Source organism: Crocuta crocuta, unplaced genomic scaffold, assembly GCF_008692635.1.
Source record: "Crocuta crocuta isolate KB4526 unplaced genomic scaffold, BGI_CrCroc_1.0 scaffold134, whole genome shotgun sequence".
Classification (NCBI taxonomy): domain Eukaryota; kingdom Metazoa; phylum Chordata; class Mammalia; order Carnivora; family Hyaenidae; genus Crocuta; species Crocuta crocuta.
In genome coordinates, this window is record NW_027530183.1 from 2050509 (window position 1) to 2122597 (window position 72089).

Below are 72089 nucleotides of genomic sequence, written 5' to 3' on the forward strand. Positions count from 1 at the left end.
CCACCCACTTACCCAAAGCCTCATGACCCATCTTTGGTCTAATTTCCTGATGGTCACTACTATCAACCAGTTCACTTCTTTAAAATATAAAGTGAAATACAAAGGAGCTCAACTGGATTCTTTTGGACATTATGAAATAATCCCTCATGCTGAATGCACGTACATTTGTACTACATTTAGCCATGCTTCGGAGATTCAAACAGCAGAAGTATATAATTCAAAGAAAGTAAATTACTGTCTTTATTCGTTGTCAACTGTGGTAAGATATAGAATTGTATGGTTTTCAAATGTAATTCCAAGGACTGCAATAACATCAAACATATGCATATTCTTCAGGGTAGCCTAACTGATCTTGTTTATCACATGACTGTGTATTATAGTCTATTAGAGTAAAAAGGATATAGCAAAGTCATGATGTTCTCAAATGCTGGGCATGCAGTCTGCAAAGAGCTTAAAAAGAAGTTCAAAAAGCCAAGCATAATTCAAAATGTTTTAGACTTCCAAACTTAAAATTTCCCAAGTCAACAGTTCTTGTTGTTGCCAAAAGTGTTCACATTTGTGAGTGTGAAGTCTTTCATTATCTGTTCCAAATGTTTGAGATATTGCAATACATGATACTACATTTATTGCTGAACAGTCAAAACTAACTTCATTGTATTTAAATGTCAGCAACCACTGGGACACCTGGGTGGCTCAGTCAGTTAAGCAGTGGACTTCAGCTCAGGTCATGATCTCCCCATTCGTGAGTTTGAGCCTTGCATTGGGCTCACTGTTGTCAGTGCAGAGCCTGTTTTGGATCCTCTGTTCCCCTCTCTCTGCCCCCCACCCTGCTCTTGCCCACATTCTCTCTCTCAAAAATAAATAAACATTTAAAAAAATTAAATCTCAGCCAGCAAAATGCTCCATCAACATAAAAGTCCATCATCAAAAGACATGCACTAGAAGGCAGATAGTAGCACTATCTGTAATAGCTCCAAACTGGAAACTACCCTAACATCTGTCAAAAGGATGAATTCATCAATTGCGGTATATTCACAGAATGGAATAAAATGAATAATCTACAACTACATGCAAAAATATGGAAGCATCTCATAAATATAAAGTTGAATAAAGAAGCCAAACACAATACAATGGAAACTTCATGATTTTATATGTCGAGTACAAAGATAGGCAAAACTAAGTCTATGCTGCTGACAGTCAGGATAGACAATGACTGGAAGGCAGTATGATAGGGTCCCTGCATGTTAATAATGTTCTCATCTTTTATCTTTGTTGGATAGGATACCACAGCTGTGGTCAGATTGTGAAAACTCATAGAATTGTATACAAAGCTTGGAATGTGTGTACTTTTCGGTTCAAAAGTTAACAAAATAAAGAAAATTCCAGGAAGCCCATGAAAATTGAATTTCAACCCAATAATCCTCAATGTTATTACTAGAATTTGTGGGCCATCAATCAGTCACTCTCTAAACAGAGTATCTAATGAAATGGATTCAGAATAATTGCCCAGAAGCAGGATACCTGATAAGTCAGAACAAGCTAATAGTTTACCTTTGAAATCTGTGATCTCTGCTTTTCTCTACCTTTAGTGACATCACTCTAGTTTCAGCCAGATGACTCTCATCTGAGATGGTCTCCTAACAAGTTTCCTAATAGTCTATTCTACTTGTTCTCTACACATTAAGGTGTAAAGTGATGTAAAGTCTAAACTAGATCCTTTTACTTCTTGCTTAAAATGCCTCAATAAAATCCCAATAAATAGAAAATGTAATGACAACGTGGGTGCATGGTCTGGCCTCGGACTGTATCACCCAACTCATGTCATGTTGCTCTCTCCCTCTCCTGTGCTAGCGCCACACTGGCCTTCTTTCTGTTCTTCCAAAATGTCAAATTGTAGGACCTCACATCTTAGCGCTGCTACCATCCTCTCTGCCCAGAACAAACATCACTTTTCAGATTCCTTGGTTGATTTCCTTCTCACCCTTCAAGTCTCAGTTTAGACGGCTTCGTATAAAGTTCTCCTAAAACAACCCTATCTAATGCCAACTTCCTATTATTCTCTATATCCACACGTTGTCTATTTCCGTCCTTGACGGAATAATTATTGTTTTATTTGCTTGTTTACCTGTTTTTTTTTCTTCTCCTTTTCCTCATTAGACTGTAAGTTCTGTGAAGGCAGAAGTCTTGTCTATTTGTGTCAGGATTGTAGCGCCAATGCGTAGCACAGCGCTTGGCAAGCAAAGGTGCTCCATAAACATGGAAATACTTGTCAAATGAATGAATCGACATTCCCAAGGGATCACAAGACGCCTGTTCAGTCACGAAAAGCATTGCTCTGTGAGTTTTCCCAAGAATAGCAATATAACCAGGTGCCTTTCAAGCATCTCTGCCCTGGCAAACTGTTGGCATTCGTTCTCGGTTTCCTAGTTGTCACAACTACCGCCCCCTTGCCACAAGGGACGCTTACCCCTCCTCGACCAGCTGACGGACTTACCCCATCGCGGGATCCCACCCTATGCCCAGGAGCTCCCTCATTGGCCCGAGTGTCAAGGCCTTCGGGAGGGCGGGATATCACTGCGAGCCGCTACTGGCCCAAGTCGACGTCGCTCTACCGAGCGCTGCTAAAAGTCAGCCAAACCAAATTGTAGTTGCGGAGAGGCTCGTTCCCGTTGGAATCTGCGATTGGTTGAGATCAAGGACCTGTGGCTGGCGCCCCGCCTTTTCGGAGCCCGGATTGGCCAGAGCTTGCCGTCAGTCAGAGGGAACAGACTTCCCCCTCTCCATCTGGCTCACACTACAGGAGAAAAATTCTCGAGATTTTCCAGCAGGAGAGCCAGTGGCTGTTCTAGCTGCTTACTCCAGAAATCAGAAACATCAGGGAAGGCAATCTTATTTTCCTACCAAGAAAGCCCTTTCCCCCCCTCCGTTAACTAATTAGAAAATTTCCAGGGACATAGCCGTCACAAGGTAAGAGCCTAGAGAGTGCACTTCATTTATTTCTAACAGTTTATGATATTATTTATAGGCAGGGTCACATCCCACCGCACCGGGTCCGTGGAATGGAGAGTAAACGGAGGATTCGTCAGGGAGGGGAGGGGAAATGCAGGTTTAAATTCCTCAGTCCGATAGTCAGTGTCTGGGTTCTCTGTGCACCGCGTTCTTCCCTTTGGAGGTCAAGAGTAGCGAGTCCCGGCTGGGCCCACCCGGGCTGCGCTGCTGGCAGCAGGCGTTTCCTGCTGAGAAACCCGCGCTTGCCCTTGAACTTGACTGCAAGCTGCAGGCGCCACCCAAGCGAGTGGAGTGGGACAGAGTTGGAAGGAAGAAGAGTCCGTGGACTGGATGGTGGAAAGGGCGGAGGCTGCGCGTTCGCGTTTCCTCGTAAGGAAGCTCCGGGTCCCCTGCTCGAACCTCGGATTCTAGGATGCTACAAGGGTCAGCGCCGTGTCGTCGCCGCACTTGCGGGAGGGGGGAGGGAGACGTGGCGACACCCAGGATCTGTTCGGGGAGAGGGTGATTGGGAGGCGGAGACGGGGCGGCGGAAGGTGCTGGGGCGAGCCCAGCCATCTGCAGCGCTGCGCGGGCGGGCGGGTGTGCTTCCTGCGGTGTATCACACCGGCTACTGGCGAGCCCAGGGTTCTGAACTGTCCAGGGGTGAGCATGTCAGGGGACCAGAATAGAGCAGGATGCAGAGACTTGGTTGCTGTCGATCTGAGGATGTGCGTTTTGCTTTGCCAGGAGAGGCCTTGTGGCTGGTGATCTTTTTTTAGCAGCCGCTTTATTGTAGGTTATAGATTTCCTAGGAGGCGACAAAGACAAGACTCCGGTGAAAACAGCCAGGGAATTTGGAGTCTCTAAAGCTCCCCCGGCCTTTCTGAGCTTCAGGCTGAAAATGAACAGCAAGGCCTCTTCAGCCCTTTGCACTCATCCTCCTCCAGTGCGGAGGAAGAATGAGATTGTCGGTTTCAGGAGGAGTGACTAAAGGGACAGATTATAATGGCCTTGAAAAAAAGAGTAGTGGTGTCTGGTATTAGAGGAGAAGAACAGACGCACCACTGAATAAAAATATAGTTATAATTTTTGAGTAGTGAGTATTGATTTCTTTTTCTTTTTCTTTTTTTCTTTTTTGCAACCTTAGTCACTTTCTATTGAGGATCAACACAGGCACCTCCCTTGACTGGAATCTTAGAGAAGAGGAAAGAAAAGGGACTGTTGATGTAGTATAGAATATAAAGGAAAATTCTTAAAGTATAAAGGTACAAATTTGGATTGTGGTCTGTGCCTTTTATCTACATTAACTAAGATGTTTTCAAAGATATCTATGGAATTAGAACATTGAAGACTTTTCACTGCTCCCACATTCTTTCCTCTATTCACGCATCAAAACATGTTCACATCAAACCTAAGGGGAATCCTTTGGGGGTTTTGTTGTTGTTGTTTCCCTCATGTAGACTATTTCCCTCAATGTAGACTATTACAGTTTCTTTCGCTTTCTCCTAGCAAAGTACTGATAAAGAAGATATTGGAGTCCAATTTCCTGAAATACTTTCTGGAGGTTTCCATACCATTTGAATGTATTGGGTTGCAGTGTTTCTCTTTAAAAAAGTAGATAAAAGGAATATTGGCTTTGAGAATATTAAAATGACTTTGTGTTTCATTTGTGGAAGTTACTGATGTAAAGATACCTGAGTGCTGCTTTATAATGGACAAATGTGAATCCTTTCTTAAATATTTTTGCTGGAGGGATAGATCTAAGCAGCTTTCTGTAAACTGAACCTTAGGACACCTGAATAATTTTGGCATGTGCTTAAAGTTACAACCATAAATTGCCCTTTTGAACTGCTTTCAACAGTCAACAGTTTAGCTCAGCTTCCAAGTGCACCCTCCTGCCAGAGACAGTGTGTGGGGTTCTGACCCACAACCTGAGGGGCGCTTGACTGGCTCATTCAATTAAGTGTCCGACTTCGGCTCAGGTCATGATCTCACAGTCCGTGGGTTCGAGCCCCATATCGGGCTCTGTGCTGACAGCTCAGAGCCTGGAAACTGCTTCAGATTCTGTGTCTCCCTCTCTCTCTGCCCCTCCCTGCTCGCTCTCTGTCTCTCAAAATAAAAAAGACATTAAAAAAAAAAAAAGTACAAACCCACAACCTGAGCCGAAGTCGAATGCCTAACTGATGGAGCCACCCAGGTGCCCCCATGTCAGGACTTTAAAGTATCAGATTAAGCCCTTAAAGCATTAAAGAGGTAGCTAGAGAAAGCTTGGTCACAAAAATCAATGTGAAAATGATGAAAACAGAAAATGTTTTTGACATTTCTTTATTGACAATATGTAGATTATATTGGGGTTCTGTGTGGATATATATGTGTGCATACTCACACATTTTAAAAACTTTATGTGATTAAAGTAAATTTATGGGTCATGCATTTTTGTTTTGTTGGGAAATAAAAAGGAATTATGGAAAAGTTTGGTCTACAAAGAAGATTATCCATTTTCTTTTTCCTTTTTGTATATGGAATATAGTTCAGGTTGCTGATATGTATAACCTGTTCTGTCACTAGGATTCCAATCAAGTGCTTTATTTTCTTGCTTAGCAGAGTTTTTACATTTTATTTTTGCTAGTAGAATATGGTATGTGGGCAATGTGTTCTTGTGCTCTTTAACTTTTGCTCTGATATTTTTGTCTTTAGATGGCTTTCAAGCAGAATTACTTCTGCCCTTTGACTCTTTTGGATGACTTTTACTTTCAAAGCTTGACTATAAATGTTAAAATGGTTGATAAAAATCTAAGCTAGTCTTGATATCTGACTGAGAGATTGACATAAAGCATTCCTGAATAACTTTTTTAGTTTGCAGAATGATAAATGCATACCAATTTATAATTGCTGAAGTGACAAATAATAAAATTATCTCTTAGATGTATATCAGTTCTCCATTCTTTTTGTTATGAAGAACACTGTCCTAGTTTTGTAAACTAGCTATATATCTGGCTCACATTTCATCTATGCCAATAGTATTCCTCATAAAATAAATGTTTTCCTATGACTAGTCTGCTTACTTTTGAGATGATTGTGCAAATAATAAATGATTAAAGAGGCCAAGTTGATGATTGGTTTTAGTCCATGCGAGGTTAAAGAAACTGCCCAACTTGGATTTTATTTCACTCTTTAAATGTTTCCAGTTGATATTTGTTTCCTGCTAAAATGCAACTCTGTTTTATTTTTTGAGTTTTGGAGGAGAGGGGACAGGGAGAGAGAAAAGAAAGACAAGAGTAACCTAGAAAAGCTGTAAAAAAATGTATTCAATATTTGTTTCTAAATCTAGAACTCTTGTTTAAAGTAGGTGAGCAACTGCAAAATAGCCCGAGGCCAAATATGGCACACGTGATTTCAGATTGAAGCCAAAAGAATCATGCTTTGCTTATACCAAAATAGACTCATTATATTGTGTGTGCACCTGAAACTGATATTCAGTTATACCTCAGTTTATAAGAAAAAAGAATAGTACTTCACTGATTCCTGGTGCATGGTTCACATGTTCCCGGTGCATTCATCAAATGTGAATGGTTTCTAATAAATGTATTTTAAAGGTTCTATTTTTTCTATATGGTATAAAGCTGCTTTGTGAATTTTCTCCATCAATAATCAGTACTTAGTTCTCTAGCATAGATTGTTTTATGGCCTGAAATTTCTTCACAAGTCATTACCTTTATAAACACCATTTTTGTTTGTACTTTAATGTGTTGCTTCTCTTCGGTACTTAATAACCAGAGATACTATGTCTCCTTCGCTCCTAATATTGTCATAAAAAGGTGAGTTTTGGTCTTTTATACATAATATTAACTAAAAGGCTAAGAAGGAATAGCCTTCTAAGTTTTTCATGATACATTCATTCTTTAGGAGGCCATTTTTATTCTGAATTTTGTGAAGGCAGAGCTCATATGTTGTTCATAATGCCCTAGATATCTAAAGGTGCTCTTTGGAACCTCATCCTTTCCTTCTGTTTTATTTACTGAAAGGAGTAATGGCTGTTCCGATACAGAGCTAGACTGATTTCCAAAAATGTATTTGAAAATGATTGTTTGAAATCTCTAATGCATTTACTTACGGATTCACTCAAGTTGGGCTTTTTATATGTGTATATGTTTGTGCCTTTTGCTCAGATATAGTTTTTCAAGTTCACCTTTTATTGTGAAATAATTCAAACATATGATTGAGGATAATATAATACCCTGATTGAGGATAATATAATACCCTGTACCAGCATTATAAAATATTTTCAAGTTGTTTTCTAATACATAAAGGAACAGAACAAGGTACTGTGGAGTTGAATTCTTGCTTAGGAACTTATTTGTGTGGAAAACTGCCAGAAACACAGCTCTTCTTGCAGGGGTGTAGGAATTCCCCCTGACAACACCCAGGGGAGGCCTTTGGATTCAGCTTTGGGACAGAGTCCAGAAATAGGATACACAGTGCAGAGTAATAGTTTCAAAGACACGTAGTCCAGTGTCATTTGCTGTCTCCTGCTGCAGAGGTCGGCAGGTAGTATCTGGAAGGGCTAGGCTGCTGGATTTGTAGAGAGGAGACCCACAGTTGTTAGTGTAAATGCATGGATCAGTTGCTTTCTTTTTTAATTTTTAAAATGTTTATTTATTTTTGAGAGAGAGACCACAAGTGGGAAAAGGGCAGAGAGAGAGAGGTAGACACAGAATTGGAAGGAGGCTCTAGGCTCTGAACTATCAGCACAGAGCCCGATGCAGGGGTCTAACTCAAGAGCTGTGAGATCATGACCTGAGCTCCCCATAGATCAGTTGCTTTTAAGTCACAAAGTGGTGCCCTTTAATTCCAATGATATACATATCAGAAATGGCTTATCCTGGAGCCTATGAGAGTGTTTGCATGAACCATTCTAAGTTAACCATAGTAATGAAGTATGTGAAGTTTAGTAAGTTGACAAATCTTCAAAGAAAATGGAATTTAGAGGTTCGATTGTGTCTTTACTAAAACTTGGGCACTCTTGAGTATAGAACGGTCATAACTCTTCTATTAACCAGTTACTTTTCTTATTAACATTAAAATGTTAACATTTGCTCCTACCTTTTTTTCAGAGCAATGGAGTTAATGAAGGAAGACTATTTATTTACTTATGTTCTATGTTCTTGCTACTCAAAGTATAGGCCTGCTGGGTCAGCAGTTTGCTGTCTTGAAATGCAGAATCTCAGGCTCCACCCTGGACAGACTAAATAAGAATCTGCATTTTATTTTTTTTAAGTTTATTTATTTTGAGAAAGAGAGCGCGCACGTGCTCACGTGTGCATCTGTGTGCATGTGGCGGAGGGGCAGAGAGAGAGAGAGAGAGAAAGAATCACGAGCAGACTTCACGTGGTCAGTGCAGAGCCCGATGTAGGGCTCAAACCCGAAGGTGAGATCATGACCATAGCCAAAGTCAAGAGTCTGACTCCTAACTGACTGAGCCACCCAGACGCCCCCAGAATCTGCATTTGAACAATTTCTCCAGGTGACTGGAAGTTAAAGTTTAAGAAACACTTGTTCTATATGACATATACACATTGTCACATTTTAATAGAATTTAAACACTGTGAAAGGGATAGGCAAATCAATTCATTTTTGGTCTGTTATTGTTAGGAGCAGGGTGTTAGGTGTCATATTCTTTATGGCCTTACGTGTTGCTAGTATCCAATGATATATCAGTTACATATGAAATTACTGATGGAGTCTCTCTGTCTCTTGCATCTCTCTGTCCTCAGTTGCATCATTTTTCTTGAAGACTTTCCATTATTATTCTACTGTCCTTTCCCTCATTCCTGAGGCCTTTGGAGTTGAGTTATGTCAACAGCTGCCTTAATTACTTTGGTCAGAAGTGGCGGGAACCAGGTGAGAAGGAGAGTGCTGCTGAGCTCCCGCCTTCTGCAGGACGACCGGCGGGTGACGTCCACGTGCCACAGCTCTACTTCAGAGTCTAGGTGTTCACGGTTCGACCCAGATGGGAGTGGACGTCCAGCAACCTGGGACAGTTTTGGGATCTGGGATAATCGCATTGATGAGCCGATACTGCTGCCGCCCAGCATTAAGTATGGCAAACCGATTCCCAAAATCAGCTTGGAAAACGTAGGCTGCGCCTCACATATTGGCAGACGAAAAGAGAATGAAGACCGGTTTGACAGCGCTCAGCTGACAGATGAGGTCCTGTACTTTGCGGTGTATGATGGACATGGAGGACCTGCAGCTGCTGATTTCTGTCACACCCACATGGAGAAATGCATCATGTACGTACAATGACTCAATTCTTCACCTTGCAATTTGGTTTGTACTTCATGTTTAAACTTTAACCTTTTGGCTGAGACATTCACTGTTAACCTAGTTATTGGAGTGGCTCCATACTGCTGCTTTAGGAATAAGCAGTAGCTTAAGCATGTCATTTATTACTGATGGTGGATGGTTATTACCATTTTGGCAATGTATGTTTCTTTTTTTTAATTTATTTTTGAGGGGGAGGAAGGGCAGAGAGAGGGGGACAGGGAATCAGAGGCAGCCTCTGCTCTGTCAGCAGAGAGCCCAGTGGGGGGAGGGCTTGAACTCTCATGAACAGTGAGATCATGACCTGAGCCGAAGTCAGATGCTTAACTGACTGAGCTCCCCAGGTTCCCCTTGGCGATGTATGTTTTAACAACTTCTCTGGTGAGGACATTGACCAGAATCAACAGTCCTTGATTTGTGATCATTTCAAGTGAGTTAGCATAAAGTACACATTCATGTACCATGAGAAGCCTTTACTCCTACCAGTGCATGGCGTATAGCACTTCAATAAATGTAATTATTCTTGCAAGTGGTGTGAATAGTTTTGAATACTTGAATACTAAAGCTATAAGAATAGCTTTAGATGATTGGCATAGGTATGGGGAAACTGCATTTAATGAAGCTGTTTTGGAGGTCTTTAAATAGTTTATTTATTTATTTATTAATATATTTTGGGGGATCACACTACTGCTTGAATTAAAAAGGGGAAAATATGTGACTGTTTTTTGTCTTCTTATGGAATAGTTATTCATGCTGCTCATCAGTTGATTTATTCATATTTTGAACTCTGTGGCTTAATTTATTTTTTTATTTTTTATTAAAATTTTTTTATTTAATGTTTATTTACTTTTGAGACAGAGAGGGACAGAGTGAGAGGGGGGAAGGGACAGAGAGAGAGGGAGACACAGACTCTGAAGCAGCTTCAGGCTCTGAGTTTTCAGCACAGAGCCCAAGGTGGGGCTCAAAATCACAAACCGTGAGATCATGACCCAAGCCGAAGTTGGCTCCTTAACTGATTGAGCCACCTAGGTGTCCCCGTGGCTTAATTTAATATGAAGGAACTCTTAACCTCTCAGGGTTGTAGATAGAGAGGATTAGATTAATCTTTTAAGGTTAGAGACTTGGACTTTAATTCTATTGTTCTTAAAGGCTTATCTCTGTACTTAGCTATTTCGTAATTTGATTTGTTAATCTGTGCATTTTAAGCCTCCATCTGAAAGGCAAACCATGAAGGCCCATTGTATGGAATAACAGCCAGCCAGCTAGCTAGAGGAAGAAGAGAAACCTATTATAAAATGATTCTTTGGGACTCTTTTTTTTTTCTCCCCACAAAGGGATTTGCTTCCTAAGGAGAAGAACTTGGAAACTGTGTTGACCTTGGCTTTTCTAGAAATAGATAAAGCCTTTGCAAAGCATGCCCACCTGTCTGCTGATGGTAAGTAAAACAGTCCCATTCCTGGGGGCCTGGGGAAAGTCTAGTACAGAGGAACAATTTCAGCCCTTTAGGGGTGGGAATTTTAATGTAAATTTATTTGTAAGGACGCTTATGTTGAAAGTGATTTTATATAAGTAATAAATTTAAATGCTGTTTGGAATCCAGGGTAATGTTAGCACCTCACTTTTAAATGAAGTATATTGGAGATATTTTCAAATATTGAAGCTCTAAAAATGGTTCTGATATTGAATTTAAATTTTAAAAAGATTTGAAATTTTAAAAATTTGATTGCTCTTTTTATGGACCAAAGGATCATACTATGAGAGGGTTTACTGTTTTAGGTTTTTTAGATGAATCTGATGGGCAAGTACTGAAATACACTGTTGGATAATCTTGTTTAGTCAGACAGAAGACAAGAAGAAAATTGCTGACTGGTCCTAAATAAGAAAAGACAATGGCTAATATGCCCTGCTTTAATTAGAAGGACGATCTGTTTTCTCCCACTTTTTTTAAAATGCCTTTTCATTTTTTGAGAGAGAGAGACAGAGCTTGATTCAGGAGAAGCAGAAAGAGAGGGAGACACAGAATATGAAGCAGGCTCCAGGATTTGAGCTGTCAGCACAGAGCTGGAGGCAGGGCTCAAACTCACAAACTGCGAAACCATGACCTGAACTGAAGTTGGACGCTTAGCTGACGGAGCCACCCAGATGCCCCTCTCCCATTTCTAAAAAAGCTTGCTGTTGGAGCTTTGTGGTAACTAGTGATATTTTTGTTTTTATTTGTTAAACACAGGGCATGTCAGCTCAATTTAAAAATTTCCAAATTCTTTAAATTTGGAAACTAAAAGATTTCTGATTTTGACTAAATTTATCAAAAGCTTTCAGAAAACTGTAGCTAGTGTTTTCTAGTTAGCTGGCCCCAAAATCTTTTGCTCATAAAGGTAATCTTGAAAACTTCTGCAGCAACCATGTAAATCTATGCATACAGACCTCATAACTGATCTGAAAGTGAATCATGCAATATTTTTTAAAGGTTTTTTAAAAATCTTTATTTACTTTTGAGAGAGATAGAGACAAGGCACAAGCAGGTGAGGGACAGAGAGACAGAGGGAGACACAGAATCTGAAGCAGGTTCCAGGCTCTGCACTGTCAGCACACAGCCCAACGCTGGGCTCCAACTTACGGAAGCAAGTTCATGACCTGAGCCAGACCTGAGGCAAAGTATGATGCTTAATCAACTGAGCCACCCAGGGGCCCTGTGCATTGTGCAACATTAATCAATGTTTGGTTCCTCTTTTTATTTAAACGAAGTCAAAGCATCACAGAAATAACAATTCATGGTTTTCAGTGGGAGAGCAGAAGGATGGAAATTCGCCTCATTTTGCAGATAAGGCTAGTTGCTGAATAAGGGCTGGGATTTTCCTGGCACCCACAGTGGTCTCTCTCATGGGCATGTTTAATGATAAAGATTGCAGAGGTGACTAGGATGGCTCTATTCACCATCTTCTGAGACTTTTCCTGCCCTTTTTGGAGAACCTTACTATCATCATACTTGGAGAAGCAGTAGAGTCCACTCTCTTTGTTCAGGGATTTATTTTCTTGTTAATAGATTGATTCGGCCCATTTTCTCTTCTTCATGCCTTTGGACTTTTTCCCTTCCAGCTGGCTCCTTACCTTTGAAAAGAGAGGTTGACAGAAGGTAAATTTTAGGTGTAAGATTTAGCTCTTGTCCCTGATGGATAAAAACATGTAAGAGAACAGTAAAACAGTTATAGTTTTATCTTTGTAACTCTGAATAGTATGGAGTAACTTTGAACACCTGAATATTGGTGTGCCCTTGTTTCACTTTTTCATTACCAGGTTGGCTGTATCTCATACCACAGTGTTTGCTGGCCGTAGTGCAAGTGTGTACCCTGGCTGTTCTGTAAACAGGTAGCCCTTACTGGGCAAGGTTTTCAGAAGAAGACAAGTTTATAATGGGAACGTGGCCAACAATCAAAACATTAACACTTTATATGTGCAGTCAGCCCTTTTGTAAAGGATCTAATTGACAAAGATGCTTAAAACCGATAGGTTCGGTGCAAAATACGAGAGGAGCCCTTTTACTTATTAATATAATTAAAGAGAACTTCGAACTTTGGGAGAGAATTTGTTTAACTTGCCTGCCTTAAAAGAAACTTTCTAAAGGTGCCTTACTCATAGACAGTTGTGCAAAGAAATTAATCATAAAGATATAATTAATTTTGAATAATAAATTTAAATTGTATTTACTTAACTGAGTTCATCCATCCTATGCTTTGAGTTAATGATCTTGGACCTTTCATAAGATATTCTAAAATTTATATTTTGTTTAATGGCCATTTATTTGTTTGCAAGTATAATGGAGCACAACAGAATGGTACCTAGTATGCTGCTAAAAGAAAGGGGTCTGCTGTTATATTGTTGTTCTCACATCTCATTTTGTATGTATTCCTATAGATCACTTGGTCTGTGTGTGTGTTTTTAAAGAAGTATTTTGAAAATAACTTTAAGATTTATTCTTAGTAAGTTGCCAAGGCTTTCAACCTTGCTAAAAATTGCCTTTTGATATTTGGGGCCTGTTTTATCAAATATGTTAAAACCACTGAAGATAGAACACTGTAAATTGTTGAACTTTTCAATTTGTGGATTAAAAGAATATATGCCATTTCAGATTTCAAAGTTATTATTTAAATTAAAAACACTTTTTTTTTTTTTTTTGGTTTTTAGTAAGAACTGAAGCCGTACCAGTATTATAAGAGTGGATAATATTCCTTTTAACATAGCTGTAGGTAGGACCCGGTGCTAGTTTAAAAAAAAAAAAAGGGAAGTGCAGTTAGCCTCCTCCAGTTTCTCTTACCTTTTCTGTCAGCATTAGTCCCATTTCCTGTTCATGAACCCTTCTGGTGAACAGCTTAAAGGTAGGGACCATGGCTTATTCATTTTGAATCTCTAGTGCTCAGCACCCTGTATAGAATATGGAAGGCACTCAGTTATTATTTGGACTCAACTGAGCTGACCTCCATGCCTACTCCTTCTCACCAGAGTTATTTTTTTTAAATGTTTTTTAATTATTCATTTTTTAAATGTTTTTATTATTTATTTTTGAGACAGAGTGCGAACAAGGGCAGAGAGAGAGAGAGGGAGACACAGAATCTGAAACAGGCTCCAGGCTCTGAGTTGTCAGCACAGAACCTGATGCGGGGCTTGATGAACACACGAACTGTGAGATCATGACCTGAGCCGAAGTCGGATGCTTAACCAACTGAGCCACTCAGGCGCCCCTATTTATTCTTTTTGAGAAAGAGAGAGACAGAGCATGAGGGAGAGGGGCAGAGAGAGAGGGAGACATAGGATCTGAAGCAAGTATCATGCACTGAGCTGTCAGCACAGAGCCCAACACAGGTCTTGAACTCACCAACCACGAGATCATGAACTAAGCCAAAGTTGGATGCTTAACCAAATGAGCCACTAAGGCGCCCCACTCACCAAAGTTATTATAATTTATTCTTTGATTATCCTGGAGCTGATTTAACCAAATTATTAACATAACATATGTGTTTTAATGAATTATCACTCCTAAGTGGATTTAAATTTTAAGTAGGGAAAGCCTGAAAAGAAACTGGTTAAAACATAGGAATGAATCACTAATGGTGGAATTTGGGAGTATAAATGGGAGTAGTACCCCTTAATTAACTGTATTAGCGTTCTTGAGGGTAAGTGAAAGAAATAAAATGAACATAAAACATTATCTTCTTTTCAAGACTTTAGTCTAAATCTGTCACATCTGAATAAGTACTTCAAATTATCCCATTAGCATTTAAAATAGTTACTATTTCAGTTTAAAATGAGGTGGTGTGAGGAGAATAGAATCAGAGTGCCACATATCAAGAAACAGCAAGAATCTTGCCCTTACAAAATTGCTGGCTATTTTTATTGATTTGTTGTTGACACATTTTGAAATTGCCCTTATTTATGAAGCTGATTTCATCACTGTCTTTAAATGTTTTTGTATTTAATTTATGGCAGTTATATCTATTATATTACAATTAATAAAACCAGCCAGTAAATTCAAATGATATACCATTACTCTACTGTTTATGAACAAACTATCACTTAAAACAAATGTGATGGTAGAAAACTGAGATTATATCCTTTATATCCTATAAACTCTTCCAAGTGTTTCTAGATTGCATAAGGTTTAAAAGTCGAAAAGCTCTCCAAGAGACAAATGGATCAGAAAGAGGCTTGCTCTAATGTTTAGAGTGTGAGATGTTGGTGACAGCATCATGACTTCCATTGGAAACGTCCATGCTCTTCACATTATCTGATCTCTACAAAATAACTAGTGTTAGAAAGGCAGTGTTTTTGAGTACCTTTCTTACTCTGGGATAAGCCGAAATGAAAAACAATAGGGACAACATAGGAAAAATACTTATTGTGCTGTTACTGCTTCAGCTCATTACTTTGATTTTGGTGTTCATGAGTCATAGGTGTCCAGAACACCTATATTTAATAAATATTGAAACTGTATTGGTTTATACAGATTATTGTTTACACAGTAACTCATAATTGCGGGGGGGGGGGTGGTGTTATTTTTTGAAAAGTATAGCTTTTACTGTTACGTTGCCATTCAAAATCTTGATCATTTTTCTTTTGAGATGTTGACCTGCAACACCAGGGAAAAGAGAGAGCTGCAGAAATACCCATTTTATGAATTACATAAACTTAGAAACATGCCTTAGTGCCCAAGAGCCTTACCAGCCTATATTTAAATAATTAATTTAAATTAATCATATTACTCTAAAAAATGTGTCAAGCGTCATTAACAAACATGTTACTTCTTTTATCTGGTATAGGAGGTGCTTTGATTCCTTCCTGATATATATTTAAATTCCAGTAATTTGGTGGTATTCTGTAGTTCACATTCTCTCTAACTTGTCAGATACAAATTAGTCACTGCTATTCCCATGAATTTTCCTGTTAGTTATTTCTTGATAGTTCTAATATTGGCACCAAGCAAATTGACAAGGTTTTTTTTCTCAACTCAGTAATGGTACTGATTTACTTTTCAGGACTGTGTGTGTGCGTGCGTGTGTGTGCGTGTGTGTGTGTGTGTGTGTATGTGAAAGAGAGAGAGTATATAGATGTGTGACTGTGATACACCACATATGTGTTTTGCATACATGTGTTTGTATAGAGTTTTTCCTGCCTTGGAAAGCTGTAAAACGAAAAGTTTTACTCTGTTGAAAAAAGAGACTCAACTACAAAATACCATCAACTTAGGCAAACTGAGTCTCGGAATCGGTGATTTGGCATCTCCTGGAATATTATGTAATTTGCTAGTGAAATTTTTACCAGAATAAAAATCCTTGCCCTTATTTTGCAGCTCTTTCTCTGCCCTCCCCTGTGTTGCAGGTTTGTAATGTTTGAGCACAATTCCTGGGTGAATTTCCTATTTGCCTCTGTGCGTGTTATTTGTGGCAGAGAACTGTGCCCGGTCAGCAGCTCTAGACCTGGAGCCCGTGGACACTATATGCTGGGCTTCAGTGGAAAGAGAAATCTGCTTAATTTTGTCCCAGGTGAAGGAGTCCAGCGGTTCCTAGCCTGGACTACTGGAAGGTTCCCACATCCTCTTTGTCCCATTAGTTGAGATGTCTTGCAGTAGGAAATGTCCAGTGAGTGTTAAGACCTTATTGAAAGATGTCTTAGTTTTATAGTTTTGTTGTTAGGGCAAAAAGTGAGAATTTTTACTTCCATATTAAATGTTAAGTGAAATAAATGCTTATTTAATACCTACTTCTTAGATGCTTAGCAAGCCAGAATCAACAGTTAGTTTCGAAAACTTTCCCGCAAATCTGGGATTTTGGAACTGTATAATGATGGGTTGGTAAAACCTCAAGCTCTTGTATTTGTGTGATAGAGACAGAGAACGGGGGATGGATGGGAAGAGAGAGGGACAGAGGATCTGAAGGTGGCTCTGAGCTGACAGCAGACAGCCCAATGCAGAGCTCGAACTCATGAAGTGTGAGATCATGACCTGAGCATGTTCAACCAACGGAGCCACCCAGGCGCCCCCAAAATCAAGCTCTTTTAAATTCCTAGCGGGCAGAGCCATGAATTACAATAGAATCCTAAACAGCTAAACTTGGAAGTTTTTGTTTGTGAAATTTTAACTCTTTTGTTGTAACTCTTTTAAAAACCACTTTTTAAAAAAGCTGCTGCTGACCATTTCTCTCAAAGGAGAGGAGTGCTAAGTTACCTGGACAGGTAGCATCTGAGTAAATGCCTGTGTTCTCTTGCCTAGCTCTTCCCATCACTGGAAAAAAACCACAGTAGTGAAACTGTGAAGATTCCATCACATGTTTTGGGAAACTCAAAAGTTTACTTTTGTAATGTAAACATCACTGATACTTATGCTAAGACATTTAAGTTTTACAGTGACAAATATGTGATATATTTTAGCATTGCTGAGATATTACCTTGTACAACAGTTCCAAAATCAAAAGATAAATGGGAAGATAGTGCAACTATAAATGCTATTTCTTGATGAATCAGATTCAGCATGGATATAAAAGATTAAGTAGGGTTTATTAATGTTTTTTCCATTTTACTTTTCCGATTAAAGCAGGCATTTCAATATACTAATTGGAATAAATATACATATATACATATGTATATATATCCTTCCAAATTACTGGAATTACTGATGAAATTTTTTAAATTGTCTTTTTGGAAAAAAAAATTGAAAAGATTGAGCCTCATTCAGTCAAATCAGTAGCACATGATTTTTCCTAAATCTACCTTTGTAGAAGACATCTTTGGATGATCACCTGAATATTTTATTTAGATGCTTTAAAGAATTAACCATGTTATTGAAGATAATACCTGCTTTAAATAAGTTATCTTTTTCCATTTCTTCCAGTTTGCTTTACTTTTTAGCCCTTAATTTCACTTATTCTCACTTTTGGCAAGGCTCAATGCACCTTCAAAATTTCTAACAAGTGATAAGAAACTAGGGCAGACACTCAGAATAAATCAAAGAAACATGAAAAAATGCAGTTTGGATTGGATGAAGGAAACAATGGTGACCTCAAGCCAAGTGACATTTAATTTAAATTTTGATCAGAGAAAATTAAATGTGAACTGCAGGAAGCATGTGGGAAACTAGAATGAACTTCACTCTCCACTCTCCCATACTTTCCTAATATAACGATGGCTGTAACTTTGTTTCATGTGTGGGGAGGACAATGATAAATAGAAAAGAATGCGAACCTTTAATTGTTTTAGGACTTTTTGGTGAACATTTATAAAATTAGAACAGTTGTAGAAGGAAAGAACATAAAATATAGTACTTTAAGAGCAGCTGCTATGCCCTTGGCATTCTTGCTTAGCTTATTAACTGACAATACTTTCATGGGATAGGAGTAAGAAATGGAAGAGGAAATCTTCTGAGTGCATAGATTACAGAAAAGTCAGCATGCCTGAATGGGCTCATAGACCTAAAAGTCATCCTGCTGTATTAGCCAATCTCATTAAAATGTAATTCTTTTAATCCTGACAGCTGATGTAGACACAGGCTGTCATAATTATTATAAGTTCAAGTCAGTTCTACTTTATATAAATAGAGGCCAGTTGGAAACAGTGATGCACTTTTTACCAAATTAGGTTAGCAACATTTTCTATTTGCATGGAGCCTTGTTACTGAATTAAATACCTCTTTCTCTGCATGCTCTCACTTACATAGTTCATTTGCATTTTATTTGCTTAGCTGTAGTTAAGCTAGAATGATACATTTCAGTGTTAGTTTAACATGCCTGTGTTTTATTTTGTAATAAAAATTCCATATCCAGTCATTTGACTGTCACTGACAACCCTTTTTTTCGTAATGTTTGCAGCAACTCTTCTGACCTCTGGGACTACTGCAACGGTAGCCCTGTTGAGAGATGGTATTGAGCTGGTTGTAGCCAGTGTTGGGGACAGCCGGGCTATTTTGTGTAGAAAAGGAAAATCCATGAAGCTGACTATTGACCATACTCCAGAAAGAAAAGATGAAAAAGAAAGGTACCACGTCCACTGATCATTCTATATATCATGTTTATATAGGATCATGTTTATATAGTTCAAGATAGAAATGTAACCTCAAATTTTAAACTGATTTCATCAGTTTCATTTAAACAGATTTTAACCATGGCTTTGTTTCTGGGGTATCATGTCATAATCTTTTTTTTTCTTGGACCAGGATCAAGAAATGTGGTGGCTTTGTGGCTTGGAATAGTTTGGGACAGCCTCATGTGAATGGCAGACTTGCAATGACAAGGAGTCTTGGAGATTTGGATCTTAAAACCAGCGGTGTGATAGCAGAACCAGAAACAAAGAGGATTAAGGTAACAAAGAACCTGCAAACATTTGATACATATGCAAAGAATGAATGGTGGGTTGTTCCCAGCTACAGGCTTTCTTAGAACCTTAATTACAGGCGACATGACTTTTTTTAAATGTTTATTTATTTATTTATTTATTTATTTATTTATTTATTTATTTTGTGAGAGAGAGAGAGAGAGCGAGCGCCTGTGCTCTTGAGTATGTGTGGGGAGGAGGGGCAGAGACAGAGGGAAAGAGAGAATCCCAAGCAGGCTCAGTGCTGTCAGTACAGAGCTCCTACTCGGGCTCCATCTCACGAACCATGAGATGGTGACCTGAGCTGAAATCAACAGTCAGACGCTTAATCGACTAAGCCACCAAGGTGCTCCCTGACCGACATGACTTTTCTTTTATTTTTTATTATTTTATTATCTTTTAAATTGTTTTAATGTTTATTTTTGAGAGAGAGAAAGAGAAAGCACAAGCAGGAGAGGGGCAGAGAGATGGAGACAGAATCTGAAGCAGGCTCCAGGCTCCTAGCTGTTAGCACAGAGCTCAATGTGGGCCTGAAGCAGGTTTGGCATTTCAAAGTTCTGCTACAGTGTAATTTTATTTTTTTAATGTCAAGCAGGCTTCAGGCTCTGAGCTGTCAGCACAGAGCCAGAGGCAGGGCTTGAACTGAGCAGGCTTGAACTGGTCAACTGTGAGATCACAACCTAAGCTGAAGTCGGATGCTTAACCAACTGAGCCACCCAGGCACCCCCCAACATGACTTTTAAAAGGAGGAGTTTATAGAAGGATAGATGAATTTTTCAAATAGAATATGAGACTGGCTTGCTGTACAATGAGTGAGGTTTGGTTTTGCTTCACCCTGTGCTGGAATTCACCTGGTTGAATGGCTCTACTTTTCCCTTCATCCCTACACATGATCATCCAGTCAGCATCACTTGGAATCTGACTCTCACTTCCCTTTTCACCAAACTAAATAATCGCCCCACCTCTGTTTCTCTGACATCTTTTGTATGCTATTAATCAGTGCCTCCATTACACTATACTCCCCCACCCCCCTGCCCCTGCACACACCCAGTGGTGAGCTGACACTTCCCTCTCCGGTCGTGCTAGTACCTAGCACAGTATAATGTAATGTAGGCTTCCAATAATGGCAGCAAATGATTGTTAATTGAATGATTTCTTGTCTTCTAATTAGTTCACTTACATTCATTTTGTTGAACAGATACTTACATAGGATTTACTCAGTGCCAGTCTCTGTTTAGAATAGCTACTACTCCGGGGTGCCTGTGTGGCTTAGTCGGTTAAGTGTCCGACTTTCGCTTAGGTCATGATCTCGCGGTTCGTGGGTTCGAGCCCTGCGTCGGGCTCTGTGCTGACTGCCACTCAGAGCCTGGAGCCTGTTTCAGTCTGTGACTCCCTCTCTCTCTGACCCTCCCCTGCTCACACTGTCTCTCTCTCTCTCTCCTAGAAATAAATAAAACACTAAAAAAAAAAAAAGAATAGCTACTACTCCTCCATTTTACAGAGAAAACAAATCTAGAGCATAGGTGAACTTACCTATGTTTGCCCAGCCAAAAAGTAGAGGCAAAGTTCAAATCCAGGCGATCCTGGCTCCAGAGATAGTGCTGTCAACCATTAAAACATGCTGTCTCTCATCATTTGGCTATCTAGCTTCTTCCTTTGTGGTGATACTAAATAAATGTTAGGTTTGTCCTTGGTGGTTGATGCTAAATGTTGCTAATTTTGTCCAAAATATAGGCCTTCTATTTTCACTGTGAAGCATTTTAAAAAAATGTTTATCTATTTGTTTTTGACACAGAGAGAGCGTGAGCAAGGGAGGGACAGAAAAAGAAGGAGACAGAGAATCCCAAGCAGACTCTGCACTGTTAGCACAGAGCCCAATGTGGAGCTCGAACTCCTCCCAGGAGTGAGATCACTCTCTGAGTCCAAACCAAGAGTCAGATGCTTAACCAACTGAGCCCCCCAGGTGCCCCTTTACTGTGAAGCTTTTAAACACAGATGACCACTCAGCAGACAGAAAAAAATCTGTGAATTTTGAAGATTATTCAAAGACTGAGTCTATGTGTTTGGTTTTGTTTACAGCTCCATCATGCTGATGACAGCTTCCTGGTCCTCACTACAGATGGAATCAACTTCATGGTGAATAGTCAAGAGATTTGTGACTTTGTCAATCAGTGCCATGATCCCAATGAAGCAGCCCATGCGGTGATTGAACAGGTGACACAGCAGAGCGTCTGGTAGAAAAGTCCCGACTGTGGGTGGTGGAGGAGAGGAGAGAACAGCCCACATACAGATCGTGATACAGCCTGGAGGGGCCACCATAGGCTTGAGATTTCTTTGAAATATTATGTTTTAACTTTAGTATTACATTGAATGTTACACTTGACTCTATAATATTTCCAATTTATTTTATTTTTTTAATGATTTTATCTATTTTTTTAAAATTTATTTCTAGGAGAGAGAGAGAGAGACAGCGTGAGCAGGGACGGGTCAGAGAGAGAGGGAGTCACAGACTGAAACAGGCTCCGGGCTCTGAGCTGGCAGTCAGCACAGAGCCCGACACGGGGCTCGAACCCACCAACCGCGAGATCACGACCTAAGCGAAAGTCGGACGCTTAACCGACTAAGCCACCCAGGCGCCCCTGATTTTATCTATTTTTGAGAGAGAGGGAGAGACACAGCAAGTAGGGGAGGGGCAGAGAGAAGGAGACACAGAATCCAAAGCAGGCTCCAGGCTCTGAGCTGTCAGCAAAGAGCCCAACGTAAGGCTTGAACTCACAAGTTATGAGATCATGATCTGAGCCAAAGTCAGACGCCCAACCAACTGAGCCACCCAGGCACCTCATAGTATTTCCAATTTAAAATTTTTTTACAATTCTCCCAAGTAGTTAAGTGAAACCAGTGTGCCAAGAATTGTGCTATGTTTATTTTTTGGGTTTGTATACATCTTGAAAAGATAGTAATAGCAGTAGTAAATTATAATAATAGTAATATAAGTGTGTGTCAGACACTCTTCTGTTCATATATATTTAACTCATAGAATCATCACAGTAACCTTCTGAGGCTACAGCTTGTATTATCCCTTATCACAAATGAGGAAAACTGAGGTACGGAGCCTGAGAAGTTAAGTAACTTGTTCAAGATCACAAAACTATCAAGTTGTAGAACTGGGCTTTAAACCCAGACAGCTAAGCTTCTGAATTCAACCACTGGACTAAACTAGCCTGTTCCAAATAAATATCCAGTATTGGAACACTATAGCATAGACAACTTCTGGTTTTAAAAAATGGGTGTATGAAAAAAAACCCAGAAATTTAAAAAGGTATATGGATAGGTTTTGTTAGTATGTCAATTAGAGCTAAAACTGGGGGTACCCAGTAATACCTAATTGAAGAAAATGCAGAATTTCCATGTGCTGCTTAAAAATCTGTTTAGATCAATAGTTTTTTTAAGTTGTAGCCATCGCTTAATCATTAGAGACATGCTTTAATTTAACAGCTATTTTTACATTTCCCAGTTTTTACATTTGCAACCATATTTAGCCCAAACTTTTATGTGCTAAATTTGTAAGAGATGAGATCTTACTCAGAAAGACCTTACTTTTATTTGCTTGAAAACAGATGGATGAGCATGAATTATTCTTTTGGTTGCTGTGTGTTCATGAGACATAAGAAATGGGCCCAATTCCATGGATGATCACTTCTCTCCTAATTTCACTTACCTGTTTTGAGATACGTGTGTTCTCATTCACACAGGCAGTGATATTTTAATGACTGTGTGGTATTCCACTATATTTGTATACCATAATTCATTTACTAGTTCCCCTAATCAGCAAGTTTAGTTTATGTTCATTTTTCCATCTTATGGAGGAGAGCACCATATAAGACTTATTTTATATCTGTTTGTACATATCTGCTTCCTTCATGTATTATTTTCTTAGGTAAAGTTCTTAAAATTGCTAGGCAAAAAGAATACACTGTATTCTAAAGCTATTTTTTTTTAAGTTTATTTATTTATTTTGAAAGGGGGAGGGGCAGAGAGAGACAGAGATGGAGAGAGAAAGAATCCCAAGCAGGCTCCACGCCATCAGTGGAGAGCCTGACGTAGGGCTCGAACCCACAAACTGTGAGATCATGACCTGAGTCAGAATCAAGAATTGAATGCTTAACTGACTGAGCCACCACAGCACCCCATCTAAAGCTTTTAATAAGCTTGCCAAATTGCCCTCCAGAAATGATACTCCAATTTACACTTTTCCTTGCATGTTTATAAAGTTTATTTCTCCAAATTCTTATTATAGTTTTTTTGCCAATTTGATAGGTAAAAAAATCAAATTTTAGTGTTTTCAGTTTGCATATTTTTTCTTTGTTACTGAAACTAACCATTTGCTCAGCTTTGTTACCCAGTGTATTTCTTGTCTGTGGAGAGCTTTTTTCCATTCTTTTTATAGGCATGTTTGTCTTTTTCACATTTATTCAAGCACTTCCTATATGTTAAGTATTTATTTTTTGTCTTTTAGTTTGTTTGTAAAACTTTTTTATATTTTGATGCTTTTTATATCAGATATTTTTTATTAACCCTTTCCTTCACAGTTTTGGTCTCAGGCTGTGAATTCTTTTAAAATACATTTGCTGTTGAATATAATCCTGAGCGCTTCTTATAATGCTATGTCATTTCCTGTTTGAATTAGTCCCTAAAATCGATTTACAATTCTCCTACTGTAGGAAATTTAGTTTATGCCACTTTTCCATTTTGTAGGGATAATAATAAACTTTATTGTCTTTATATCTTATACACATCTGTTTCCTTAGGGAATTACTTTTTAGGCTAAATTCCTAGAAGCAGAATTGCTAGGTAAAAGCTAACACTGAATTCTTACCTTGTATTAGTCCCTGTGCTAAATGATTTATATTCTTCTTCTAGAGTTGTATACCTTATATCCTAGTCCTTTGGTATTTCTGTTGCCAAAATTGCTACAGTGGGATATAGTTAATATGGTTGTTTGGTGGCAGTGGGGGTGGGGTGGGGAGGGGAGTCATCTGTTATTCTATATGCAGTCTAATAAACTATGTGGACCTTGATGCATGTTGAATGAATCACAAACCATTGTGAAGTATCTGGATTAAAAACTGTAATTTTAAAAATTTAACACAGAGAGAGAGAGAAACAGCAAGGGAGGGGCAGAGAGAGAGGGGGACAGAGGATCTGAAGGAGGCTCTGTGCTGACAGCATAGAGCCTGATACGGGGCTTGAACTCACAAACTGTGAGTTGTACACTTCACCAACTGAGCTACTCAGGCACGCCAGTAACTGTATTTTGAATGAGTTTATAGACTTCTAGAGGAACAATGATTTCACTTTGTACAGACTCTGATTTCTTGTGTTTTTCTCTTCCCTTCCTGCCAAACCTTGCAGGCAATACAGTTTGGTACTGAAGATAACAGTACTGCCGTGGTAGTGCCTTTTGGTGCCTGGGGGAAATACAAGAACTCTGAAATTAACTTCTCATTCAGCAGAAGCTTTGCCTCCAGTGGACGATGGGCCTGACTGCTTGCTGGAACTTTGAATTTCTGTGAAACGGTTTTTCTCTGAGTATGTCAAGAAACTTACTAGATTAAACATGACAGCTGTGCCAGGGTGACTCTGACCCACTAGACCAGTACACAAGTCAGTGTAAACTAAATAACCATTAACATAGTAGTTTTTCATAAATAACTCCTATTTATGTTCAGCTGTACATACTCAGTGTAAATATATGTGTAATTCAGCTGTGGTGAATCTTTAAGTTGAGTGAGCAAATGAAAAGTGGTTTTGACACACTTGCTGAACATTAAATTTCTAATTTTTAAAACTCTTAGGCAGCTATGAGTTTTCTTCTGAAAACTTCTGTTCTTTATTCATTTGAACAGATTCTTGCCTTCAAGTTCTTCAAAACTAGTAGATATTTTGACGGCTCTGCAATGTGTTAGCTGCGTTTATTTTTAATAATTCTGCCAAGGAGTAAGCATGAAAACAGAGTTCTGTGTGGCTATATTTTGTATTCTGGACCACCTACTGGCAAAAGACATTAATTCAGATAATGTGGCACCGCTAAGTTTATGCATATTGATAACAGTGCAGTTACGAATGTCAGCTGTGTCACTTGGTCTTCCCTCCTCCCCTCAACCCCCTTCATGTCTCTTTTTCTGTAGCTAAGAATGTTATATAGATATATAGACTACTCCTTTATATCAGAAAAGTATGGACAGGCTGAATCTTTTGGTCAAAGCTATACAAACTTAAATACTGATGGTATCAAGTATTTTGTATAAAGTTTCCATTTGTTGTCTTTAACTCTGTGTTTTGTATGTAGTATGTTTATATCACCTTTTGTATAGAATAAGCAAGTTGGATAATTTGTCAGTAGAAATAATACCACATTGCCTGATAATATGACAGACATAGCATGAAGTTTATGTCTCCTTTTTGCTTATTTCTAAGAATCAAAGCAAAGAACAAATCTAAAACATTAAAGAATTCTATGTTTCAGCTTGCTAATGTAATTTAGGAGTGTAAAACTATACTTCTGTATATCTGCATGTAAGTTTGCTGTTAAAATGTGAATCTCTACATGCGTGTTTGAAATTATATCTGCAGTTTATTTTGCAGACCATGTATGTTTGTTTTATGTGTGGGAGTACGTACATATGTAAATTTTGGAGTAATAATTGAGAATTAAAGGGAACAATTCTGCATAGCTCCTTCACCAGTGAGCTTTAAATTATTAATATGTTTATCCCAAGGGCTCTTGACAGACGGAGGACAGCTTTATAATGGAGAACCAACGGTTATTGGCAGGTGAGGAAATAGATTGAAGATAGCTGTAGAGCTATTTTATGGCAGGAAAATAATGCAGAAAACACTGAAGCAGACTAGCATGTTGAAGCTACATTGCTCTATGGTAATTTGCAAATAAAATAATAGGATGTGAGAAAAATGCTGAGTGTTAGGAATGGCATGCAGTTTTGTTGTAGAAACCAACAACAAAAAAAGAAACCGAGAATGTCAAGTTGGTGTAGTCTATTCCTTCCCCTTTTGGGTTTCTGTCTTTGTGTTTTATTTAAAGGTTTGTTAGAAGGAAGAGGGCCCAACATAAATAGTGACACCTTCTTACCTTTTTGGGAATGGAAGAATATAAATCTTGAGTTTTGCTGCATATATTCATCAGGAATTTTCTTTTGATGAAAAAGGTGACAAAGAAATATTTGAATGTTTTTGTTTTTATTTTTCAAGGAAGCTTGGTGAAAGTAAGGAACATTGCAGGAAGGAAAACCATCTCTTGTTCATTGTCTGGGAAGTGAAGAACCAAAAGTAGGCTAAGAAAGCTGGAAAACTTTCTTGCTCTTGCTGAGTTAGGTCCAGGAACCTAAATATAGAAGCTTCATTTAGTAGTGTGGAGAATGTATGATAAAACAAGCAGACGAAAACCCTAATGCACAAAATGACATTCTGAAAATGTAGGTTTCACTTTTGATTTGAATTCTTCACATAACTATTCCTCTCTTTTATGTTAAAAACTGAGGGTCAGAGGAATGTCGTCAAGCTCAGAAGTCACTGATTCACCGAGGTGGGTTGCCAGGTTTAACCAAGAGGAATTTGTAGAGCCATGTCATCCCTGTTCTAGGGTGGGTGGACTTTGCTCTACTTTACCCAAAATACAGAAGTCAGTCAACTTTGCTCAAGCATAAAAACATACTGGTGTTTGTTTTTCAATCCACAATGTTAAAGTATCATTTGTAGATTATTGTAATCCTCAAAAGATAGTAAGCTTACATGTATTAGGCTTCTAGACCTGTTACAAGGAATTATGCAAATAGTAGTGAAAAAAAGACTGTTCTAAATATAGTTTTTTAGTTACAACTGTGAATTTGCCATGTGGTTATTAACATGTGGGTATAGGTATAGTGTAGATTATATTAATGTAATTAAACTTAAATCCATTGTAATTTATGTTTGCCTTTCATTTATATGCCGTGTATAAGTAATCTTTATAAAATATGTTGCCAAACTATTTGCCAACATTTATTTGGCAAAATAGTCTTAAAATCATTGTGATTTTTCACAAGTATAAGTTCCTAAGTACCTGGTATATTCAAAAGTAAATGCAGTCCTTCTCTCTATCAACTGTTCATTTGTTGTAGATTTTTGTATTTCTGAAGTGCTTCAAAGTCTTATGCATTTTTTTCTGAAAAAAAAAGTAGTTTTGAAGGGATCAGTTTAGAATCTCTATACTCTATGATGTGAACTTTTCCCATGTTCCAAAATCAAAAAAAAAATTACTTGCTTTGAAGAATTATTAGCACATAATCTAAATACAAATTATGTCTTCAAAGTAGAATTTGATTTTTTTTTTTTTTTTAAGAATCCCGGCAGAGAATGTTTAGGCCTATGAATTCCTCAGTATCAGAAGGGACATTTAGTTTCCTTTCTAAGAAGGGACAAGGATTTATTTCATAGTGATATGACAGCAAGAAAACGAGCCAAGGCAGGGTGAGGGGAAGGAATTGTTAAAATTTAGCATCAAACAGTTAAATACAAACATGGGTTTGTATTTGGAACTTCAGTTGTTAACATACCCTTGTCTGTGGAAAGTGACATAAAATTTTGGTTGGGTTACATTTTATTGTATTTATGAGATTCACTTATCTGGATGACTTCAGCAGAAATAAAATGTCATGTCTTTTATAAGCCAAACTGTGATGACCTGCCTGTTGCTTTTGGCATCTGGAGTGAGACGGACTGACTCTGGCAGCTCCCACTGGTTGTGAGATGGTTGAAATGGTCCAGTGATGGTCAACTGAGTGTTCCGGACTGTGAAACCACGGGGCACTTCCGCCTCTAAGAATGATTCATCTGCCTTTGGATGCCGGTACAAAATTTAGCAACTTAATGTGTTCTAAAATAATTTAATTTCTGCTGAAGTGCTCTTGTGTACCTTGTTTTATAATTTAACCCAAGTGCTGCTTGGATGGACTTTGTACTTTTCCCAGTGAGTTGGTGTAATTGCTGCTTTGACCATTGTTTTAAATGTATGTATTAGAGTAATTGTGAGCAGACTTAAATCATATATCTCAGTGTTCAAAACACCATTTGAATAAAGTATATCCATTAAACCCTTTTTAAAAACCAAGCGTGTTTATTTGGAATCCTGACATTCCAATATTTATTATGTGCTATGTGCTTCTGTGACACTGATATACAAGAGTCAGTGAATGGTTGGAAATTTAGTAGACAAAAAGAGGATGTTGGCAAAATTAACTTGAAGAATCCTTGAAAAAAGTGTATGAATTTATCTATTCAAATCTTTTTTATTTGATCTGAAACAAAATCTGTCTTTTTTATTTCTTTCTTCCAAATATTTATTGGTACATCAGAGGAAAATGGTCATGAAGATTTTCCAAAATTTTGCATGCAGTATATTTCACTGTAGCATTTCCACATATTAAAAAAATAGAGATAGGTGTTTGGCAGTGATACTGAAGACCTCAGCATTATGCATTTAACATGAGTAATTTTCTTTTTTTTAATGTTTATTTATTAATTTTGAGAGGGGGGTGGGGAGGGGCAGAAAGAGAGGGGGACAGAGGATCTGAAGTGGACTCTGTGTTGACAGCAGAGAGCCTGATGTAGGGCTTGAACTCATGAACAGTGAGATTATGACCTGAGCTGATGTCAGACAGTTACCTGACTGAGCCACCCAGACACCCCAACATAAGCATTTTTCAATGTCCCATTGTTGACTGAATAGTTGCACTACATTGGCACAAGCATCTCTCCTAGATTGTATTCCCTGAAGGTAACTTGGTAAACTCCATGGCATTAGAGATCTGTCTGTCTTGTTTTATTCAAACTTTACACCTAGCACTCTTTATAGGTTTAGCAATGAGGAGAAAATGTTTGTTGAATCACTGATCATTAATGTTTATTGAAGGAGTAAGTTAATGTAATGCACTGGATTATACTTCCATTAATATTACGTTAGTGGGGAAATAGTCTTTAGATATCTTAAATATTAAACACAGTATTCAATGGTGAAAGAATGATATCTCACTTCTTTGGTGTTTCCTGAGACGATGATCAGTTATGCATTTGTATATATATGGTTCAGAGTCTTGCTCTGAACAAAAACCTAAAAGAGCAGTGCTGCATGAATGACTCTAACCTTGCTTTTATTTTAGAAGACTGAGAAGGAGAAATAAATATTAATTGTCTCTTTTGAATATATTGTGTCACTTACTGTCCACAACAATCACACAGGGAAGCCTTTCTAATTATCTTTTTTATAGATGAGGACATGGAGGCTTTCAGCAGCTAGTAATGGCAAGATCTAATTCAGACCTCTTTGACGTCAATATCTGGTTACTTCTTTTCTACCCTAGCCACCTTCTATACATTACCAAAAGCAAAACCAATTCACTACTATCAAACATTCATTTGCAGAAGGCTCTCTGGTGGACATGAAAAAGAATTACAAGAAATGATTCAGAAATTCTAACTTAGTGGATGGATGAATATGTTAGAGTTAGTAATTGAGCATATATCACAAAGATAAATTAGGGTAGAGAACTAAATTATGTCTAAGCCAAGTAAGGATAACTGGGGAGTAACTGTGAGTGAATAAACACAATTACTGCTTTAAACAATACAGGATTTAGACTACTTATGGATGTCTAACAGGTCAGTTGACCAATGGCAAGCATTTAGTGAGAATCTACTTCATGTATCTGTAAATGACACCAGAGTGAGCCTAGCACGGCTTGGGGAATGTAGCTGCTTGCCTGTCTTCCTAGAAGAACTTTATCAGAAGACAGAGAAGTGAGGGAAGTGAGTTATACTAGAAAGCTAGTGTTCACCTGCACAAGTAAGCAAAGATGTTTGGAGCCAAAAGAGATCTAATCAGTGAAGTCATTAAGCCTTTGGTCACATGTCAAGGGTAGGCTCTTTCAAGGACCAGGAGACCTATGTCATGTCTTAGAAGGCAAGTGGTCAAAGGCAGAACCAGTTATATATTTTATATAGAATGAAAATGCCAGGTCCTTGTTCAAAATGTTGTAAAAATTTAATGGACAACATCTACAGAACACTAAACCAGGTGTGGGGCCCTTCTAGGAATGGTGTCCTACACTACACAGGTTGTGCCTCATGAAGCTGGCCCTAACCTGAGTGAAAATACTCTAAGAGGAAAACTTGCAAGTTAATGCAGAGCACAGAAAAAAGGAAGGATTCTGTCAGCAAGGCAAGAAGAGTACCCTACAACACAAAAATGTATACTAGCTAGGACAGTACAAAGTCTTGACAGAAATCTTTTCATGAAGAGAGCCAAAACAGTTTCAATTAGTCCTAGGCACCTTTACTTTTTCACTTCAACAGTTTTACTTCTTTACTTCAACAATTCCTAGGCACCTTTACTTAGGTTGTCTTATTTATTCCTTTCTAAAATATTGCAAGGTAAAACTAAGCTATTGCTACAGATTGGGTTCCCTGGGAAGCAGGCTCTGAGACAGAGATCAGATCAGAGGTTTATTAGGGAATGCTATTGGCAACAACACATGTGGCAGGATGGAAATAGGGGAGAAGTTGGGCTGTGATGCAGACACCTATGGTCCTCCACAGGGAAGCTCCAAAATTGGTATGCCCCTTAAGAGTTGCTTTGTTTTGGGGGTTATATTTTGGGAGACAGGACACAGAGGGACCTGATTTCCTGCTGTCCAGCTGACCCCAGGTGGGACGCACTCATCCCAGGCAACCCTGGGAGAAACTGCTCCTCGCTTGCCGGCTCAAACTGGAGCGGACGTGGAGGCCGCACCTTTGTGCTTCTGGCCTGGCTTGATCCCTGGGTGGGGGCGAGAGGCTTGAAACTACTCTGAGGGACTTACCTGCAAGTTTATATTTCAGGCGATATCAATGGGGCACGCAGTCTAAGATCTGGAAACGAGGCCTGGCTTGGGATATAGAGCACAGCCCACCTTGGCTACGCCCCCAGCATAGGGAGATCAGACCCAAAAGAGTGAGTTGCAGCAGTTGGTTTGAGAAGAGACTGGGGCGCCGCCACTTTTCTCCCCACAACCACCAAGGTAGGACCCCTGAGGGAAACACTGAAACCTGCCTACACCAAACCACGCCCATTCCCGCTAGAGAGCAGCCTTTTTTTTTTTTTTTTTCTTTTTTAACTGGAGAGTGGCAAGACCAACATGGCTGCACTGCCCTAATTCATTCTGGTCACTGGCTTGCTTAAACAGTCACATTTAATCCATTCTCTAGATGTATATTCTACACCTCCACCACTACCTTTCTATCTCTTTCCCTCTGGAGTAATCAGACTATATAGTTTCTCTGAGGAGCATTATCGTCATTTCTGTCACCGCGTCTATATTCCCACTTTCTGTCTCTGATTTAAGCCTCTTAGTCTTTCTGCCTGCTCATTTCATTTCCAATTTCGCTTCCTCTCCACCCTGTCATTTCTCTCTTTGTATATGCTCTTCCATCAGCACTGCATACACCCGACTCTTTATTTGTAGCTGGGAATTCTGGTTCTATGCTTTAGACTGTCTTTTGTCTATTGGGTTTTTTCTTTTTTTCATTTTTCTTTTTTATGTATTTTTATTTTTATTATTTGTCTTTCCTCCTTCCTCTTTTTTTTTTAAGTTCCCTTCCCTTTTTTCCTTTTCTTTTTCCCTTTCGGTTTGCGTGTTTGTTGGATTTATCTGTGTGTTTGTGTGCCTTTGTTCCCTGGGTGTTCCTCTGACTGTTTTCTCTTTCACGGCTACCTCAAGAAACAAACCAAAATACACATGGTGGAGAGTCCCAAATACCACTACGAGCAGGAAAATAAAATAACCAAGGTCTCAACAAGAGAGACCAAGAGACACCATTTAAACACTTTCTAATGGATAGGCCCTGGACAGTCAAAGAGCCGTCTTCAGTACAGCAGCACTTACAGGGGCAGAGCTTTTAAAACTAACAAGAGATAGAAAGCTAACCAAAATGATGAAACAGAAGAACTCTCCTCCAAAGAAATTCCAGGAAGAAATGACAGCTAGAGAACTGATATAAGCAACATAACTGAACAAGAATTTAGAACAATAGTCATAAAATTAATCGCTAGACTTGAAAAAGGCATGGAAGACATCAGAGAAACTATTGCTACAAAGACTATGGAGCTTAAAAATAGTTGTGATGAATTAATAATGCTATAAATGAGATGCAAAATAAAATGGAGGTGTCCAATGCACAGATTGAAGAAGCAGAAAGGAGATTAAGTGAGTTAGAAGACACAATTATAGAAAAAGAGAAAGCTGAGAAAAAGAGAGATAAACTGATCCAGGAACATGAAAGGAGAATTTGAGAGCTCACTGATACAATAAAACGGAATAATATGTGTATCATAGGAATTCCAGAAGAGGAAGAGAGAGGGAAGGGCGCTGAAGGAGTCCTTGAACAAATTATAGCAGAGTACTTCCCCAATCTGGGGAAGGAAACAGACGTTGAAATCCAAGAGGCACAGAGAACTCCGCTCATATGTAACTTGAATCGATCTTCTGCATGACATATCGTAGTGAAACTGGCAAAATATACAGACGAAGAGAGAATTTTGAAAGCAGCTAGGAGAAAAGGGCCCTAACATACACAGGGAAACCTATCAGAGTCATTACAGACCTATCTACTGAAACTTGGCAGGCCAGAAAGGAATGGCAGGAGATCTTCAATGTGATGAACATAAAAAATATGCAGCCAAGAATCCTCTATCCAGCAAGCTTGTCATTCAGAATAGAAGGAGAGATAAGTCTTCCAAAACAAACAAAAATTGAAAGAATTCATCACTACTAAACTAGACCCACAAGAAATCCTGAGGGGGACTCTATGAGGGAAATGTTGCCTGGAATGCAAGATACCAGAGACACCACCTCAAGCATGAATCCCACAAAGGACACAATGACTCTAAACCCATATTTTTCAATAATAACACTGAATGTAAATGGACTAAATGCCCCAATCAAAAGACATAGGGTAGCAGAATGGATAAAAAATCAATATCCATATATTTGCTGTCGACACTCATTTTAGACTGGAGGATACCTTCTGATTAAAAGCAAGGGGATGGAGAAATATCTATCATGCTGCTGGAAGTCAAAAGAAAGCTGGAGTAGCTATACTTATATCAGACAAACTGGACTTTAAAGTAAAGACAGTAACAAGGGATGAAGAAAGGCATTATATAATAATTACAGGGTCTATCCATCAGGAAGAGCTAAGAATTATAAATGTCTATGCACCAAATATGGGAGCACTTAAATATATAAAACAATTAATCACAAACAGAAACAATCTTATGGAAAAGAATGTGCTAATAGTAGGGGACTTTAATACTCCACTTACAGCAATGGATAGATCGATTAGACAGAAAATCACTAAAGACACAATGGACTTGAATGACACATTGGACCAGATGGATCTGACAGATATATTTAGAACTCTACATCATGAGGCCACGGAATTCACATTCTTCTCAAGAGTGCATGGCACATTCTCCAAGATAGATCACATACTGGGACATAAAGCAGCCCTCAATAAATACAAAAGAATTCAGATCATACCATGCACACTTTCAGATCACAATGCTATGAAACTTGAAATCAATTACAGGAAGAAGTCTGGAAAACCTCCAAAAACATGGAGGTTAAAGAACACCCTACTAAAGAATGAATTGGCCAATAAAGCAATTAGAGAAGACATTAAAAAATATATGGAAACAAATGAAAATGAAAACACAACAATCCAAATTCTATGGGATGTGGCGAAGGCAGTCCTAAGTGGAAAGTACATTGCACTCCAAGCCCATTTCAAGAAATTAGAAAAGATGCAAGTACAAAATCTAACAGCACACCTAAAGGACCTAGAAAGAGAGCAACAAGAGCACCCCAAACCTAGTAGGAGAATGGAAATAATAAAAATCAGGGTAGAAATAAACAATACAGATACCAAAGAAACAGTTGAACAGATCAATGAAACCAAGAGTTGGTTTTTTGAAAAAATAAACAAAATTGACATCCTATAGCCAGGCTTCTCAAAAAGAAAAGAGAGAGCACTCAAATAGACAAAATCATTAATGAAAATGGACTTATAACAACCAACCCCTCAGAAATACAAGCAATTATCAGGGAATACTATGAAAAATTATATGCCAACAAATTGGACAACTTAGAAAAAATGGACATATTCCTAAACACACACTCACTACCAAAATTCACACGGGAAGAGATAGAAAATCTGAACAGACCCATAACTAGTGAAGAAATCGAATCAGGTATCGAAATTTTCCCAACAAATAAGAGCCCTGGGCCAGATGGCTTCCCTGGGATATTCTACCAGACATTTAAAACAGAATTAATACCCATTCTTCTCAAGCTATTCCAAAACATAGAAATCGAAGGAAAACTTCCCATCTCATTTTATGAAGCCAGTATCACTTTGATTCCCAAGCCAGAGAGAGACCCAGCAAAAAAAGAGAACTACAGGCCAATATCCTTGATGAATACAGTTGCAAAAATCCTCAACAAGATACTTGCAAATCGAATCCAGTAGCACATAAAAAGAATTATCCATCGTGATCGAGTGGGATTCATTTCTGGGTTGCAAGTCTGGTTCAATATTCGCAAATCAATCAATGTGATACATCACATTAACAAAGAAAAGATAAAAGCCACATGATCCTGTCGATAGATGCAGAAAAAGTATTCGACAAAATACAGCATCCCTTCTTAATAAACACTTGAAAACGTCAGGATAGAAGGAACTTACTTAAACATCATAAAAGCCTTCTATGTGAAGCCTTCAGTTAACATCATCGTCAATGGGGAAAAACTGACAGCTTTCCCCCTGAAATCAGGAACACGACAGGGATGTCCACTCTCACCACTGTTGTTTAACATAGTGGTGAAAGTCCTAACATCAGCAATAAGACAACAAAAGGAAATAAAAGGCATCATGATTGGCAAATAAGTCAAACTTTCACTTTTTGCAGATGACATGATACTCTACCTAGAAAACACGACCGACTCCACCAGAAGCCTACTAGAACTGATCCATGAATTCAGCAAAGTTGCAGGGTACGAAGTCAACATACAGAAATTGGTTGCATTTTAATACACCAATAATGAAGCAACAGGAAGAGAAATCAAGAAACTGATCCCATTCTCAATTGCACAAAAAACCATAAAATACCTAGGAATAAACCTAAACAAGGATACAAGAGATCTGTATGATGAAAACTATAGAAAACATATGAAGAAAACCGAAGAAGACACAAAGAAATGGAAAAACATTCCATGCTCATGGATTGGAAGAATAAATATTATTAAAATTTCATTAAATACCCAAAGCAATCTGCACATTCAATGCAATCCCAATCAAAATTGCACCAGCATTCTTCTCAAAACTAGAACAAACTATCCTCAAATTTGTATGGAACCACAAAAGACCCTGAATAGCCAAATAATATTGACGAAGAAAATCAAAAAAGGAGGCATCACCATCCTAGACTTTATCCTCTACTACAAAGCTGTCATCATCAAGACAGTATGGTATTGGCACAAAAACAGACACATAGACCAATGGAATAGAATTGAGAACTCAGCGTTGGACCCAAAAGTGTACAGCCAACTAATCTTTGACAAAGCACAAAAGAGTATCCAAAGGACAAAAGACAGCCTCTTTAACACATGGTGCTGGGAGAACTGGACAGCAACATGCAGAAGAATGAACTAGATCATTTTCTCACACCATATACCAAAATAAACTCAAAATGGATAAAGGACCTGAATGTGGACAGGAAACCATCAAAACCCTAGAGGAGAAAGCANAACGGTGGACAATGGGGAGAAGAAGGGGAATAATAATGGGGCAGAGGGAGGGAGGCAAACCATGAGATACTCTTGAATACTGAGAACAAACTGAGGGCAGATGGGGGTGTGGGGGAGGGAAAGGGGGTGANAGGGGAAAATAGTGGGGGAGAGGGAGGAAGGCAAATCATGAGATACTCTTGAATACTGAGAACAAACTGAGGGCAGATGGGGGTGTGGGGGAGGGAAAGGGGGTGAGGAACATGGAGGAGGGCACTTGTGGGGATAAGCACTGGGTGTTATAAGGAAACCAAGCTGACAATAAAGTATTTTTAAAAAGATGATAAAGGCAGAAAACAAAGTTGCTTTGTTTTGTTTTATTTGAGGCTTACATAATGAGACCTTTATTATTCTGCAAACCAAAGCAAGATGTGAGGTAGGGGACAGGTTGGTGGCATGGAGGTTGGAAAAATCCATCATGAGCATCACTGAAGAACAACAATGTCTATGAAAGTGACTCTCTTCTGCAAGTGGCCAGCAGAACTGAGAGAATGTCCTTTAGGACACAACTGTATCAGGAATGTATCCTAATTAGAGAGAAAAGAACAGGTCTCCGTAAAGCCTCAGGCTGCTCATTGCATTCTGTAGAGAGAGCACAGATGTCTACTCTCCTAAACAGGTTGGGGGTGACCACAGGTAGACCTGAGATGATTTGTGTCACAGAAACTGGCTGTGACCATTTTGGCAAGTGCCCCAGGGCAGTTAGGAAGTACAATACAACTGCTGGAAGCTTCCCACATATATAGAACTTATAGGGAGATCTCCCCATTGTGTATTTTCAGATGTGTGAGTTTCAACTTCAGGAACATGTCTCCCTCACAAAGGTTCTCCTTCAGTGTCATTATATTGAACCAGGAGATAGCATGTTCCTTGCATGTCTCTGGCTTTGCTTCATGTGAACTTTCCTGTGCCCAGCAAAGTGAGACCTTCAGCTGCAGGCTTTCTCAAATTCACTGCACTCATAAAGCTATCTGCTTTGTGAACTTTCTAGCGCTGAATCAGAGCAGAGCATTGGCTGAAGACATTCCTGCATTTGCCGTGCACATGAGGCCTTTTTGTTCACCTTTCTGAGGTGAACTTTCTGGTGCTGCACAAGGTTAGACCTTCAGCTGAAATGTTCCCCCATTTGCTGTACTTGTGAGACCTTTCTCTGATGGGAATTTTTTGGGCAAATGGGGCTCTAAAGAATTTCCTACATTCCCTGCACTCCCATGTGAAGTCTTCTGTGTTGAATGAAGTCACAATTGCCGGTGCAGAGTTTCCCATTTACTCTTGCACTCATAATGCCTTGCTCCAGTGTGAAATCTTGTACAATAAGGTTGGAGCTTTGGTCAAAGAATTTCTCATATTTGCTTCACTTATAAGGCTTTGCCTCAGTGTGAATTCTCTAGTATTGAAGGAAAATGAAGATGTGGATGAAGAATTTTCCATACTGGTTACATTTATAAGCCTTCCCCCCCCCGTATGGGCTTTCTAAAGCTGAAAGAGGTTCAGTCTTCCGGGCAAGTTTTTCCCACATTCACTGCACTCCTAAAACCGTTTGAATCCACTATAAAAATGTAAAAATGGATGGAAATTAAGGTGTACGCACTAATGCTTCAGTAAGGCTTGACTTTGAATATTCTTTTTCCCTCTTCGTCATTCTTAGAGCCCCTCCCCCCCACTTTGTTTTTCTGTAGACTCCTTTGTTCCAGAAACTTTGTATCAATGTTGACATCTCGCCGAACTCAATGTATAGTGACGAGACTTAGACTGCCCGTGCCAGCGCTAGTCATGAGACCATCTTGAAGACATAGGGCTGGTAGCTGGGACCAGATTCCTATAGAAACTGCCCACATTCCGTATATTCCTATTAACTCCCTCAGCCTTTTATCCTCGACGGGTCTGCAGTTTGTTCGTTGTTTTTTTAATAGTTTATTGTCAAGTTGGTTTCCAATCGGGTCTGCAGTTTTGAAGGCATTAGCCCGCTGCAGCCTCTCTTCTCTGCCAAGGAAATAGAAACCATTGTTCCTCTGTATCCCAAACACCGTCTTCGTGTTCTATTTTGGCTCCGGAGCCCAGAGGTCGGTTTTCCACAACTGTTTCTGCAGCGCGGAAGACGCACGCCCTGCGGCGCCTGGCTCTGAGGGGCTGCTGAATTCGCGGAATCTCCACCCAGCCGAGCGCCGGGCTGTGCAGGCCGCGGGGACCCACACTGGGCGGCAGCCTGGGCGGCGCACTGCGCGCTGGGCACGCTCGCTGCGCTCCCCGCGCGCCCAGAGCCGGGGGACTGCNTTTTGCCGGACAGGCAGCGGCCTTTCGACTCCTCTTTTCTCTTTTATTTTTTCCCCTAGTTCTTTCCTTCTTCCCTTTCTTTCTTGGGAAGCGGCTGGGACGGAACTTCCGCCTCAGACCTCAAACTCAAGTGGAGAACCGCCCCCGGAGTCGCTCCCAAAACTCCGCTTTGGGAACCAGGCCTCTACAGTGCAGCGCGGAGCAGTCAGCGGATGCAGACTGTGTTTGGACCGAGGACACGACTGTCAGCGCACGGCGAGGAGGCTGTCCCCTGCCTAACGGGATACTCGGAGAGGATGGCAGATGAGAGCTGTGGTCTGGCAGGGTGCCCAGCGACTGGGAGGTAGGTTCTGCGGTTCTGGAAGCACAGCGCAGCATCCACGAAGTGTTAACAAAACTGCAGATAAGGCTGAAAAGATCGAGGGATTTGCCCAGGGTCCCATGGGGGTTTCTGACCGGCTCAAATCCTCATTCCCAGGAACTCTGCCCGATTCATAACTTGTTAAAATGTGTGACCTAGATGGATATATTTGCACCAAGTGACAGTTCTTGCGGTTTGGACAACGTCGTATTGGCTAGTCAACAACCAATCAGAATCTCTCTTTAAAATCTGTATTAAGGGATGGGAGGGCTCTCTAACTGTGTAAGGGGAGGAGCTAGGATCAAGTTGACCAGACTGTTTTTTTAGATTAATGTGTGTAGGCAGAGAGAAGATACTTCTGGACAGGAGAGTGGAGGGAGGAGTTCCCTCCATCCCCACAGAGCTTCCATTCCAAACCATGGCTAATGTGAGAAGACTGCTACACAGACCAAAACTCCTGCAGGATGAAATACAAGAAGTAACTATTTGAGGGTGCTGGCTGGGGATTCAGATTCAACCGTATTTCACCCCAGAGTCCATTATTTTGCACTGCAGAATTAATAAATATGTCTATATTAGTAATTAGATGGGGGAAAAATTCACAAGGAACCTGAGAATGCCAAAGCTGTTTACAGGAAGCCAGGAAGAATAGAACAATGGGAAAATGTGTCAGGGCAAGAAAGAGAGGACATAGTGAAAGCAAAAAAGACAAAAATTAACCAAACTCCTATGCTACATCCCTGACTGCATTTGAGGCTCCTACTTCCCCATTTCTCATTTACTGCATTCTGCCATCTGACTCCACCAGCCAATGATTCATTCATCTTGAAGGTCCACAATGACCTCCTTCGATAAATACATCAACTCCTTGTAGGTATTTTTTTTTAAAGTTTACTTATTTTGAGAGGGAGATTGCAAGTAAGGGAGGGGCAGAGAGAGAGGTAAAGAGCGAGAATCCCAAGCAGGCTCGGCACTGTCAGCATGGAGCCCAGTGTGGAGCTTGAACTCAACAACCAGAAGATCATGACCGGTGCTGAGCTACCCCCAAAAGTCGGATGCTTAAACCACTGAGCCAGCCAGGCACCCCCTTGTAGTTTTTATTTGACCTCTCTTCAGCATTCAGCTGTTCCTGGCTATTTCCCGTCATTCAGTCTCCTCTCCTAGCTTTCTCATCCTCTTTTCTGGTTTTCCTACAAAATATCCAGCAGCTGTTTCTCTGTGCCCTGCCCTTTCATTGTTGATGTTCCCCAGTTCCTACCATCAAACTTCTTATTAGTGGGTCCTCTCCTTGTGCAAGCCAATACCTTATGTCTTTACCGATCATGTGTAGACTGATGACTTGGACCATACTCCCAGCCCCTGGTTTCTCTCCTGAGCTCCAGACTCAAATGTCCAGACATGGACTTGACACATCATTTTGGAGGGCCTGTAAGCACTTCAACTTCTACATATCCCAAATGGAATTCCCACCCAAATGTCTTCCTTCTCATCTGCCTATCTTGATGAATGGCAGTGCCTCCTGCTCAGAACCCTTTCCCAGGAACTTCGCTTCTGTAATTTGTCATCTCTGTTACATCCTCACGGCCATTTCATTAGATTCAGCTGACACTGTTGTAGCTTCCCAACTGATTTGCTGTGGGGTCACCCTTTGTCCCTTCTCCACATGCTGGTCAATTCATGCTCACATTTGTATTCTTTCAGATGAATTAAAATTCTTCAGCATTGCATAACATCCCCTTTCTTTGTGGTCTGTTCCCTGCTACTGCTCCCGTGTAATTTCTTCCACTTCCGATTTCCTATGTTAAGCTTTATCCCAGTGTAGGTCTATTTTTCTCTCTCTCTGTAACACATCCCCCCACTTCTTTCACAGGAAAACTTCAAAACTTAGACGTCATTTCCTCTGGGATGTTTGTTCTAAGACTCCTCCAGTCTGAGTTAAGTTCCCCTTCTATTTATTCCTATGACATCCAATACTTACTTCTAACACTTACTATCCAGTATTATAATACTTTGTTTCACCCACAAAACTAATAGGCAACCAACGAAATGGGAAAAGATAGTTGCAAATGACATATCAGATAAAGGGTTAATATCCAGAATCTATAAGGAACTCACCAAACTACACGCCCGAAAAACAAACAACCCAGTGAAGAAATGGGCAGAAGACATGAACAGACACTTCTCCAAAGAGGACATCCAGATGGCCAACAGACACATGAAACGATGCTCAGCATCCCTCCTCATCAGGGAAATACAAATCAAAACCACACTGAGATACCACCTCACGCCAGTCAGAGTGGCTAAAATGAGCAAATCAGAGAACTCTAGATGCTGGCGAGGATGTGGAGAAATGGGCACCCTCCTACACTGTTGGTGGGAATGTAAACTGGTACAGCCCCTCTGGAAAACAGTGTGGAGGTTCCTCAGGAAACTAACAATAGAACTCCCCTATGACCCAGCAATAGCACTGCTAGGAACTTACCCAAAGGATACAGGAGTGCTGACGCATAGGGGCACATGTACCCCAATGTTCATAGCAACACTCTCCACAATAGCTAAAACATGGAAAGAGCCTAAGTGTCCATCAACGGATGAATGGATCAAGAAGATGTGGTTTATCTATACCATGGAATACTACATGGCAATGAGAAACAATGAAATCTGGCCATGTGTAGCAGCATGGATGGACCTTGAGGGTGTTATGCTGAGCGAAATAAGTCAGGCAGAGAAGGACAAATATCATATGTTTGCACATATGGGAGGATTAGGAGGAACTTAACAGAGGACCAAGGGGGAGAAGAAGGGGGGAAATGGTGGGGGAAAGGGAGAGAGGCAAACCATTAGAGACTCTTGAATGCTGACAAAAACTGAGGACTGATGGATGTGGGGGGGAGGGGGGGATGGGCATGGAGGAGGACACTTGTGGGGATGAGCACTGGGTGTTATGTGGAAACTAATTTGACAATAAACTATTTGTAAAAAAATAATAATAATACTTTGTTTCTTTCCCTTTCTTTGCCTTTAGGTTGTGAATTCTTTAAGGGCAGGGACTTGGTCTTTCTATATAATTCTAATGGTTATCACAGAGCAGCACATAGTAGGTCTTCAAAGAAGTTTGAAATGCATAAATGACATAATTCAAATAGGGAAGAGTTATTATCTCCTTCCTGAGCCTTATTTTAAACCTTTTAAAACTCCCCCTTCCCACTGGTCCAGCCCCTCTGGAAAACAGTGTGGAGGTTCCTCAAAAAATTAACAATAGAACTCCCCTATGACCCAGCAATAGCACTGCTAGGAATTTTTACCCAAGGGATACAGGAGTGCTGACGCATAGGGGCACATGTACCCCAATGTTCATAGCAGCACTCTCAACACTAGCCAAAACATGGAAAGAGCTTAAGTATCCATCAGCTGACGAATGGATCAAGAAGATGTTGTATGCTTATACAATGGAATGCTACATGGCAATGAGAAAGAATGAAATCTGGCCATGTGTTGCAACATGGATGGAACTTGAGGGTGTTATGCTGAGTGAAATAATTCAGGCAGAGAAGGACAGATGCCTTCTCTGAAGAAGACAGATATATGTTTGCACGTATAGGTGGATTAGGAGGAAATTAATGGAGGACCATGGGGGAGGAGAAGGGAAAAATAGTTGGAGGGAGGGAGGGAAGCAAACCATGAGAGACTCTTGAATGCTGAGAACAAACTGAGGGCTGATGGGGGAGGGGGAGACGGGAAGGAGGGAGATGGGCATGGAGGAAGTCACTTGTTGGGATGAGCACTGGGTGTTACATGGAACCAACTTGACAATAAACTATTTAAAAATAAATAAAAAATAAAACTCCCCCTTCCCAAAAGATGAATCATGGAAAGAAGAAGGATCACTGTGTTACTAAGAGGAGTGAAGTCCTCAATTTCTTCAGTTACAATGTAATTGAATAGGTGGACCAAGCACCATTGTTTTAAGATCCTGTTCAATCAGTGTTGGCAAGTTATGCTGGCATAGCTGAGAAAGCATGACCACAGTGCTTGAAGTGAGAAACAATGACGATGTAAGAAGATCCCAATCTAAGAGACTTCTTAGGTGCTGTGAGGAACATCTTTCCACTGTGATATTTCTCTGATGCTAAACCTGCTTTTAAGGATCAAAGAAATGTGAGACATATTTCTAATGCCAAAGCTTAAAGCCCAACTCATGAGGAATTCCTGCCCCAGAGTTCTTATTTAGAAACTGAGAGAAAATAAGAGTCTCTTTTCTTATAAACTTTTTTTAATGTTTATTTATTTATTTTGAGAGAGAGAGAGAGAGAGAGCATGAGCAAGTGGGGAGGGGTAGAGAGAGAGAAGGAGAGAGAGAATCCCAAGCTGGCTCCATCCTGTCACCACACAGCCAAACATGGGGCTCACTCCCAGGAACTGTGAGACCATGACCTAGGCCAAAATCAAGAGTCAGACGTTCAACCGACTGAGTCACCCAGGTGCCCCAAGAATCCTTTTTTTTTTTTTAAATCTAACCCTCTTGTTTTCAAGATTACACAGTTTGTTAGATTCCAAACCAGGAACTGGATTAAAGGCCATACCCCAGAGGTCACTGTGCAATTCTTTGGGGACAGGGGACAGGTAATTTGACTCAGGCATAGACAGACACACAGTGGGCACTCAATCTGTTGAATGAAGGAGGGAATGAATGAATGTGCTCTATCATAGTGGTGTAGATGTAAAGGAAGAGCACTGTCATTTCTCCGAAGATGGGAAACTTTAGAATTTGGGGGGAAAACAAATATTTCAAAAGCAAACTTTATCAAAACAAAGGCTGAAAAAATGTTTTGAGTGCTAAAAAGATCTATGGTAAGTTGTTGAATGATTTGCCACTAATTTCAAAGGATGATAGAAAATCATCTTCTGAAATGTTGACATGTCTGCATAAGAAACATAGGGGTAGAATGCTTGAGTGAGAAATCTCAGTTGCCTGAATCTTGCCCTCTTCACCGACATAACCGAGTTGGTTATTTAACCCATGCTGTGAATCAGTTTCCTCATTTGCAAAATGGGGCTAATAACAGCACATAGGGTTGTTGTGAGACATAGTGAAATACACACAACCTGCACCGTCAGGTGACCCACTTTCTGCCACTAGTTCCTGTCTGTCTAGGTGTTAGTTTTGCTTTTGGTAAATGTTTCTCTCTATGGTTTTTCCCCCTTCCCATTGCATGCCTTTCTTTTCCTCTCACTAACTTGCTACTTTTTGTCTCTTTTCATTTATTTCTCTATTCCTGACTGAATTTCTTAATATCCTTTTTTACAAAAAAATGTTTATTTATTTTAAGAGAGAGAGAGCACATGAAAGAGTGCAGAGGAGGGGCGGCAGGGGGGAGAGCTCAAGAGAGCACAGGGGAAAGGTAGAGAGGGGGAGAGAATCCCAAGCAGACTCTGCACTCTCAGTGTGAGGGCTATGAACTGTGAGATCGTGACCTAAGCCAGAATTAAGAGTTGGACCCTCAACCAACTGAGCCACCCAAGTGCCCCTGTCCTTAATATTCTAATACCTCTCCCATCCTTACAAAATGATTGATGGCAATGAACTTCAGTATATCTACAGAACAAGAAACTTAATAATAACTGTTAAAACCCATTTTCTTTTTTCCAAATGAATTTCTGATATCTGCCATGATCAATGCATCTGTTGTTTTGTTTTGTTTTTTACATTTTAAAGTCAGTGAATACATTTATATTATTTTAGTTCTTGTTTTCTTTACCTGATATAACTTTATATTGAAGGGGATCAGGATATGCCACTTTGACATAAGGACTATTTTGAGTTGAAGAAAAACTGAACATCAGTGGATGCAAAAAGAAGCCTTGGGGCGCCTGGTGGCCCAGTTGGTTGAGTGTCCGACTTTGGCTCAGGTCATGATCTCGCGGTTGACGAGTTTGAGCCCTGTGTCCGGCTCTGTGCTGACAGCTCGGAGCCTGGAGCCTGCTTTGGATTCTCTGTCTCCCTCTCTCTCTGTCCCTTCCCCACTTGTGCTCTCTCTCTCTCTCTTTCAAAAATAAATAAACAAACATTAAAAAAATAAAATTACACTTGTAGCAGAACTTTGAGATGCTGTATCTGCTTCGTTGGCTGCTTCCAAATTTTAAAAGCCAAACAGCACACTAGAAAATTAGTAACTATGGCAAATTGTCCTTGCTAACTCTTCATACTTGTCATTTACTGAGCTGATGACACAAGAAGCTTTAAGAGAGGAAAGCTCAAATCAAAGGAGGTGTTTTTATTAGACAGACCGATTCCACCTCTCTTTATTGCCTGGTACATTTGTGCAGTTGTTAATAAATGTTCAGAATCTGAGAAATTGAGGTACAATAAAGTTTATGACTGGGTCTAAATCAGTTCTCTAGAGAAGAGAGTCTCTCTAGGTTGCAACACTGCCTCATTTTTCTTTTTCTTCACAAGGCTGAAGATCTAGACACCGAATATAGTGCATTTTATATATTTTTACATAATCATGCATTTGTGTGTTTGTATAGATCTTCTGTGGCAGAGAAGGCAAGAGAAAGTGGCATAGGGAAGGAGAGTTTGAGATAGTAAAAGATGAAAAACAATGTGCCCATAAGAGGGGAATGCAGCATAAACTATAGTATATGATACCACAATCACAAAAGTTAACTGACACATAGCATATGAATGGTTTAGGGAAGAAAACCTTTTGCTCTGCCCTCTTGGCTGTAGTTCCTGGGGACCTCTAAATTATACTAAGAAATGACAGATTAACTGGAGAAAAGGGGTTATTTATATGAAAGTAACTAGTAGCTAAATGGTTAAACTTAGAGACCTTTTTATTGAACTTGGGAGGGGAATGAGGAGAGTGGAAAAAAGGTCTCTTTGGGAAGAAAAAATACGTTTCTTTAGGAAGATAAATGGATTTTTAGAAGAACAAACTGGAGATTAAAAAGTTAGCAATAAGATTTGTCTGAACGTGTGAGTGGTCGGTGCACCTGGGTGGCTCAGTCGGTTAAACATCCGACTTAGGCTCAGGTGATGGTCTTGGGATTCGTGGGTTCGAGCCCTGTGTCAAGCTCTGTGTTGACAGCTCAGAGCTTGGAACCTGCTTTAGATTCTATGTCTCCCTCTTTCACTGACCCTCCCCCACTCACACTCTGTCTCTCTGTTTCTCAAAAATAAATGAACGTTAAAAGACATTAAAAAAAAAAAAGAACGTGTGACTGGTCATTTTCATCACCTTCATGGTCATGAAGGATTTGATTTATGGAAGGATTACTCTTGGTTTCTCTCCCCCATCCTAGAGAGAGATTTATGACAGCCTCATTTCTAAGAAGTTTCTGCTTTTAATGCAATATAGGAGGCACCAGGAACCCTTCTTTCTTCTATTTTTTTATTTTTTAAATGTTTATTTATTTTTGATACAAAGAGAGAGAGCATGAGCAGGGGAGGGGTAGAGAGAGAGCGAGACACAGAATCTGAAGCAGGCTCCAGGCTCTGAGCTGTCAGCACAGAGCTGGTTGCAGAGCTCAAACCCACGAACCATGAAATCATGACCTGAGCCAAAGTTGGACACTTAATGGACTGAGCCACCCAGGTGCCCCCAGGGTGATTTTATTTTAGGTGATGTTTATAGGCTCAGTTTATATTATCATTTGGGTTATAATGCTGATTATAAAGCCTTAATTAAATAATTATTGTGGGAACATAGCCATACTGTTAGACTACAAAAGCCTAAAATGAGGTCCTTAATTCTCAGAAATTTATAATTGGCAAAATGAGAAACCAAAGCTGTAAGTTCTGAGGAACTTGTAAATAATCATTGTTAGCATTGATAATAAAGATATGCAACATAGAATTTTTGACTCTTACTAAACAATTGCTAAGTCTTGGTTTACTTCTAAGCCTTAAAGGAAATTTGGAGCAACTTTTCCATACCCTGGAGCATAGGAATAGATGATCACAAATTTCTTTGGATTCATTCTACAGAGTTCTGAAGACTCCATTACAAGCCAGTAGCTAGAAAACAAAAGTCTGGGATACTAGAAAAGGTCCTTTCATAATTTCCCGTGGCTAAGCTAAGAAGTGTTCTCTGTTGTTGCCTCTCAGAGCCCTGAGAAATGGTTAAAGACAAGGAAAACTAGGACTGGCAAAATATTGATCTGGGGACCACCTCCCCTACTTCCCTCCCTTGGTAATTTGGAATGGATTCTTCTCCACTGCCATGGTACTGATTCTGATAAGAATCACCTCCAGCTAAAAGACTTCTGCTCTTAGCAGTAGAGGATGATGCTGGCTGCTTTAACCTTTCTCACTTTCCAGTTCTAAGGACTGCAATCAACCTGCTTAAATAAGGTTGGGGTTTAAATTCCATCTACATTCTTAGGGATATACACTTTTTGAAAGAAATAAAGAATTAATAAGCATGATTTTGCTGCAACTTGTCACCTCTGGCACAGTGTTGCCCTTATAAGAAATAAGGGAAATTTACTTGCCCTTTGCCTCTGTAAAGAAACAGCTGGGGATTTCACAGAGGTTCTACGAATGGTCAGTTTACTCCTAGGTGACTGAAAAATAATTGTTAGTGTGCTAAGTCAATAGAAGGACTTCCATTCAATAAATTTCTGTCTCAGATGCTCTATCTTATTTAGCTTGGAGCCAGAGATTTTCAGATCTTGTTCCACAGAACCCAGGAGGGCCTCAGACATTTTATTCTAAGTTTTTAGAATTTGGTTTTTTGTTTGAGATTGGTGGTTATCTTTGGTTCTTAAGCATATACAAAAAATACACGAATATATTCTTGTGAAAATTTGTGACTTTATTAAGTACATATTATCAACCTCTGTCTAGTGGTATACTTGGCACAATTCTAGGGACTAAGGATTTCTTTATGAACAGAGGGAATAAAAATCCATGCCCTCATAGAGCTTACATGCTAGTGGAAGGAGAAAAGCAAACATAATGAATAGGAAAATTACATATTAAAAGGTGGTAAGTGCTGTAATCAAAAATAAGATGAGGCAGATCAAGAATGCTAGTAGGGGTCCCTGGGTAGCTGAGTCAGTTAAGCCTCCGACTCTTGACTTCAGCTCAGGTTATGATTTTATAGTTCATTTATATATGATTGAGCCCTGTGTCAGTCTCCTTGCTGACTGTGTGAGAACCTTCTTGGGATTCTCTCTCTCTCTCTCTCTCTCTCTCTTTCTGGCCCCCTCTCTTTCTTCTTCTCAAAATAAATTAAAGGGGAAAAAAAGGAATTGCAGTTTTAAGTTAGGAGGTCAGAGTAGGCCTAACTGAGAAGTTACCATCTGAAGAAAAACTTGAAGGGAATGCAGGAATAAGACGTATATATAAATAGGGGAAGATCATCCTGCACAAATGAACAGCTCCTGCAGTTGATCTGAGTGTCTGTTCTTGTGCCAGTACTATACTTTCTTCATGATTACAGCTTTGTAATACAGCTTGAAGTCTGGGATTGTGATGCATCCTGCTTTGGTTTTCTTTTTCAAGATTGCTTTGGCTATTTAGGGTCTTTTCCGGTTCCATATAAATTTTAGGATTGTTTGTTTTAGCTCTGTAAAGAATGCTGGTGTTATTTTGATAGGGATTGCATTGAATATGTAGATTGCTTTGGGTAGTATTGACATTTTAACAATATTTGTTCTTCCTATCCAGGAGCACGGAATATTTTTCCTTTTTTGTGTGTGTATACCTTCTTCAATTTCCTTCATCAGCTTTTTACACTTTTCAATGTATAGATTTTTCTCCTCTTTGGTATGTTTATTCTTAGGTATTTTATGGTTTTTGGTGCAATTGTAAATGGGATTGGTTCCTTAATTTCTCTTTCTGTTGCTTCATTGTTGGTGTATAGGAATGTAACTGATTTCTGAACATTGATTTTATATTCTGCCACTTTGCTGAATTCCTGGATCAGTTCTAGCAGTTTTTTTGTGTGGAATCTTTTGGGTTTCTCATATAGTCTATCATGTCATCTGTGACGAATGAAAGTTTGACCTCCTCCTGGCCAATTTGGATGCCTTTTATTTCTTTGTGTTGTCTGATTGCTGAGGCTAAGACGTCCAATACTATGTCGAATAACAGTGGCGAGAGTGGACATCCCTGTCTTATTCCTGACCTCAGGGGGAAAGCTCTCAGTTTTTCCCCATTGAGGACATTTTATTAGCATTGGGTCTTTCATATATAGCTTTTATGATCTCAAGGTATGATCCTTTTATCCCTTCTTTCTTAAGGGTTTTTATCAAGAAAGGAGGCTGTATTTTGTCAAATGTTTTCTCTGCATCTATTGAGAGGATCATGAGAGCTTGAGTCCAGTTACTCTGAGCCTTGCTAAGAGTTCACTGGCTCACTTTAGCCAAGTTGGTCATAGGTCCATATCAGTGAGAAGTGAGGATCCAGGGTCAGCAAGCTATACTGGGTTCTCTCTTCTCCCCCTTGATACTGCTTGAACTAATATGGAATTCAGCCAGCTCTGCTGTTAGGTCATGAGTGTTAGTCTTTTCTACCCAAACTTGATGTCAGTTCCTGGAGGACAGGATGTCTTACAATCCTTTTTTTTCCCCCAACAGTGCCTACCTGATTCTTAGAAATCATGGTTATTTAGTTTTAGTATGTATTTTAATTATCCTTAAATAGTATTTTCAAATTTAGCTCTATTTGGTTTAGAATAAACCTTGCAATAAAACTTCAGCTATGTCTATGGATTTATCAGCATTTCTTTTAAATGTACCATTGATTAGAAGTTTGTAGTTTTGCATGACTTTTTACCTTTAGGACTTGCTCATATACAGACAATCACACTACTAGTATAACACACACATGCTTTGCTTAGTTATATTCCAGACAAGATATCTCTGCTTTGCCCATGCTTACAGCACAGCCAAATGGTCAACTATGTAAATGTCCTATTATTGCATTTGACGTCATCGTGTTTTCAGAATAGAAATGCCTATTTAATACGGTCCTACCTTCCTATTCTATTTCTGGCTTAGAAAAGGAGAACATGAGCAGGCTAGCATCTTCTAAAGATAGCCTCTCTCTCCTCCTCCGATCACTGGTGGGTCTTTGCCCTGAAACCTAACACTGTCCTTGCTTTGGTTTCTTTCACTTCCTTCCAAATCTGCTGTCTTCCTGCTTGTACTTTTTTGCCAAAAGGCAGGGCCTATGAGAGGAGACCCCCCCCTCCCCGATTTCGTCAGAGCTGACAAAAGACAGGAAGTTTACACAGAGCAAAATGATTTGCTAGGACTGACTTTGACCCTTCCTCAAGCTGTTGCTTGTGTCAGAGATGCTGCTGTCAGGATTCTGTTGCACAAAGAGAAAGATAAAAAAAATATCTCCGACTCGTGCATTTTCTCCCTTTCCCATCCTCTTGCCAGGAATGTTGAAAATGGATCCCAGGCTGATTGGAGGCATTAGGCCATCAGTTTGAATCCCAGTGGTCGAGAAAGAAATGTGGGTAATAACTAGCTGCTGGTGGAGAAGAAAGGAACTCAAGGAGGTATGAGAACCATTCATTTTACCCTGGACATTTCCCCAAGGCTAGTTTTTTCCGGTAAGCCTCTGTCTTCCTGGTTGTTGCAGGACCTGGCGGAGGAGCTGTTCCATTTCCTCTCCGATTCTTTCTCTTACCTCCTGAGGGCTGGCAAAAGTGAGCTCCTGGAACTTTCAAGAGCGGCAGTCTCTATAAGAAAACCTGTAAGGGGAGAAGTCTTCTTGGTATCACCACTTCCTCTCAACCAAGGCTCAGGTTGCTTTCCTTCGAGCACCGCACTTCAAAAGCGAAGTAAGTCATCTTTTTTTTTTTTTCAAGTGTTCATACTAAGTAGAGAATCTTGATTCAATTTTGGTATGGGCTTTAACAAATGCATCACGTAAACCAGTACTTCTCATACTTTAACGTGAATATGAATCACCTGGAAAGTTAGTTAAAAAGCGGCAGAGTTCTGTGGGTCTGGTTTGGGCCTGAGACTCTGCATTTCTGCAGCCTTGCAGGCAACCTCAGATCTGCTGGTCCATGGACCATGCCTTGAGTAACAAGGCCTTAAGTCCTGTACGATTTTTGCTTTTCAGGGAAAAGAATGCAGGGGGCGGGGGTGGGGGGGAGGGTGCTGGTGGAATGAAGGGACTTAACCCAGTACATGATCTATGTAGAGCACCTAAAAAGAAAATCAGTCACCATCCCTGCTTTAGCGGACTATCTGCAGAATTTAAGGTGTCTGTTAAACAGGTCCTAGATGTGGGAAGCTAAGTCACCCCAAGTGAGAGAGAATGGTGGGCTGCTCCTTACACTGCATGGGTCACTTTGAGCAGAGCCAGAAATCTTTTTTTAATTGTTGTAATTTACAGGATTAAGTGTCCATATCATGCCTCGACCAGTATAGCTAGTGGTCACTTTGAACATTTCAGCTTCAGTTAAAAATTATGCCTGCTTAAAAAATAACTGGTGTCCCTACCACCTACCATTTGGAGGTAAAGACTGTAAGACATAGGTATCCATTATATGGTTTTAAGTCAATTCAAGTGAGGGATATACGTAATAGGTTTTGTTTTCTTATGAGAGGCCTTTAAACCCTCCCAGTAGTAGCTCCCTGTCTTAAGTGATTCACATTTATCTGAAAGCTGCTTTTAATCCAAGAGGAAAAAAATGAATACAGAGGAAATGTACCTATTCTGTCCCTAGTTGAGGGGAGGAAATAGCAGTGGGAGAAAAGAGAGTGGTGGCCTGGGATATCCTAGCTTTGTGAAATGAATAAAAGAAGCCCCAGCCTAGAAATCAAATTCTTACCCACACATGTATGAGCCTTCCAGAATGGTGGCTCATGTCTTCCTCAGCCAGAGAAATGTGCTAGAAACAGAATAAGTAAAGTATAAATTGTGTTGTTTTGATGAATGAACATGCGGAAACTATTTGTCATTAAGTCAAGAACTATGCAATGGAGGCAAAGGTCAGAGGAATAGACAGGCCTCGTGAAGCATAGGATGAACCCAATAAACCATCCCAGACAGGGGGGAATTGCTTCTGTTTGACATAAACTTCAAATAATATCTCTTTCCATTATGGGGTATAACCAGAGATGATATTTAAAAATTTAACAACCTGAGTGGCACAAACATTGACCAATCAGAACAGAAGCTACTGTAAACAGCCCGTATAACAGCAAATGCTAGGCCATAAGAATGTATAGGACTGAACACTGGCCTAAGCTATTACAGGTTTTAATTAAATATTTCTGGGGGGAGAAATTATAAAGCTACAGATGAGTTCAGGGATATATAATGATATTCCGACCACCATCTACCAAAGCTCTGGCCCCATTTTCTCAGTGAGGACACTTCCCTCTTTTCTGTCTTGTGAAGCCCAAAGCAACCCCTCATTCACATACTGCTGTGTATCCTACAACCTGCACTAAAGAGAATTCTTTGAAGTCACTGCAAGATTCAAAATCCTATCCACTTTCTGAGTAGCAGAGAAGATGAATATATTCTATTGTAAAGAGTTACAGCAGAAAATGAAACTTGATCACCGTGTTATCCTTCCGTACAAAGCATTGTCACATACATTATCTCACTTGATTTTCACGAACATCATGGAGTATAGGTCAAGGGGATTATTATTTTAACTTGTTATTTAAGAAATTGAGGCTCTGGTTAAGCAATTTGCTAAAAGGCACACAGCTGGTTAGTAGGCATGTGGACTTGACCCAGGCCTGATTGCTTGAAGTTCAGGTTCATCCTGTACTTTTTTTCATCCTCTCAAGTGTTTCTCAGGACTTTTGACAACCTATATTGTTCTGTACTAGGATCTATTTTAATGTCATAATTTGAGACCTTTGTATGTTAAAAAGAATTTGATTTCTACTTCTTTTGTCAAAATTATTCTCATGCTTGTCTTAAGCTTTGCCTCCATTAAGGCCATTACTCCACAGGAGTTAAGTGTTTTAGAGCAGTGAGTCTCAAACTTAATCATGCTTAAAAATCACCTAAGGAGCTTGCTGAAACTCAGATTCCTGAGCCCTACCTCCAGAGACTCTGACTCGGTGGGTCAGGGCTCGAGCCTGAGAACTCGCATTTTTAATAAGCTTCCAGATGAACCTAATGTTCCTAGCCAGAGACCATGCTTTTAGACTATAGGCACAGCTTCAGTATTTATTTTATTTTATTTTATTTTATTTTATTTTATTTTATTTCATTTTAGTCTTTTAATTTTTTTTTTTAAGATTCTGTTTTTAAGTAATCTCTATGGGCATCATGGGGCTTGAACTCACAACGCCAAGCTCAAGAGTTGCATGCTGTACCGACTGAGCCAGCCAGGTGCCCCTTCAGTCAGTATTTTAAATATATATATATTTTTAATGTTTATTTATTTTTGAAGGAGAGAGAGAGACAGAGAGTGAGTAGGAGAAGAGCAGAGAGAGAGGGAGACATAGAATCCAAAGTAGACTCCAGGCTCTGAGCTGTCAACACAGAGCCTGATACGGGACTTGAACCCACAAACCATGAGATCATTACCTGAGCCGAAGTCAGACCCTCAACCAACTGAGCCACTTGGGCACTCCAGTCAGTATTTTAAAATAACATCATCATGGCTTAATGTGCTTAATAGCACAGATTATAGAGCCAGAATTCCTGAGTCTGAATATTGATGCCCTCACTTACACAAGCTGTGTAATTCTGGGAAAGTTAACCCTTCTGTGCCTCAGTTTCCTAATCTATAAAATAGAGACAATGATACTACCTACCTTAGAAGATAGTTGTGAGCATTAAATGGCTTAGCAGTGCCATGCCCTCTCTAGACATGTTTACTCTTTTATTACTAAGTCTTACTCAACTCATAATTTACAATGGAAACATGAGTAATAAGAATTTACACATATATCAAATGTTCTTTGATGTAAATGTTACCTGTTACTTAATCATGAGACAAACGTGCTGTTATGTTATTTGTGTGAGTTGATGTCCCAGACTGTCAGCTAGCACTTCCCACCAATGGGAGAGAGAGCAGATGATGTTGAGAAGTTGGCAAGAGCTTGGTAAGTCAGGACCTTACAGGTCATCCTCGGGATTTGGACTTAACTCTAACAGTGATGAAAGCCATCAATATAGTTTGGAGCTGGGGAGTACAATCACAATTACTTTTTAGGAATTTTCGTGCTGTGGGGCACCTGGGTGGCTCAGTCCGTTAAGGGTCCGACTTCGGCTCAGGTCACCATCTCCCGGCTCGTAGGTTCAAGCCCCATATCGGGCTCTCTGCTGACAGGCAGCTCAGAGCCTGGAGGTTGTTTCAGATTCTGTGTCTCCCTCTCTCTCTGACCCTCCCTGGTCACATACTCTCTCTCTCTCTCTCAGAAATAAATGAAACATTTAAAAAAATTTTTTTAAATAAGGAATTTTTGTGCCACAGTTGGAGGCTAGTTTGGAAGAAGGTGAGGTTATAGGCAGAGGCTATTTTAATGGACTGTTATGATTATCCAGAAGAGAATTAATAACGGCTTGAACAAAAGCAGTAGGGTAAGTTCAGAGCAGCTCCCATGGTTCATGTGACAAAACCTGGATGAAACCTTTTTTTTTTTTTTCCCACCAATGTGGCTCGATTTTATTGCAGGGAAGTTAGGGAGGAGCAGGGCAGGTGAGGGTCTCTGTGGGAACTCCCATTGCTGAGAAGGACTTCCAGGCCCCTTGTCTGTCCACAAGGCAGGAGAGGATCAGAGGCCTGCCCCCTTTGGTCCATCTTGGGCCCAGGGGTCCAGGCCCTCACTACTTGGGGCCGAGGTAGGAAACAGCTTTTCCTGTTTTTTGCAAGGTCTCCAGCAGAAGGTCCACAGTGTGCTCAGAGTTGATGCAAACCTTCTTGTTGGGTAGGTCAGTGTCAAACTCGACTCCTCCTAGCTTGTTGAGCACCCGACTGACCGCACTGGAGCAGCCTTCACAGTTAATGTCCACAGAGAACTCGTGTTTCGGCATGACGATGGATGTGGTGACAACTATGCCTCTGGCTGGCTCTGAGAATATGTCATGAATCAGAGAGGAAATTTGATCTGTTCTAAACTCCTTAGCTTACACCTCTTCCCTATATCAAAACCCCACTAGGCTGAGGATTGAGCCTAACTCCTATGTAGTCCCAGTTCCTAGCTCCTAGTAGGACCCTGATGGATATTTGGTGAGTGAATGGGTGAGGAAGAACAAATCACATCCTCTGTGTGGTCTACAGGTTTCTGTGATCTGGCTCTTACTTATCTCTCACATCTCACCTTTCTCCTCTCTCACCTTTATTCTGGTCACATTTGCCATCCTTTGGACCTTCCAAAATGCCTAACTGTGACCTCCAGTCCAGAGTGTCACACTACTGCCTTTAGGGCAAATCTGTCCTGCCACCTATTATTATAGATAACATTTTATTGGAACACACCCACAACCATTTGATTGTGTATTGTTTATGGCTACCTTAGTGTTAAAATAGCTGGGTAGAGTTATTGTGACAGAGACTACAGAGACAGAGGCCTGTGAAGCCCCATATATTTATTATCTGGCCCTTTACAGAAACAGTTTACTGATTCCTACTCTAGTTCTTTGAAATTGCTGTGACCTCTGATTTAAAACTCTAACCTCAGGGCACCTAGGTGGCTCAGCTGGTTGAGCGTCTGACTTTGGCTCAGGTTGTGATCTCATGGTTCGTGGGTTCGAGCCCCACATCAGGCTCTGTGCTGACAGCTGTGTCTCCCTCTCTCTCTGCCCTTCCCCCACTCATACTCTGTCTCACTTATCTCTCAAAAATAAGTAAATTTTAAAAAATTAAAAAAATAAAACTCTAACCTCAACAAAACTATAGTAATTAAAAAAACCTGTGGTACTGGCATAAAGAAGAACATACAGACCAATCAAATAGAGTGGAGAGCCCCCAAATAATCTCTCAGGTATGTTCTCAAATTATTTCTGGCAAGGATATCAAGGCCATTCAATGGGGAAAAGACAGTCTTTTCGAAAAATGGTGCTAGGAAAATTGGACATCCACATGCAGAAGGATTGTCAGACCCTTATCTTACACCGTAGAGAAAAATTAAGCCAAAATGAACCAAAGGCCTAAAACATAAGAGTGAAAAGTATAAAACTCTTAGATGGAAACATAGGAGAAAAGCTTCATGACACTGGATTTGCCAGTGATTTCTTGGAAATAATACCAAAAGCACAGGCAACAAAGAAAAACTAGATAAATCGAACTTCAAAATTAAAAACCTCTATGTATCAAAGTACATTATTAAAGTAAAAAGACAACCCACATGATGGCAGAAAATATTTGCAAATCATCTAAAAGGAGTTAATATGTAGAATATATAAAGAATTCCTACAGCTTAACAACAGAAGCCAAACAACTCGATTAAAAAAGGTCAAAAGGCTTGAATAGACAGTTCTCCAAAGAAGATATACGAATGGCCAATAAGCACATAAAAAGATGCTTTGCATCACTAATCACTAGGGAAATATAAATCAAAACCACAGTGAGATGCCATTTCATACTCACTAGATGGCCATAATAATAATAATAATAAAGGTACAAAACAAGAGTTGGTATGGATCTGAAGAAACTGCAACCTTCATGCTTTGCAGGAAGGAATGTAAAATGGTGTTAGGTGCTATGGAAAACAGTTTAGCACTTCTTCAAAAAATTAAAGATATAATTACCATATGATCCAGCAATTTCACTTCTGGATATGCACTAAAAGAATTGAAAGCAGGCACTTAAATAGACATTTTATACTTGTATTCATAGCAACATCGTTCACAAAAGCACAAAGATGAACAACAGAAGAATACCACAAATGTGGTATATACATACAATGGAATATTCATTTTAAAAAATTTTGATGCATGAAAGGGTGCCTGGGTGGCTCAGTCCGTTAAGCATCCAACTTCAGCTCAGGTCATGATCTCATGTCTCATGAGTTCGAGCCCTGCATTGGGCTCTGTGCTGACGGCTCAGAGTCTAGATTCTACTTCAGATTCTGTGTGTCTCTCTTTCTCTGCCCCTTTCCCTATCAAAAATAAATAAATGTTTAAAAAAATTTAAATAATAATAAAAAAAATTCTGACACATGAATGAGCCTTGGTGATATTATGCTAAGTGAAATATGCTCATCATCAAAGGACAAACACTGTATGATTACACTTATATGAAGTACCTAAGAGGAGTCAAATTCATAAAACAGAAAGTAGAATAGTGGTTGCCACAGGAGAGTGAGGAGTTATTGATTAGTGGGTGCAGAGTTTCAGTTTGAGAAAATGAGAGAAGTTCTGGAGATGGGTGATGGCAATAGTTGCACAACAATGTACATGTACTTAATGTCACAAACCTCTACTCTTAAAAAATGGTAAATTTGGGGGTTCCTGGGTGACTCAGTCAGTTAAGCATCCAATTTCAGCTCAGGTTATGATCTCAAAGTTTGTGAGTTCAAGGCCCACATCAGGCTCCTCCCTGAGAGTGTGGAGCCTGCTTGGGATTCTCTCTTTCTCTCTGTCTGCCCCTCCCCTACTTGTGCTCTTTCTCCAAATAAAATAAACTTTAAAAATGATAAATTTCATGTTATAGATATTTTACCACAGCAAAAGAAAAAAAAGCAACAGGTCTTTGCATGGCTGGTTCTTATTTTTTAGTTTTCAGCTGAAGTGGTATTTCTTCAAGGAGGACTCCCATTACTCTTTGTAACTTCCTTATATCACATGTCACTCTCTGAAATGACTACATATCTATATTTCTATATCTATATATATATCATCTCTCTTCATAGAATGTAAGCTTCCTGAGGATAGGGTCTTTGTCTAATCCAAATCTACATCCTAACACTTTGTTCTTAACACATGGTAGATGCCCAGTATATATTTGTGGGATAAATATAGTTGACTATTGAACAACATGCATTTGAACTGTGTGGGTCTACTTATACATGGATTTTTCTGATAAATATATTGGAAAATTTTTGGAGATTTGTAACAATTTGAAAAAAACTCAGAGATGAACTGCGTAGCCTACATATATCAGAAAATTAAGAAGCTAGATATGTCATGAATGCATAAATATATGTAGATACTATTTTGTCATTTGTTACTATAAAATATACACAAATGTATTATAAAAAGTTAAAATTTATCAAAACTTATGCACACAAATACAAACCATACATGCTGCCACTTATGGTCAAAAGAATTGTAAACAAATGCAAAGATGCAGTATTAAATCATAAGTACGTAAAATTAACTGTAGCACATATTATACTACTGCAAGAATTTTGTATCCATCTCTCCTAGCAATGGTGGTGAGCTAGTATTTCCAGTATTGCCAGTATCCATTTAAAATGCTGTTATGATAATAATCTCCATATGACCAGTTTTTCTCTCCAGTATATTGTGTATCACAGTAAAATGTGTTCTCAAGTTTCTTGCATGTTTTTCACCATGCTTTAGTGCAACACTGTAAACCTTGAATAATGCCATGCGACCCATGAAAAGAGTCACTAGTGATGCTCAAAGTGCTTTGAAGAAGCAGAGGAAAGTCAGGGTGCCTGGGTGGCTCAGTCAGTTAAGCCTCCGACTTCAGATCAGGTCATGATCTGACGGCTCATGGGTTTGAGCCCCACGTCAGGCTCTGTGCTGACAGCTAGCTCAGAGCCTGGAACCTGTTTCAGATCCTGTATCTCCCTCTCTCTGACTCTTCCCTGCTCTCGCTGTCTCTTTTTCTCTCAGAAATAATTTTTAAAAAAAACATTAAAAAAAAGAGGCAGAGGAAAGTCATGACATGACAAGAAAAAGTTGAGTTGCTTGATATGTACTACATGTAGATTGAAGTCTGCAGTGTGGTGGCCTGCATTTCAGGATAAATGAATCCAGTGTAAGGAACATCATAAAAATAAATGAAAAGGAAATTGGTGAAGCTGTCACAAATGAGGGTGAAAATTTTGTACTTGTTGCAAAATACTTTTTTATCTCCTACTGAAAGTGCAGCTCTTATTTGGGTACAGGATTAGTATAAGAAAGGCATACCTATATACTCAAATATGATTCAAGAAAAAGTGAGGTCATTATATGACAATTTAAAGCAAAAGGAGGATGAAAATTCTAAAGCTGGAGAATTTAATGCCAGCAAAAGATAATTTGTTCATTTTAACAAGAAGTTTGGCTTGAAAAATGTCAAGAAAACAGGAGCAGCAGCTTTCACCAACCAAGATGCAGCCAGATGCGTTCTCAGACACCATTAAAAAAATCATTGAGGGGGTGCCTGGATGGCTCAATCGGGTGAGCACCTGACTCTTGGTTTCAGCTCAGGTCGTGATCTCACGGTTTGTGAGTTCAAGCCCCATGTTGGGCTCTGTGCTGGCAGTGTATCCTGAGCCTGCTTAGGATTCTCTCTTTGTCTCTCTAACCCTCCCCACCTCACACTCTCTCTGTCTCTCTCAAATAAATACAATAAAACTTAAAAAAAAAAAATCATTGAGGAGAAAGGACATCTGCCTGAACAGGTTTTTAATGCAGACCAAAGTGCCCTATTCTGAAAAAAGTGTCACAAAAGACATTTACTAGTAAGGAAGAGAAGCAAGCACCAGGATTTGAGGCAGGAAGGGATAGGCTAATGCTCGTATTTTGTGCAAATGCAGTCGGGTTTATGATCCAAACTGCCTTATCTATAAAGCTGCTAACCCTTGAGACTTGAAGGGGAAAGATAAACACCAGCTGCTACTGTTATGGTTGTACAACAAGAAAGCCTGGACAAGGAGAATGCTTTTTCTGGATTGGTTCCATCAGAACTTTGTTTCTAAAGTCCAGAAGTACCTTGCCAGTGAGGGACTGCCTTTTAACATTCTTTTGATTTTAGACAATGCCCTATCTACCCAGAACCCCATGAGATGTTCAAGTGGTCTACTTGCCCTCAAACACAATGTCTCTAATTCAACCTCTAGACCATGGAGTCATAAGGATCATTAAAGTTCAATACACGCAGTACTTTAGGGAAAGGACTGTCAATACTATGGGAGAAAACTACAATAGAGAGAACATTGTGAAAGTCTAGAAGGATTACATCATTGGAGATGCCATTGTTGTTATAGAAAAAGCCATGAAAGCCAACAAGCCCCAAACAATAAATTCCTGCTACAGAAGCTGCCCAGATGCTGTGACTGACTTCACAGAATTTACAACAGAGCCAAGGAAATCATGAAAGAGATTGTAAATATGGCAAAAAAGGTGGGGGGTGGTTATGGTGAAGGGTTTCAAGATCTGGATCTGGGGGAGACTTAAGAGCTAACAAACATCACACCGGAGGAATTCACAGCAGATGACTTGATGGAGATGAGTGCTTCCAAACCAGTGCCAGGCAATGAGGAGGAAGATGTAAAGAAGCAGCGCCAGAAAACAAACTGGCATTAAACAATCTGGCAGAAAGTTCTGGTTATTCAAGACTGCTTTGGAGTTCTTTTACAACATGGAACCTCTATGATATGGGCACTGAAACTAAAACAAATGGTGGAAGAGGATTGGTACTGGATAGGAACATTTTTAGAGAAAGGAAGAAGAAAAAAAGTCAGACAGAAATTACATGTATTTTCATAAAGTTACACCTAGTGTGCCTGCCTCTCCTGACTGCCTTTCCACCTCCTCCATCTGTCTTCCCTGAGACGAGACCAACCAACCCCCTTCCTCCTCCTCAGCCTACTCAACGTGAAGATGACAAGGAAGACCTTTTTAATGATCCACATCCACTCAATGAAAGTAAATAATCATCATGCCATACAGTTAATAAATATCTGTAGTGTATGTATGTGGCGTGTCTTTGTGTGAAAATCAAATAACTGTACAACAAGAGCCATACTGAGATGTTTCATGTCTTTATTGTCATCATTGCCTGAGTGTTCATCGTGTAGAACATTGTGTGCAAGAATTGTATGGAAGTGGATAGCCTATCCTTCCCCCTTACACAGGCATAAGGTGAGTGATGTTTAATGTAAAATTAATATTGTGTTAATTTTCTTACTGTTTTACAACTTTGCCTTCAGCAAATTACATTACTATATAGTATGCCTTTCTGTCTCTGTCTGTCTCTCTGTGTCTCTGTCTCTGTCTCTTTCTCAATTAGAATAAGTATATATGAGCCTATCATTACAAGTAAGTGGTATTTTTAAAAAAATGTAACATTATTTCCAATACCGTATTATGGGGGGCACCTGGCTGGCTCAGTAAGTGGAGCATGTGATTCTTGATCTTGGGGTTGTGAGTTCAAGCCCCACATTGGGCCTAGAGCTTACTTTTAAAAAAGGGGACAATACTGTATTATGAATATAATACTATATGCCATAAAATTTTTGTAGTGATTCATTCATTAATATATTAGCTAGGCTACTATAGAGCAATCATATTGTTGCTTCTTCATTATCAATGCATGATTATACCTATAAATTAATATGATTTCTTTTTCACATTATCTTTTCATTTTTGTTAATTTTTTAAATGTTTATTTATTTTTGAGAGAGAGACAGAGCACACACAGGGGAGGAGCAGAGAGGGAGGGAGACACAAATTCTGAAGCAAGCTCCAGGCTCCCAGCTGTCAGCACTGAGCCTGATGTGGGGCTCAAGCTCACAAACAATGAGATCATGACCTGAGCTCAAGTCAGATGCTCAACTGACTGACACATCCAGGTGCCCCTATCTTTTCATTTTTAAAGTCCGGTTTTAGTAATATATATAACATCTGTAGTCTTTTGTATCATATAAGATAGTATTGAGTTGCAGCCACTCTGGAAAACAGTATGGGGGTTCCTCAAAAAGTTAAAAATAGAGCTACCCTATGACCCACCAATTGCACTCTCAATATTTACCGAAAAGATACAAAAATACTGATTCAAATACATGTACCCTGATGTTTATAGCAGCATTATCAACAGTAGCCAAATTATGGAAAGAACTCAGATGTCCATCAACTGATGAATGGATAAAGAAGATGTGGTATATAAATGCAATGGAATATTACTTAGCCATAAAAAACAATGAAATCTTGCCATTTGCAATGATGTGAATGGAGATAGAGAGTATTATGCTAAGTGAAATAAGTCAGTCAGAGAAAGACAACATGATTTCAGTCATATGTGAAATTTTAGAAACAAAAGAAATGAGCAATGGGACAGAGAGAGAGAGAGAGGAAGGCAAACCAAGAAACAGACTCTTAACTGTAGAAAACAAAATGATCATTACCAGAGGGAGGTGAGTGGGGGTATGGGCGAAATAGGTGATGGGGATTAAGGAGTGTACTTGTGATGAGCACTGGATGCTGTTGGGAAATGTTGAATCACTATATTGTACAACTGAAACTAATATTACACTGTATGTTAACTAACTAGAATTTAAATAAGAACTTAAGGGGCGCCTGGGTGGCTCAGTCAGGTAAGGGTTTGGCTCTGGTCATGATCTCATGGCTTGTGTGATCAAGCCGCATGTCAGCCTCTGTGCTGGGTGTGGAGCCTGCTTAGAATTCTATCCCTTTCTCCTTCCGCCCCTCACCCTACCTCAACAAATATATGAATAAATAAAAACTTTTAAGGAAAAGCAATATTGAGGTAGATACTGAGAGATGATTCATCTTATAAACAATGTAAACTTAGAGTATCAATAAATATAGTACAGTATTATAAATGTATTCTTTCTTCCTTACAATTTTAATAACATTTTCTCTCGTCTATTTTGTTGTATATAACATATGAAATATGTGTTAATCAAATGTTTATGTTATCAGTAAGGCTCCCGATAAACAGTAGGCTATTAGTAGTTTTGGGGGGAGTCAAAAGTGGGATTTTTGACTGCACTGGTGGTGGGTACCCCTAATCTTCAAGTTGTTCAAGGATCCACTGTAATAAAAACAGCTCAATGAGAAAAGAGAAAGGGCTCCACCTGGAGGTTGTATTAGTAAGTGTATTCTGTGGGAGTTTTAAAAGTGTAATATTCAAAAGTCAAAGCCAAACTGAAAATGTAATTTCAGTAGTGTTAGCTGTGATGGTGGAGTGAAAGGGCCTGAAGAAGAAATGAATCAAACATATTTGTATAAAGTATTTCCATATGAAGTCCCTTCTTTCCATATGAACTCCCTCCTCAGCCTCCCAATTCCTAGGTCTTCAGCAGTTCCCCTCCTTCCTCTGTATGGATCACCCACTCATTTACTTCCTGTCTATGGCTGCTTTCATGAGACAGTGCCAGAATGGAGTGGTTGCTATAGCAACTGCATGGCTCACAATCCCAAAGTATTTACTCTCTAGCCTTTTACAGAAGCTTGTCAGCCAATCCCTAATGTAGATAAAAATAATAGACTGGAGACATTTATTTACTATTCCCCAAGAACTTTCATGATCTTTATTCAAATCAATTCAGAAATATTTATTGAGGGCCTGCTATGTTTCAGGCACAGTCTTAGGCACCAAGGGTAGAACAGTGAATGAAATAGAACCCTGCTCTTGTAAAGCTCACCTTCTAGTGGGAAAAGACAGATAATAAACAATAACAAAATAAATAATATAGTATGTTAGAAGGTGAGAAGGGCTAGAGAGAAAGGTATAATAAGGGAAGGGATAATCAGGAAGACAAGAAGGAGGTTTTGCAATTTTAAACAGAGTGGAGGTGGGATGCCTGGGTGGCTCAGTCACTTCAGCGTCCGACTCTTGATATCAGCTCAGGTCATGATCTCTCTGTGGGATCAAGCCCTGCTTCAGGCTCCATGCTGACAGCACAGAGCTTGCTTGGGATTCTCTCCCTCCCTCTTCCTCTTCCCCTCCCCTTCTCATGCTCTCTCTCTCTCTCAAAATAAATTTAAAAAAAATAGAGTGGAAGAAATAATTTAGGTAAGGGAAATGGAGGCAGGAGAGTGTCTAGCACGGTAGAGAAACACCTTAGGAAGTCAGCGTGGATGGAGGAACTATTCTTTCCCGTGGTCCCCACACTCGTGCACTCTGGCCCTGTGCAATATTGGCTGCTAGTTTATTGCATACATTCTGTGCTGTGGGAGAACATCCTAGCATTACATGGGGTACCAGCTGGCCCTACAATTGAATCTTCAGCAGCCCAGATCACTGTTCTATCAAACCAACTGCTTCTGCAAGATGGAGGTATGTGGTGGACTTTGAAAGCATGAGCCTGTCTCTAAACCTGTCTGTTCATAATGTATGACCATAGTCAGAGACGGTTATATGGGTTACCATGGCAATAGGTGAGACATCCTATAACTTCAGGACAGTAGAGTTGGCAGAAGCTCTGCAGGCAGGGAAAGTACATTTTTACCCAGGATATGCAGCTATCCCTGAGAACATAAATAATGGTTCCCTTTATGATGGGAAGAGTTCATCATAACCAACTGCTACCTGTCACCCTGGACAGTGGGTACTATATCAGTACCTTAGTATTGGCTTCTGCTGTTGGCAGATAACACTGAGCAGTAGTCATTGGCAAAATGGTCTTGGGGAGGTAAAAACCATGTTGTTAGCTCATACTTCCTCCTATGCTGCTATGGCCATGTTGTGCATGGACGTGTTGAGCAAGCATTGGGATGCCTGGAGAAAGAGGCTTCCTTACATTTGCAGAAGAGATCCTCTTGATCATCTGATTTTTGACAGCCTCTGCAATCATGGATACCCTCTATTGGATATATGCTTGACATTTAAATATTCTCACACTCCAAGAGGCCCATACACAGTCAATCTTGTCACCTAGCTCCCTGCTGACAGTCCAATCCATTGGCCACTGCCCATAAGTAATTATAGGTCTTTGTACCTCAGGCCATAAAACAACCAACCAAATATACTCCTCAAAGTTCTGTCTGCCTGGAGGATTTCCCTTCCTCATGGTCTTCTGTGGTCATGCTGAATGGATCATAGTACAGTGAACATCCACTTTTTGTCAGTGTAGTATCAGGTAAAGAACCATCTGAAGACTAGACCTGTGCTTCATTCCCTTCTGTGAAATGTTCCCTGTGAATTCCCCAAGAGGACTCCCATATAGCTTGAGGAAAAGGTAAGAAAATGGTAGAAAAAGGTATCTTGGTAGTTGGAGCCAACGGTTATACGCATTTCTTGTGCTTCTGGACCTGCTAGGACCTGGTCTCCTACACACTACTTCCATGTTACAGTGGAAACGTTGCTGTGTGCCTCCAGCTTTGTAGCTCATCATGGGAAGTTCGGGTTGTGTAGTCATCAGGTAGTGTGTGGTCATATGTTCAGTCTCAAACACTTGGGCCAGTAGCAAGCCAGGAGCTCCTTTTCAAGGGGAGAATATTTGTCATCCGAGGAGGTATGCTAAACATCTAGAGGTCTGTGTTGTGACAATCCCACTGGAGCCTGCCTCAAGCTATATATACAATCTTTCTCTGCAAGTTTATTTCTAATACCATTTGGTCTGCCAGGTCCTAGGGCTCAAGAGGCAAGGCAGCTTCTTTTGAAGCCTTAAGAAGTTTCTTGTACCTTGCTCCATTAAAAAATGGTAGCTTTACAAGTTATTAAATGAAATGGTTTGGAGCAACATGCTATATATGACATGCATTGCTTTGAAATTTGAAAGAAGCAAGTATGGTGGGTTTTCGTTTTGTTTTTACTTCATGAGACAGAAGCTTGTGTCTCATTTTAGAAGAGCTATCCTATCATTCCCCAAGTGATGGAGCCTCTACAAATATCACTAATGTACGAGACCTATTAAATTTTATGGAATTTAACTCCTACCGTTTGGCATATATGTAAATAAGGTATTTTTGATACTTGTTTCTTTCTGCTTGCCAGATCCAATTGGCATAATGACATTAATATATAGAATTGGTGTGATGTCCTCTGGAATATCAAGACAATCAAGGTTCCTCTCAACTATATTATGATGGCAAGAGAGAAGATATAGCCATGGGACATGAACATAAATGCATACTTTGCTCCTGCTATGGAAATAAATACAAATGGTGTTTGATTTTTCTTATTAACTAGAAAGGAAAATAAAACATTTGATAAGTCAAGAGTTGTATACCAGGTACCAAGTGCTGTGTTGATTGTCTTCACTAAAGAAACAACAGCTTGAATGGCTGCTGATATTGGAATCACCACCTGATTAAGACCACAGTCATCTGATGTCATTCAGTATGATCCATCTGACTTTTGTACCAGCTAAACAGATGAATTACATAGGAAGGGTAGAGGAATCACCACCCCTGTATCACTAATCTCTGTTGTTGGTATTAATCCCTGCAATTCTCTCAGGAATGTGGTGTTACTTTGGGGTCCATGTCTTGGTACAGAGGAGGCAGGAGTGGGTGGGCAGTCCCAGGGAGTTCTATTTGATGCTTCCTGCCATAACAGTTGTCCCTCCATGTGGGGTCCAAGTTTAACTAACTTAGGTGAATATTCCATCTATCTGTTCATCTCCATAAGTTGCTACTCTGAATTTTTGAAACTGGTGGCATTTTTTGTCCCTGAGAGTCCATGTCATTTCAGAAACAGTATCTAATAATTTCCAGAATCACTGGGTATTCCTTTCCTCTACTGTATAGTCACCCAGCAAAAATCTTTGAGGCAATACTCTTGAAGGTGTCTCCCTGAACCAGCGACCATTAGCACTACTTATAAACTCATTAAAAATGAAAATTCAGAGGCATTGCACCAGTCCCACTAAGTCAGAATCCCTGGGATTGGGCGTTAAGAATCAGTGTTGTAATGAGTTCCTAGCACATTTAAAGAGACACTGGCTTAGATCAGTACTTCACTACAAAATGATTTTGCCCCNATTTCAGAAAAAGAACAAGTAATTTTTTTAGTATACATATGCCCTATGCAATAGTTTGAATCTGAAATTCAAATTCAATCTGTGTTTTTATTTGCTAAATCTGGTAATCTACTCTCCAGAGGATATTTGGTAATGTTTTGGCAAACACTTTGGTTGTCACAACTGGAGAAGAGGGTATGTATGTGTGCTACCAGCACCTTGTGGGTACAGACTAGATATACTACTAAACATCCTATAATGTACAAGATAACCACCCACAACAAAGAAATACCCAGGCCAAACACTCAGTAGTACAGAGGCTGAGAAATGCTAGCTTGGTGGAAGATTTGTGGTATACACCTATGGCTGTGTTGCAGTATCTTTTCTCAGAAGCACCCAGATTTTCCCCCTCATGGAGGCTCTTAGTTTCCAAAATGATTTATGTCTGGATATTGGGTACAAGGCATACTTTGGCAACTTGGGTTAAGTTCTGCCTACCAGATTTAGATATTTTTTTCTACATACATAAGTTAAATAACATCTTAGCATGCTGTCAGTTTACGAATTCTTGGGACTCCAAAATCAATTAGGCATTGGCACAAAGCACAGAAAGTCAAAACATTGATTTCTTTATTTTTTTATTAAAAATTTTTCGCGTCGGGCTCTGTGCTGACTGCCAGCTCAGAGCCTGGAGCCTGTTTCAGTCTGTGACTCCCTCTCTCTCTGACCCTCCCCTGCTCACGCTGTCTCTCTCTGTCTCCTAGAAATAAAAAAAAAAAAAAAAATTTTTCTTTAATTTGAGAGAGAGTTTTTCAATTTGCCTGATTCAGGAAGGAGTAGAGAAATACAGAGAGAGATAGAGAATCGCAAGCAGACTCCACACTCAGCCTGGAGACCAATTCGGGGCTTGATCCCACAACCCTGGGATCATGACCTGAGATGCAATCAAGAGTCAGACACTCAACTGACTGAACCACCCAGGTACCCCAAAACACTGATTATATGCCCCATCTGTGGCTTGTTGTGGTCATTGCCCCATATTGTTTCTAACAGTTCAGCACTATACCAGGCCTTTACCACACCGAATCCCTGTATTCCCATTGATATAAGTATACAGTTTTCATTGCTGCCTCATCTGCCTATATGTCTGAGCTGCAGAGCTCTGCAAGGATGCTGGTGCATTTGCTAATGTCTCGGTGAGAAGAGAGTCTTTTAGACCTTCCCAGAGGCGTGTAGTCAGAGGCTGTTTGAGGAGGTTGCATATAATGGATCCATTCTTATTTTCCCAAAACTTGGCATTCCTTTGCCAAGAGTATGCTAGAGAATATCTGGCATTTCAACCACATTAACTCTGTTATTGTTGAGTCCAGGTTTTCATAAGCCGACATTTTCAAACTGGTAGGGCTATCCCCAGTAGTCCAATCAACATGTTATATTCCTAACCCTGGAGGGAGTGCACCTATGTTAATGATCTTGGCTTGACTGAATATATTTTATCCCCATTGGCTTAACACTTTTAGAATCTATACACTCAGCTGCTCCCCAGACTTCTGCTGATACATGTTAGCAAAATCATGGAACTCTTGTTAGGAAATAGGTGGCGCCCTCCCAGGCCAGGTTCCCACTACTCTCTTGGAGGTATTGTTCTAATTTCTTTTGCTTCACGACCAAACTCTCTAAAACCCAGAGGCCTAAAACAGCAAATTGTTGTTATGTCTCATGGTTCTGATGAAAAGGATTTGAGAGAGAATGGGAGAGGGATTGATTGGAGAAGTGAGTATAGAGAATTTTTTTGAAGAATTTTATTGCAAAAGAGAGCAGAGCAATATAGCAGTGGTCAGAAGATGTGAGATGAAGAGATATGTTGTTGAAGATGAAAGAAAAAAACAGCATGTCTGTATGCTGTTGGGAATGATCCAGTAGTAAGAGATAGATACAGAATAGACATACTTACATAGATATATCAGTATATAGTATATAGATACATAGATATAGATAGTATATATACCTATTTACTATATCCATATCCATATCTGTATGTGATGATGTATAAGAAAAAGGAGATGGGATTTACTGCAAAGTGGAGACATTGTCTCAGGCCTTAGACAGGAACATAGATATTCATCTAGACCAGAATGATAGAGGGAAGGCAGAGTATGCTGATAGATGGGTAGATATCGTAGAGAGAATTTAGAAGTCTCTTGCTTGCTTCAGTTTTCTCAGTGAAGTAGGAAATAAGGTTATCAGCTGAGGAGGACTATGGGAGAGGGTAATGAGTAGCAAGAAGACACTGTGACACATTGAAATAGGAAAAAAGAAGGGTGAATGGTCTAGGGGAGTATAGTATACATTTCTGGGCACCTTTGAGGGTCCCAGCATTAAGGTCATGATCATGAATTTAAAATCAGATGAATTGGGGTTCCTGGGTGGCTCAGTCAGTTGGGCATCCAACTCTTGGTTTTGGCTTAGGTCATGATCTCACAGTTCATCAGTTCAAGCCCCACGTTGGGCACCATGCTGCCCGTGCAGAGCCTGCTTGGGATTCCCTCATTCTCCCTCCTTTTCTGCCTCTCCCCCACTCACACACATGTGCATGCTCTCTCTCAAAATAAATACATAAACTTAAAAAAATTAAAAATAATAAAGTCAAATGAATTGTTATTCTTAGGTGTTTTTCTCCACCCACATTCAGCAGCAAGGATATAGGCACAGAGTGGGGGAGATGTGGATTTAAGGAGACTTTGTGGTTTGGCCAAGCACTGGCAATGCAAAAGAAGAACAAGGGAGTTTGAGGGTGTTTGCTAGGGTATTATTGTAATGAATGGTCGTGGAATTGCATCTAAGATGGAGACTAAAGTGAACAGCAGGGGATGAGGCAAGTTAAATATTAGCAAAATTAATGGATTGTACATTCTATGGTGGTCAAAGGTTTGTTGGAGTTGGGTTGCTAGGAGTTAGGTGGAAAGATGGGATCTGGTGGTCAGAGAGCAAGATAGATAAGATGGCGTTGGTAATGACCGTGTCTATGGTGTGATCTGGGAGTGTACAACTGAGGCAGGGTGGAGAACAAAGACATTGGAGGAGAGGTTAAGGTAGTCAGAGGGCAGCGTGCTGAGAAAATTACCTATGTTTGTATTGAATTTACCATGAAGCAGGACAGAAGTAGCATTAGTCTCAAGATAGCAGCAATGGTGAGAAGCAGTCAGTGATAAAGTCTGATGACATGAAACTCAAAGTTAAGATCTATGTGGAGAAATTAGTAGTAGATGATCTATTTTGGGATGTTCACATTCTGTGGTGGCTTCTCCTCCTAGAACAAGCAATATCAGTGTGACATTCCCCAATGTAACCTCAAGGAAAATGTTTTCATGCTTTAACACAAGAGGGTGCCAGAGTCTTGCAAGGGATTATTTTTGCATTTCCTCCTGTCAAAGCCAGAACAACCTTAGTTACTTTTGAGAGTGAAAGGGAACAAAATAATTATTTGGGGCACTACATGCAAAGTGGGACTTTCTTATGCAAACTGGGACATATGCTTACATTCTGCTCTGCACTATAAAAGCATGGCCAATTTAATTATGAGCTAAGTCTACACTAAGAGCTCTAATTCCAAAAATCGCTATAAGTATTTTTGACACACATTAGAAAGACAAAAATGACCAAACTCACTTTTTATCTTGAAGAGATCAAGAAAGACTTTCCCTCCACCCCACTTTCCTAATGATATTTATTGCCTCTCTTATTTTTCCCTTCAGTGTATACAGGTTTGACTGTATCTTTTTGATTAATTGTTTTATATATTTGGGTGTTTCTGAATTCAGTGCATAGACATTTATAATTGTTAGCTCTCCCTGATGAATAGACCCTGTAATTATTATATAATGCCCTCCTTCAGCTCTTGTTACTGCCTTTACTTTAAAGTCCAGTTTGTCTGATATACATATGGCTACTCCAGCTTTCTTCTGACTTCCAGTAGCATGATAGATATTTCTCCATCCCCTCACTTTCAATCTGAAGGTGTCCTCAGGTCTAAAATGAGTCTTTTGTAGACAGCAAACAAATAGATGGGTCTTGTTTTTTGTTTGTTTGTTTGTTTTTAATCCATTCTGATACCCTAGATCTTTTGATTTGAGCATTTAGTCCATTTACATTCAGTGTTATTGTTGAAAAATATGGGTTTAGAGTCATTGTGTTCTCTGTAGGATACATGCTTGTAGTGGTGTCTCTGGTACTTTGTGTTCCTTGCAACATTTCCCTCATAGAGTTCCCCTTAGGATCTCTTGTAGGGCTGGTTTAGTGGTGATGAATTCCTTCAATTTTTGTTTGTTTGGGAAAACCTTTATCTCTCCTTCTATTCTGAATGACAGGCTTGCTGGACAGAGGATTCTTGGCTGCATATTTTTTGTGTTCATCACATTGAAGATTTCCTACCATTCCTTTCTGGCCTGCCAAGTTTCAGTAGATAGGGTAGTAGTCTGCTATTACCCTTCTGTGTCTACCTTTGTATGTAAAGGCCCTTTTATCCATAGCTGCTTTCAGAATTCAGAGAGAGGGAGCAGGCTCCAGACTTTGAACTGTCATTGTTTATTTCTTCTTTTAGACATGATTTAAATGCTGAAAACATTAAGAAATTGATACTGAAAATGGTTCTTCTTAAGGGCTCTGTTTATCACATTCTCCTTTCTTAATTAGACAAACTGTTCTTTATTCTTAGTAAGTTTTAAAAAAATGAACTCTTGTGTATGTTTTTCTATCTATCATCTATCTATGTATCTGTCTGTCTGTCTATCTACCTATCATCTATCTATCTATCTATCTATCTATCTATCTATCTATCTATCTATCTATCTATCAATCATCTCTAGCTGTCAGTAATGCAGTATTAACATTATGGGTCTTATTTCTACCATTCTTTTTGTTTTGGAGATGCACCCTCATCATCACTTAATGGGGCTTAATGTAAATAATGATGTGGGAAACAAAGGCAGAAGGAAATGGCAGATAACATTGTTTCCTTATAACCTGTAGCCCATTGATAAACACTTGAGGCAGGTAGAATGTAACATTTCTCCAGAACTCCCTACTGTCTTAATGCTTTGCTAGAGGGAAAAACAACCTTAGCTTGACAATAGCTAGGCCTCCAGGATCCTGTGAGTCTTTTTAGCATATGAAAGTCCTTTTGGAGACTTCCCCAGGTCTTTACCTCCCCCAACTCCCAAATACATAATCAGCCTCTCTTCACAATTCCTAGACAGCTCTTCCTGCCCACAGGTCCTCTCCCTGTGCTTTAATAAAATCACCTTTTTGCACCGAAGATGTCTCAAGAATTTTTTCTTGGCTATGGGCTCCAGACCCCCACTACCACTCCAACACTGCATCAGTAGCACAAGAAAATAAGTGGGAAAATAAGACTGCTGGGGAGAACACTTCAAAACCAACTACAAATGGGTTTTGTATAAACTACAATTTGCTTTGGTCTCCTCCAACACAAGAATATTGGATTATTTGCATCTTAACATGTAATCGTATCTAATGTGATCAAAAGATATTTAATTACCAATTCATATATGAATTAACCA

General features: G+C 39.7%; 2 protein-coding genes and 1 pseudogene across 3 annotated transcripts in view; 2 read left to right on the top strand and 1 right to left on the bottom strand.

Moving 5' to 3' along the window:
- Positions 1 to 2809: 2809 nt before the first annotated feature.
- PPM1K (protein phosphatase, Mg2+/Mn2+ dependent 1K) lies at positions 2810 to 28320 on the top strand. Of its 2 annotated transcripts, none has more exons than XM_077765122.1 (7): positions 2810 to 2967; positions 8763 to 9281; positions 10647 to 10747; positions 18663 to 18828; positions 19007 to 19151; positions 21244 to 21378; positions 24577 to 28320. In XM_077765122.1, exons 2-7 carry the CDS (start codon positions 8842 to 8844, stop codon positions 24706 to 24708), a joined length of 1119 nt encoding a protein of 372 aa, XP_077621248.1. In that variant the 5' UTR covers positions 2810 to 2967; positions 8763 to 8841; the 3' UTR covers positions 24709 to 28320. The 2 variants fall into 2 exon arrangements, with proteins under 2 accessions (XP_077621248.1, XP_077621249.1); XM_077765123.1 differs by having other exon boundaries at positions 21244 to 21300.
- Positions 28321 to 50026: 21706 nt separating this feature from the next.
- Positions 50027 to 72089, top strand: part of ABCG2 (ATP binding cassette subfamily G member 2 (JR blood group)) — a 139929-nt gene continuing 117866 nt past the window's right edge. Inside the window, exons 1-2 of the mRNA XM_077765126.1 lie at positions 50027 to 50255; positions 50339 to 50540. The gene's annotated coding sequence lies outside the window, so the exon portion shown is untranslated. The remainder of the gene's footprint in view (positions 50256 to 50338; positions 50541 to 72089) is intronic.
- Positions 54327 to 54718, bottom strand: LOC144232292 (copper transport protein ATOX1 pseudogene; annotated as a pseudogene).

What these genes read in the sequence shown, in the direction of transcription:
- PPM1K (XM_077765122.1), top strand. Translation starts at nt 8,842, where the DNA reads ATGTCAACAGCTGCCTTAATTACTTTGGTCAGAAGTGGCGGGAACCAG. An exon ending in TGCCCACCTGTCTGCTGATG is followed by an intron (nt 10,748 to 18,662) that starts GTAAGTAAAACA and finishes TAATGTTTGCAG; the next exon opens with CAACTCTTCTGACCTCTGGG. An exon ending in CAGAAACAAAGAGGATTAAG is followed by an intron (nt 19,152 to 21,243) that starts GTAACAAAGAAC and finishes TTTTGTTTACAG; the next exon opens with CTCCATCATGCTGATGACAG.